Source organism: Pinus tabuliformis, chromosome 5_2 (assembly GCF_031772625.1).
Source record: "Pinus tabuliformis cultivar Carrire ecotype Pingquan chromosome 5_2, CPIR1, whole genome shotgun sequence".
Classification (NCBI taxonomy): domain Eukaryota; kingdom Viridiplantae; phylum Streptophyta; class Pinopsida; order Pinales; family Pinaceae; genus Pinus; species Pinus tabuliformis.
In genome coordinates, this window is record NC_142306.1 from 174,463,271 (window position 1) to 174,535,359 (window position 72,089).

General features: G+C 40.0%; 1 pseudogene across 1 annotated transcript; it reads left to right on the forward strand.

Moving 5' to 3' along the window:
* Positions 1 to 8,324: 8,324 nt before the first annotated feature.
* Positions 8,325 to 34,952, forward strand: LOC149158106 (uncharacterized; annotated as a pseudogene). Its single transcript, XR_016261660.1, has 3 exons — positions 8,325 to 10,172; positions 33,745 to 34,013; positions 34,151 to 34,952. The product of XR_016261660.1 is annotated as an uncharacterized LOC149158106 (transcript).
* The last annotated feature ends 37,137 nt before the right edge of the window (positions 34,953 to 72,089 follow it).

Here is a 72,089-nt window from a genome sequence, read left to right on the forward strand (position 1 = left end):
CATACATACACCATTGACAACCACTAGCCCCAATAGTGGAATGTTACAGTCAACACCGCTCGCTCCTCCAAAGAAGTATACTCGCTCTACGTTGTAGAGAAGCCAATGCTTGTCACAATACTCTCCAAGCCTTCTCTAAGCAATTCCTAGCTCAAAGTTTGGTTCCCAAAAGGTTGTACTATGAGTTATGAGGTTCTATATATAACAAAGAGTGGTGTGACCCTTGACATTCCCCTTTGACTCTTTGACTACCCTCATGACTCTTCAAATCCTTTACAAATAACTCTTTACATTACATAGTGTCTATTCACATTCCACTAATGACACTTGGAATTTCACTTACAATATATTTAAAAATAATCATACAATTTCCACATATACCTATGTGGGACAAAATAGGTTTGAGTCAGTCTAATAAGACAAACACCATCACTCGGAAGCTTGGGGAAGACCAACTCGACAACATCCTCTTCATGGTCTTCAGTGATGAACTGATACCAAGCTTGGTACTGAGCTATTGTGTCCCTGTACTATTTGGTGATGTATTTTTGGAAATAGACTCTTGCCTCCATGGATTCTGGGTATATGGTTTTGAAACCTTTTTCCAACTCATCTTGGAGCATGCGCAACATTGTCCTGAGTGTGGTTGGACCACCGATGTACTTCTGCATGTTTTATGAGATCAGCTACAAGTCATCGTTGGTGGCCTCTCGCATTAACTGCTCCATGTACCTGTCGACCTCCAACAAGACTTGGTTCTTCTTAATGGCTTGAATGAGGGATCTGATTGAAGGGATCTTGTGTGTCCTCACTATGACATCTAGACTCTTGAAAAACCTTGAATAGGAAGCCTCAAAGCTAGTGATGAGCGAAGGGAGCTTCTCATAGTTTAGGATCAACATCTGAATCTGTGCTTTATCTAGCTCTGTTTGTAGCTTCATTATCTTCTGCAAGTAAAGCGGGGCTCCCTTGTACCTCATTGTCCATTCCTGTACATATGTAATAGTAACGTGGATGTCTTTGAGAGTTTGCACAATCTTCATGCACTACTGCTGAAAACCATATAGATGGACAACTGCCTTGTGCACGGTGACAAATATGTCATATAGTTTCCACATGGTGGTCTCAAGAGTCGATACTTCAACAAGTATCTCTTTTCTCATCTCTACCATAGCGGATCTTGTAGATTGTTTTATCCCCTACCTAACCTCCTGCAAGTCCTTTGCCATCCAATCATTCTCTGCTAACAAGAACTTGACAGTTGAACTTGTGGCTTCTGCATAAGCCTTAGAGGCATCGACCATGGCAGTTGGATGTCTTCTAACATCTGACACAATCACCCTTTCCTCCATATGTGCAGGTGACACATGATCATCCGAGAGCTTCTCTCTTCACACTTGTACAATCCTTTGTTGTGACTCATTAAATGGCATATTCTACGCATCTATCTTCGGATCATCATCAAGGAGAACAACCTATCCTTGCTTGCTTGGGATTGCTTCTGATTCTAGAGGTGGTGGACACTGAGGTGCGACCTAGGATGTTCTTGGCATGAGGTTGGTATCTTGGTCATGTGACTCCTGTTCAAACTCCATGTCCGTTGCTTCAACCATTTGCTCAACCTGCTGAGCAAGTTCCCGAGCCTGCACCTGCTCACCCTCTTCTTCATTTGTTGGTTGCTCTGACTCCTCAACCTATATAGGTGCAATTTTCTCTGTCATTACACCTTGCCTTTCTTCCTGTTCTTGTTTCTGCTTCTCTTCCCTCTCTCTCCTTCTTAGCTCTTGCTCTTCTTTCAACTTCTTCTATGTTTCCTGCAACTTCCTCTCTGCATCCTCCAACCTTTGCTTCTCTCTCTTCCTCCGTTCTACTCTCCTTACGCATTGTTGCCTCTTTGCTTTTATTTCCAAAGCTACTTTCTCAACGAGAGGATCTTCTCTAAATATGTAGCTTTGCTTAGCCTATGGGTTCTCGACAATCTTCCTCTTTCCCTTGTCCTGCATTGATTTGCTACTCACTGTTGCTATTGTTGCTGCTTCCTATGGTGTTGCTGCCTGCAGAGCAAATTTCCATTCTATAGCCATGTTGACCAGTTCATTGAGCTTAGAGGAGTTGTAACAATACCTCCAAGGGTCCTCCTCTGCCCAATGACATGCCCCGTGGATCCATGGATAATACACCTTTGCACAATGGTTCTTGCATATGCAGTGAGGATCATACAAATTGAAATCCTTGGTGCCAAACTCAAACTTCTCTAAGTCCTTGGCCTCGACATCCACATCCTTCAAGCTTCAGATCTCGTACAATCCAATCCGCAAAGGAAGAGCATGCCATGGTGCCTTCTTCCTCCTGTGCATTCCTATTGATAACCTTGTGGAGATGTGATATGCAACCTCTTGCATGACCAACTTATCTGTGACAAACCTTGGTAGCACATGCGAAGGCTTCTCTCCACCAAACACCCTGATGAAGGTGTCATCGGGTAAGGCATACCAATCTACAATGTTAAGTAGTGCCTGCATCACTTCTTAGGACATGTAAGGTGGATCTCGCTCAAAGATCATCTTGTAAACTGGGATGATGAAATGGTCAGATAGCCTCGCCATGACTCCTCGGTAGATGCACTCAGAAAGCAACTTGCAATAAATGTTCATAACATTCTCTGATGGTGTCCATGTCCAAGCCATGCCAGGAAAATGATGTTGGGCACATATTGCATCAAGTAGGTACACGTACATATAGAATCTCGCTTGCTCATCCTTTGGTGGATTCTGGGCATTACTCACATGCACTTTTAATTGAAGAGCTGACATATCTAACCAGTTGAATGTCTTCCCTTCATTTGTCAACTGATCCAACACAACCACCCAATTCTGCAAAAAGGTCTCCGTGCTCTCTTGACTGTACAAGCGAAATGGAAATATGATCAAGAGTTGGTAGGCCTTTCTGACTGACTTAGTCTTGTAGACCTAATTGGGTGTCGACTTGAACTTCAATGTCTCTTTCACCCTACACTTCATGATGTCTCTAGTGTTCACATTGTTGTTGGGGGTATAGAAGAGTGCATCCATGCGGTTCACCGGCTGTGGTAAGTGATACATCTAATGATAGTTTTTCATCCCAAAGGTAGCAAGTTGTGTTCCAATGGCACTGCTCAATGTCATTGTCTCGGGATCGGTATGTGAGACAATCCAATGAATGATGTACACACAATGGAAGGCGAGGTACCTGCATACAACCTTGTACAAGCCTGATTGTCTAGCTGTGTGTCTGCATAGACTAGCAAGTTCATTGACACCTATTCAACTACATCTCCAGTGCTTCTCTCGACAATATCCTTTGATCCAACTCTCTTGGAAGCCATGTTACCTGTAATGCTGAAAAGATGCTCAACAACTGATATGTCGGGAGACAGAGAGGACACTCATGGTATGCAAATGTTAGCTTGAAATAAATAAGCACTTCAAGACAAATCATGCAACAAACTGGGCAACTGTTGGGCAAGATTGCGCAATTCTGGCTCCAAGAGGTGAGGGATTATCAGCTAGATTTGTGCATTGTGCAGTCCCAACTGCCAGTGGGAGGTGATGATGACTGGAACTGCGTAATGTGCAGTTCAGTCTAACTTTGATGTTGGCTGGGACTATGTATTGCACAATCGCAGTGGGCAAGAATCCAAGACTGGCTCCTGGAACTGTGTAGTGCGTAGTTCGATCCAGTCACTAGCAGCCTCTATGAAATTCCTAGAGCCAAGGCAGAGCCTTGAGATCCAGGAATGCGCAGTGCATGCAGAGAAGAGCTAGATTCGAGCTAAGGAAGCCCAGATCTGCCCAAGGGAAACATGAAAACGAGAAGATTTGAATGTGTGAGCGATGGTTGGTGTAGACTTGAGTAAATGATGATGCATGCAATCAAAACAAATGCAGGAATCAGTCAAACAGAAGAACAACAAAGCTTGTGGAGAGAGTTGCCACAATGATGACCATTAGTGCAAAAACAGGGTCATGCATGCGACACTTATGAAAGGCAATGCAATACTTAAAAAATCACTTCTATAAGCTAAAACAAATCAAAACACCAGCGGTCGTTCAATAAAACGGGTAAAACAACACTCTCACAAGCCAAGGAAACAAAAGCGACATAAAAAACAACGAAAGACTAGAAAAGCAAGACTTACCCAGAAAAGTTGTGCCGACTGTGCTGAAGGTTCCTAGATGGCTTGGGAATGCCAGAGCTCCAAGATCGAATGTGCAAATGAGCTCTGGCAGTGCCCATTAAATAGATTTGATCGATTTAGGGTTTATGACGCGAAGACCAAAAATCTAGGAAAAAGTGACACATGGTAACAATTTCTAAAGATAACTCAAGTGTAACTCTGACTGCTAAAATAGATCCCTATTTTTAGGGACGCTTTTTCACGTTTTTTCTTTTTTTTTGGGAAAGGCTTCCATGCATGCACGGTGAAATTACGTAGTTCCGTGGAGAACCGGGCAACTCACTAACACATGCATTGGGCAACTGCTGAGGGAATGCTTCTGCGCAATTCTTGGGCTGAGTGGTTCTGGCTGCCTCTCATGCTCTGCGTAGTTTCCCAGTTGGAGATAGTTTGCTAGCTGGGTATGCGCAATTCTGGAGCCGAAACTCACTATGGGCTTAAACTACACATTTCCTGAGAGCAAGGCTAATTGCCGTCTAGGATTGCACAGATCATCAAGGCAGTGCTAGAACCAGATGCAACCAAGTGAAGAGGTCAACGTATGGTTAGACAACAAAGCAAGTAAGCAAACACAAGATGTAAAGAAACATATAAAATTCAATGAAAGCACAAGTACTTGGGTTAGTGTAAGATAAGGTGCTAGGAATTTAGTAGGGAGGCTCCAAAACGAAGTGAAGACAAAATTTTGGAGGGTGGTTGTAGCCGCTACAATAGAGCAGTAGTTTAAAATCGAACAAAAAAACTCTTTGACCAACACAAAAAAAAGTTATCAGAAATAAAATCCCATTGGAAGACAAATGGACATTGCAAGTTGCTCTTCTGCAAGGTCATATTTGGGTTTTGGTAGTTAGGAAGTGTGCTCAAGACATCTAACTAAAGGAGAAGAAAAACCAAACATACAATGATGATTGTAGAGTTGGCACTAAAAAAAAAAAACCTCAAATGAATTGAATTCAAACTCCATGCATTAGATCAGCCTCTCTGGCTTGAACCAGTTAAAATTGGTTTGATACAATCCTAAGATAAAAGACCCAAAAAAGTTGCAAAATTCTTGAATTGGGCCAGTTTCTACTTCTTGTCTATGACAAAATACTTAATCGGCTGAACTTGTACATGTCCCCAAAGCTAGGATCATTTCCATACGGAAGCAACCATATTTGCACAATTAAACGGGGCTTCGATTTGATAGCTTTTGATAAATTAATCATATTTCTAGCTTTATATGATGCTAGAGTATGCTAAGATGTTAAATTGGTTTATGCGAAAAGAAGCCAAAAACTTAGAAGAACACTTCAAAGGAGTTGTATCACTCAAGGCATAGGTTCTTTTTCCCTCTTCAAGTTGCTTTAATGAAAATTCATCACTATCCTCTTCACATAAAAATTTGGTAAGGTTTTCAAATTATAATTTATTGTCCTCTGGTTCAAGGTCTGACAATGTATAGTTAATCTATATATGTGGTGCCATGAAGGGTAAAATCGTGATCTGATGAAATATTTTGATTTAAAAATTCTTAGTCATTGTTTTCTCTGGTTCAATGTTTGATGGTGAATAGTTAATTTACATCCGTGCCTTAATGCCAAGTTCCAGGCAGGGTAAAATCTTGATTTGATGAAAGATTTTAATAAGTTTTATATTGTGAAAGACATCTATGAACATTAACCGCTCTCGCACACTACATTTATGCTTTCTCACCAGAGTTTTAAATATTGAATTAATATCATGAGAGGTTTCTCAACTCACTCTGTTAAGAGAGTTGGAAGTCTCATAATGTTAAATCTCAAAGGGAGTTTATTAATTGCCTATGTCTAGGTGATTCTATATTTGGTTTTCTTGATTTATAAGTATAGACAAACTATTTATGTTTGGCTAAGAGTTTGTCTTTCTCAGACATAAGGAAATAGGGTAACTGTCCAATACCCAAAGGCATCTGGCAGGAGTGAAAACCTGCCCCTTAGGGACCACTAGTGAGTTATTCTAAGCGGCATGGTTTTCCTTGAACAAAAGTGATACATGACAACTGAATTTCGATAAGTTTTCCCACTTGTAGTAAAAAAAAATCTCATTTAATATGCACATTTTTACCCAATTTTTTAATTTTTGAAAATGTATTATAAAGATTTTGAATATATATATAATTGTTAAAAAAAGATTATTAGTATTATTTGTTTGATTTTAAGTCTTAATTATAACATGTTAATTAAAATAAAATATATGTAAATATTTTTAATAAACACTACAAGGGAATGTAGTTTATCTCTCTTCACAACACATATAGCCTATTCCATATGTTAAAGATCCTCAGAGTGGATGGGAGAAATGCCAAATTGGATAAATAAATTGGAAGATCTTATCTACGGTGTTGGAGTGGGTGGATTTCAAATCATCATTTTTGTCCACAGAATTGAGAAAGGAATGAATAAATTCTAGCCGAGAATGGTACCTTGAACTATTATGCCAATGTGTAATTTTTCAAGCAAAGCCATTACATATCATTGATACCATATTTCTGTCTACTATTATTTTTTGGTAAAATTGTATTTATTAATTATTTCTTTGATTGAATTCTAAACGAGACTTGTCGACAAATTACATTTTAACGTTTGTCTATTCCAAACACCATTTAAATGAACTCTAGAATTTTCCAACAACACATACTTATTTGGCATTGGAATAAAGAAAAATAGAATAGAGCACTTTCCCTGGATGGCTCTTTCAGAAATTTAATTGTTTCAAGAATGCTAAGTCACACTGGATATATTAAACTGGTTTCTCTTTTAGTTTTCTGTATAAGAAGGATGTATTTAGATGTCTTTTGAAGATTTGTTCATGCCGTTTTATTCAGTAACTACATATGATGCAACCATGTTTTGGATTTGACACGAAGTGATTTATACTTAACTGTCTCTTAAGGGAAACAATTAGACTTTGATGGTGATATAATAATTTCTGTAAGTATGTGCAATATTATTCTTGGGTATTATTACATTGATGATCAACACTCGTTAGATTTTAATCTCAACCATTATTGGGACATTTTGTTTGGTATTTGATCTATGGTGGAAGTTTGATTTCATTTGGTAGTGCTTGCAGTAGACATTTCAATGCATATTTACTTGAAGTTGGTTATGAATTTATTGTGGTTAGTACTGATGCAGTGCTATTTCTTATTGTTAATTGGTCTCTTGAGTTTGTTAAGCCCAACTCGTCTATCTAGTTGACATGTAGTAAAAAGAGAATCATATAGCCATGTGAAAGATGAAGTCACAAAGTCATATGACTTGGGCTTATGAATAGTTGGAGTAAACTTAGCCCATCATCTAAACCCCCCACTCCCATAAGACCCCCATAAGAAAGAAAGAAAGAAAGAAAGAAAGAAAGAAATTTCCCATAATGAATCCAACATTTAGAAATGAAGGGTGTTGGAGTGGAAGATTGCAATTATTTCTGGATATATGCTGAAGATTACTCTAAGAAAGTGTGTGTACTTTCTCATAGCAAGTCGACCATTATTTAGAAATAAAAAAAACTTATAAAAAAAACTTTGTATGGTTGAAACGCAGTGGAGCTCATATATTTTTTTTGTAAATAGGTAGCATACATGAATTTGGATTTAAAGATTTTTATAAGTATTTGTTGGTAAGGATTTTATGAAATAGTTTATAAAACTATAACCTTAGACACTATGATGCTTTTTTGAAGTTATTGTTTGAAATTATTATAATTCTTAAAATTATTGTTTCTAAAGTCATAATTCGTAGAATGATGAGGCCATAATTCCTTTATCCTAGAAACTATGAACTTAAAAACTTTTAACTATAACAAACCCATTTCCCTACCTGTCCTTAAGGAAATGGTGTCCAAAATCTTTTATCCTATTTACTTGGGATTACTAAAAGTTGTTTCTTTATTTTTGGTTTCAATTTAGGCCGAAGTTAGATAAAAAATCGTTTCTTTATCTTTGGTTTCAATTTAGGCAGAAGTTAGACCAGAACAACTCTAATATTGAACCATATACCTACCCATAGAATGCTATAACCAGGATTCTGTGAGAATTATAAACCACAGTCACAGCAGTTTGTCACTTGGCAAATAGCTTTCTTGGCCACGTCATTGGGTGTTAACTTTCATTGATAACTGTTCGTATTCCGATTCGGATTCTGTTGTTCCTTTCAGGGTTAATGGCTTTATCACGTTTATCACCTAGGTTCCCTTAATAGCTTGCAAGTATATGAGCAACCATAATCATGAACAACTCTTCTCCGCGGTGAAGAAACTCCCACCCGTAAACCAAGATCTTCCAGACTCCAGCCTCGCAGCCTTCACAGTGAAACTTGACCATATCCTAATGGCATTTCAGTCAAAATATCAGCTGGAAGAAATTCTTCCTCCAGCCAAAAAAATTCCAACCTTGTCGATTTTGCTCAGAAATCGATAAACTCCAGCAATATATCGCTGGAATACTCTTCCATCAGCGACATATACCTTACTTCGCCGAATCGTTGACAAATCGAAATCTCCATGGGCTACATTTAAATCTGTTGGCCGAGCGACATGCTCCGCTGGCATTTAGTCTTGTTTTTCGTGCCCAGGGCGAGTCGCTGGTTCAGGCCATGTTATGTCAACAAACTCTGCAAAATAGTGTTCAATATACTTATAAGTTCAATCCCCATTTTAGTTTAGTGTGATAAGATGGGCCTTGTTGAACCCAACAAACAAAGCACCTGTCTGATCAATTGTCCTCAATTTCTAGACCAATATCAATATTTCAAAGATTTTGAAGTTCATCCAAAAAAAATTCTAAAAATAAGGAGAGAGAGTGATTTGATTTGTTACCTAAGCCTAAGAAATCTTCATGCTGTTTCTTGACTCAATCAATTCCACATTGTTCACAAAAATATTGTATCTATGCGCAAGTTGGTGGACTGTATCATACTCCTTGCCATGTCTGCACAGGATTGAAAGAAAAGCATTAGAAACTTTCGCCGGTTGCCATTTCCAATTGTTCTCTTAAATACCAACAGGCAAGATTATCATTAAACCTCAAGGCAGGTCCGGTTCAGCAATGAAGAGCATATGAATCCATAACAGCAGAGACCTGCGAGAAAACTCCGCAAAGTGTAGAATCTTGGGATAGGTTCGAAGGGCTTAAATATATGGGTTCCCAGGTCCTGAATCTTATCAGCGAATCATATTAATATACTCTGTTTCTTCGAAGGACCCTGCCGTGAATAGAGTAATGGTCAGTGCTAAGAAATGCCTTAGTCTAAACTTATTGATTTTTGCCCTGAAAATCATGAAAATTTTGGTAATATCTTGATAAATTCAAGTTAATAATTTAGGTTAATTTAGGTGGCGATTTTTGTATGGGGTTAATTCAGGTAGAGATTATAATTATTAAACTTCAAAATTTAAGGTTCTCAAGTGCTAAATCTATTTCTACCTTAAAGGCTTGATTTAAAAGCTTTGAATCTATTTCTACTCTAAAAACTTGATTTAAAAGCTTCTGCTAAATATTTTTTTTCCCAAATTCCAACTAAAAATGACTGTCCCGCAATTCCTCTCCTCCTCTCCTCTTGTATTGCTAAGAACACTGGGTATTGCACAGAACAATGGGGCAATTCGTCGTCCTCGGTAGACTTGTATTGCTCAGAACAATGGTATGGACGCATCCCATTGCGATCTGGGTTCTTGGGATCTCTGCCGGCCGTAATTCCGCTTGCGCTGCAGTCCACGAGACCGGCCATTGAAGGGCAGAATGGGTAGCTGGACCGTGTCCCCAGTGTTCCCGCTCCTCGATTTCATAGCTCCACGTCAGACGTAGATGGGACCACTACAAACGATCACGAAGGAGCCACAAGTTGGGTTGACAGCGTTCTCAGTATTGGAATTGCAGCACCAGAGGGGTACAAGCATCGGCGGGAGGCGTATTTGTCGGAAAGGGCTGTTGGCAAAGGTGCAAATCGTTTTTTTCTTTAGCTTATGCAGAATGTTGTAGTTCTATCCTATTTTCATCTCCATTGCAGTTTTTGGAATAACAAGAGCAAAGTCACACTCTTCACAGCATATTGCAAGCTAGATTTTAGAATATTCTAGAAATTAAACAGAAATTCTAAACAGAAAGAAGTAAAAGAAGTAAAAAATTTGTTTATCAAATTTTTAAGAATATTTTAGAATCTAAAACCGAATCCAGATTTTGGAATTTTGAAATAGTGGCATTGCTCTTGCCTATCAAATTTCAGAATATTTTGGAATTTGAAATTGAATTAAGCTAAACTAAACATATGGAATTGACTCGGCATGGATGTAACTCCACCATTGTGATTGATATAACGAAACACGTTTTCAAAATTCCATAGGTTTTGACGCGAAGCCATCTTCAGAAGCCCTGAGAATTAAGTATTTTGAAAATACGTGATTACCTCTAGGGATAATCCTTTAAGGCATTGTTTTTTTTACTATCAAAGTAGTCTACACAGTTGTCGATAGGTTTGCTTTAAAAGTAGAGAAATTTTCCAGCTTACAGATCAATCATAACATTGCATTAAATTCCTTCTGTCTAAGCAAATTTGCATTTGGGAAGATGGAAAAACCCTCAGACTATATCACTTCTAACCAGGAAGGGATTCGATATAAGCTGTGTTTTCATAGCGTGACTTGGATAGTATCCAGAAGCAACTGATGTAGGAGAGGCTTTGGCCACATAAAATTTCCTCATTACTTTCAACTTTGTTGAGTAGGGAACGCATGTGATATTGCTTGAATAGCTTTACAACACCGTGTTGATAAGCCTCAGAGAAGGATGACGATTTTCTTAGGTCTTGAAACCTATCCATCATGTAATCCCCAAATTTATTTTCCTTTTAGAAAGGAGGGGATGCAGTGGTTTTTGAAGAGGTCAAATCCTTAAGGGAAGGAAATGACTTCTTTCTCATATAAGCATCCGTTCTTCTGTCCCTTGGGTTATTCTTTGAGGGTGAAGAAACAAAAGCTGGATTGGGAAACATTATTGCGTTGATAGAAGTACAAGGGGACGTCCATCCCTTATGTGCAGGTCTGATATGTTCTACCTTAGCTAGGGTATTGACAGAACTTGTTTCTTTATTGATGGTCTTAGCTAGAGGTGAGGTAGCAAATTTGTTTTTGACATGAAGCCCTCCACTTTGACTTTTGGTTTACCAGGGAATATGTAGAGAATAAATCATAGACATTGTATGAATTATGTGCAGGTCTGATATGTTCTACCTTAGCTAGGGTATTGACAGAACTTGTTTCTTTATTGATGGTCTTAGCTAGAGGTGAGGTAGCAAATTTGTTTTTGACATGAAGCCCTCCACTTTGACTTTTGGTTTACCAGGGAATATGTAGAGAATAAATCATAGACATTGTATGAATAATCGCACCTTTTTTGCAAGGGCAGCGAATGTACAATCCACAAGAGAATTTTGATCATTGCAGAATGTTATAGGTGTTCATCCTCTATCTTCCTCAGTCAGAATTTGAGAAAAGTTCAAACATCTACAATTCCGGTTAGCCTTCGAAAATTCCTTCAAAGTCTAACATCACAAGTGTGGAAATCTCTTTATATTTCATCCGGTCATTTTAGTTTTGGTGCAAATATTCTCCACAATGGGAATTGAACATTCTTTTTTGAAAAATACAAAGATACTTTTTCTCAGAGCCAAGCCGAGCCGAAGACATTTGTAGCGAGTGTATGAGCAGGGATATGGAGTCGAAGCTGCAGCAAAATGGAGGGCGACAGCTGGTGGCTATATGATACATAAAGGCCACGTACCCTTTCATGAGTCTACTTCCTATCAAACATTTGGTTTTTAGCCTTTCATGAATATAGGACACCTGTTCCTACATCAACCTCCTGTGTCGTCTTGCTACTGGATGTGTCATATCCCGACATGCACATCCCATGCCTATGTATAGGTAACAGCTATAGAGTTTTCAACTTTTGCTGCATTTTTCACTTGTCATTTTTTCCAGAATGCCCCTGCCCCGGAGGGACGTCACAGTCTTCCATCTCACACTCTGTCTCATTTCTCACTGAGACCTCACTATCCAATGTCCCCTGTTATTTCTGGACCTAAGTCTCATTTACTGTCTGATATATCTTTTGGGTCGTCTTCATTTTTTGGATTTCGGAGAAGTGGAGTGGAATGCTGCTGTTTTCGCTCGGGTGGCTCGTGTTCTTCTTGAGGAGGCTCGGCTCTGGCGACCATAAAGTTTTCCAACGAGGTAAGGAGTCTATCAGGCTTATATTCATCTCTCTTTTATGTTAATGTTTATGATTGCGGGGAAATCCAGCTCCCTATTCAAACATCTACTATTTTCTGTATTCTGGCTTCCTGAATGGACTTTGCATGCATCATTTAGATATGTTAAGGGTGCAGTATTCCTCTTATGAATACATTTTTAGAGGCTGAGGTTTTCGACGTGGGAAGTAGCAAATGTCTTCTATTGATTTTCATAGATTTCTGGAAGGTTTTTTCTCTTTCTTACTGAGAGTTTCCCGTAAATTCACTTACATCCCATCCGACATCTGCATTATCTCTAGACCATGCGTAGACTTTAGTTTCAGAATTGGACAATGGTGGTGCACTTGTAAGGGATGTATCTGTTGCTGTATAAACCTTCCTAATTTCTCTTAAATCTGAAGTTTCCCTGATTATCGTTTGAAATCCTCAGTCTTCCGAGTGTTGTATGTCCGCTCTCTCCTGTCACCTGGTTTTTCCGGGCCGGAAAACCTTCCCGGCTCGCGTTTCTATTTTCCGAGGCCGGTTTCTGCATTAGACCGGGATTCAAATTTTCCGGGCTTCATCGAAGATTGTACTTTAGAAGATATTGTCAGACCTATTGGTCAGTAGCAGCTGCCGTTTTTTTGAATTTTCTCCTTTTTGCCTTATCTTTTCCCATGCAGACGTCACCTTTCTTTATTGCCTGACGGCCTCTGTCTACTTTGGAACTCGTTTTCTCCTGGAAAGCGTGTTTTTTATTTTTCGAGGTTTCGCTTGTCAGTTTTTACTTTATGTGAGATTATTCCCTCCCTCTCTTGGCCATATCTTCCCTGGGCATTATGTTCAGTATGTGTCAGCTTCTATTTATGACCCGATCTGGAAAGAATCTGTGTTGGATTTCTCGATCCACTAACTAAGTCGGGGTGTGTGACGTCTTTATCTTTTTGCTGTTTGGGCATGGACCTTTTCTCGGATGCATCGGCCACGGAGGCTATGGTACGTGCCACTATTCTGGCCGAGGCCTGCCACGGTGCTGCTATCCCGTCTAGTGATTGGCAGTCCATGCTGGCTGATGTAGTGGTTCGTCCCTCTCTGCCAGATGATGACCTTGGTGGTGAGGACCTGCCACATTCGAGGAAAGTGCGGGAAGGTGGCCAAAATGATTATCCACGGAGGGATTTTATAGAAGGTGAACCATCCACTCGACGTAAAAATAACCTGAAACCTGTCAAAACCATTCCACCACCTTCGGCAATTAAACTTGACAGCATCTATCTGGCCGACCGCATTGCGAGTCTCCAAGAACGTGCCCTGGTGGGTCGATGGCATTTTTCAGAGATGGATGAAGCCCAGATGCGTAAATGGCTTGGGCTTAAATGGAAATCATTGCTGGGTTATATTCCTCAAATAGCAAAACTCATGAAGGATTGGTACAGTTTTCACTTCATGAGCGCTGAAGATCTGGATATTATTTAGAATCTCCCATGGGTTCATGGAAAGAGTTTTCTTGCGCTTCACAAATGGTACATTGGTTACAATCCTTTGAGGAACACTCCTTCAAACAACCTGATATGGGTCAAGCTTCCTGGCCTTCCTCTTGAATTGTGGTCGAAGGAAACTCTTACTGAGATAGGAAACGCTATAGGAAGATGTGTTTATGTAGATCCTAAATGTCTCGGGGAAAAAGACAAGCGTGTGGCATGGATCCTCATTGAAAAAGCTTACAGGGGTGGGTTTCCTGATCACATTGAGCTATCTTGGGGAGACTTAAACATATATCAGAGACTGGACTTCTGGGGAGTCCCTTTCAGATGTTCGGCATGCCATAGAACAGGTCATTTAATAAAAAATTGTCCTCGTCGACCTGTCAAATTTCATGGTCAGACGTATCAAGGAAAATCCCAGCCAACATCAAATAGGCGTAAGATGAAGTCTCAATTCTCAGGTATGTCTCAGCTATCATCTCCAATCTGTTTATCTCCCATCGAATCTGGCGGTCCGGTCAATGTGTCTATTCCTGGAGATAATTTCAACAGGACTCCATCTTCCCTATGCAAGTTAAACTCTCAGGACCTTTCTTCCCCTTCATTAAATCCTCCGAGCCACTGTATTTTGCCTGAATGCTCCAGAAGGTCAGCTTCCCCGCTTGGTCAGAAGACTTATAACCAGATTTGCATGCCCCCTCCGGAACCCCCTGCTGACAAAGAAATTCCTCCCCCTAATCCATTTCCCCATCCATTTAATGATTTTACTGCGGCTTCCCACGTTACATTTATCCCATCATCCTCCCCATCCCCAAAAAAAAACTTCTTCCATCTGAGAAAGGGAAGGAGCCTTGCGTATCAGCTACTCCTCTAAACTCCCCTGTGTCTTCACCTGTTAATTCTGTAGGTAGCGACCTTGATTACCTTCTGAGTAAAAAATCGCTTGAACTCCGTCCCCTAACTATTCATAAACCTGGGAAGCCTTCTCCTCCTCACATAAGTCCAAACTCTGCAAAAAACATTACTGTGAGGAGAAAAAATAACAGGGGTAGCAGACATTTCAGGGGCAGGATGGACTCTGCTGGCAAAGGAATCCGCGACCTCTCTCTTATTGATGTTCCTATCATTGATCTGTCTGAGAATGGGCCTCTTAGAGCAAGTTTGCCCGAGCAGAACCCATCATGACTCTCATTCTTTCTATGAATATCAGAGGTCTCGGGGCAGACCATAAATTTTTGGCCCTGAAGAATCTATTTTATTCGGCCTAGCCTAAAATTATCTTAATTCAGGAAACCATGCATAGTGCTCCTGTTTCTATTTCCTACTTCAAAAAGATGTTCCCTACTTGGTATATTGCTGCTTCTGAGGCTATTGGTCTATCTGGGGGACTGGCGGTATTATGGGACCCCGACTGGATTAGGGCCAAGGCATATAAATGTTTTGCTGGCATCCTTATCTCTGCTTTTATTCGGGGTCAGGACTGTCCTATTAATATTTTGAACATTTATGCCCCGTACAAGAATAGGCTCCCATTCTGGGAAAAATTATTTTCATCAGAAATATTTGACATTGAGTCTTTGATGATTGCGGGGGATCTGAATGTTACTCTAAATTCTGAAGAAATATGGGGGAACAATAGGAAAAAAGACCCACTTGCTGATCGTATTAAATATGAGTTGTTGCACCGAAATCTTGTTGATATTAACCCTCCCAGAATGCAACCTACATGGGACAATGGAAGGATAGAAGGGGCATATATTGCTAAAAGACTTGATCGATTTATACTACATGTTAGCATCATTGATCGACTGGGTATGCCGATCTCAAGCATCGGAAATTGCTTTATATCGGATCACAGACCGATATCTCTTAGTTGGAGGGAAAAGGGATTTAGAAAAGGGTACCCATTCAAGTTTAACAGATCTTGGTTAGAAGATCCTAAGTTCAATGATCTTATAAAAAATTCTTGGAATGACTTATCTCCTTGGGATAATATGCCCCCTTATATGACTTTTAGGGAAAAACTCTCTTCCATCAGAAAGATTGTTAAAGAATGGCAATACAAGAAAAGACAACTTAACAGATTGGCTCTCCGTGAAATACAATTGGAGCTGGACAACATTTCTGGAGTTTTCGCTGCTCACTTGCTTCCATTTCATATGAGATGCCGTATAAAAGAACTTGAAAGGAAAAAGCAAAAGATTCTGGATCAGGAAGAAGCATCATGGACACTGAAAAGCCGGGCTATTTGGCTTAAAATTCGTTCACAGGTTTGCAAGCTCCAGACGTTAGAAAAACACTATATGGAAGATAAACGATGGACAGGGAGGCTTTCTTCACTCACAACAAGACATCTCAAATGAGGTTGTTAAATTTTTTGAAAATCAATATAAGAGATCTGGAGATAGTAGGATACAGGACATTATGTGGGGCATTGACCTTTATCCTCAAATGTTTGATGATGCGCAAAATGAGTGCCTTTTCCAGCCAATATCAAAGGAGGAACTGTTAGGAGTCATGAAATCCTTCAAGAAAGATAAGTGTCCAGGCCCGGACGGCTGGACGATTGAATTCTTTATCCATTTCTTTGACCTTATTAAACATGATCTGTTGAGGATGGTTGAAGGTTCTCGAATTTCAGGTAGCATACATCAGCTCATTTCTTCCACTCTAATAGCACTCATTCCAAAAAAACTGGAAGCAGCCTCATTCCAGGATTTCAGGCCTATTTCTCTCTGCAATATTTCATTCAAAATCATTTCTAAAATCATTGCTGAAAGAATTAAGGACACTCTTTCTAGATTTTTAACTAAGGATCAACATGGTTTTCTAAAAGGAAGGAATATATTGGATGCTGTTGCGAATACACAGGAAAGTTTGTTCACCATGCATACTAAAAAAAGTGAAGCAGTCATACTGAAGATTGATCTTCGAAAGGCATATGATTGCCTAGACTGGGGTTTCATGAGATGTCTACTTGCAAAAATTGGTTTGAATTCTAATATGATAAACTGGATCATGGCCTGTGTGGAGCAAGTTAATTATGCCATCATTATAAATGGGCTACCTTCCACTTATTTCTTAGCTGCCAGAGGTCTGCGCCAGGGCTGTTCCCTATCCCCTTTATTATTCATCTTGGCTATGAACTCCTTAAGTCTCCATATTAACAAGGCGGTTGGGGAAGACAGGTGCCGTCCATTGAAGATTTGCAGAAATAATTTTATATCCCATAATTTATTTGTAGATGACATCCTTATTTTCGGCATGCTATGCAAACTTACCTGGGTATGTCTTCATGACATCTTGGAAAGGTTTCAAAAAGCTACAGGTTTGCAAATAAATGAATCCAAATCATCTTTCTATCATAATGATGTTAATTTGGAACTTATCGAATGTCTATCTTCTCTTTTTGGGATTGAGGCGCGGTCCATCAAGGATGGAATGAAATACTTAGGATTTCAATTAAAAGCTAATGGATATTCTAAATCGGACTGGCAATGGATCCTAGACAGGTATTATAAAAGGATTTCTGGGTGGGAATTCAAATGCCTCTCCTTGGCAGGCAGAGTTGTTTTAGCTCAATCGGTTTTGACTCAATTAGCTGTGTACTGGGCTCACTTATTCTTTCTTCCTGCCAGCATCATTCATATGATGAACAAATTAACTGCAAATTTTATATGGGGTGGTCAATTGGAGCAAAGAAAATATCACCTATCTAGACTATCAGATATCACCTTGCCAAAGAAGTTAGGAGGATGGGGCATTCTGGATCTGAGGTCCTTTGGAAAGGCACTAATTTGCAAGTCTCTTTGGAGAGGTATTTTTGGGGAGGGTCCCTGGAGCAATACCATAAAAAAAAATATATGGCCAACAAAGATATTACTTACTGGTTCAGGTTGGGAAAGATTGGATCCGCTTACGGATCGGCAATATGGATGAGTTTCCATAAGGTCGAAGCTTATTTCTTAAAAAATTTGGTATGGAGTTTCCAAACTGGTAAAAGGATCCTCATTGGGATTGATCCGTTCTTGAGCGGGGGGGATGATATCATTTTGTCTGAGATGCTTCTAAATTTCTTTCATAGAAAAGGTTACTTTACTTGGAACAAGCTTATTGCAGCATGGCAGGGCCCTTTCCCTCTTTGGAAGGATGCCGAGAATATGGGGATGTCTGGTGATTTGGCTCGGCAGTGGGAGAAGATCAGATGTTGTTTGAGGAACTGTGGCATTTGCCGTTCGTTGGAAGATGACGTCCTCATTTGGAAGGGCACAAAGGGAATGGTGCCTGTATGTGTAAAGGATATTTACTTAAACTTGATAAGTTTAAAGGGTGCTCTTTCTATCCCAATCTTTCCAGTAATTTTTTGGAAATCTGGATGTCCTTCCAAAGCCATATTCTTCTCATGGCTGGTCTTCCATAACAAAAACCTGTCATGGGATAATTTGCAGAAGAGGAGTTGGTCTGGGCCTGGGTATTGTTTAGTGTGCAAATCAGCTGAGGAAAGCAACTATCACATGTTCTTTCAATGTCATAAATCTCAGCAACTTTGGCGAGCCCTGGCTGATTATTTTGGTTTCCCTCATGTTGCTCATGCCTCTATAAAAGAGGCCTTTGTTTGGTGGAGCTGTCAGAAAGAGTCCTGGCGGCCTTTCGTTATTCTTGTCCTCTGGTTTATATGGAGATGGAGAAATCATATTATTTTCAAGGACAGAAAGGAGCCTTTCATGGTTGTTTTTGATAGTATTGTATCCCTCTATAACTCTTTACCTGCAAAATCTTCCAAGAGTAAAATGTCCAATCAATCAGAACAAACACAAGATCATATTGTGCTTCCAAGAGCGTATTTTGACGGAGCAGCTCAAAATGGTATTTGCGGTTGTGGGGTTCATATCATTATGGAGGAAAACTTACAATATCTTATTTCTTGGAATGGGGGAAAGGGTACCAATTGCAAAGCCGAGGCGATGGCTCTGGTGGGACTTCTTTCCATCTGCCATTTCCTAAACATTCATTCCCTTCTGATTTGCGGAGACTCCAAAATCATAGTTGATTATGTATCGGGGAAGAACCATATCAACAAACCACATCTTGTCGGCTGGATGGACAGAATCATGTATCTTTGGAGGAGGATGGAGGGATACTCCATTCAGCATATCTACAGATCTCAGAACCAGCAAGCTGACATTTTATCCAAGAAAGGTCTTCTATCTAAATCAGGTATCTGGAACATGGAGGTAATATCTGATGCGGAAATTTTCTCCATCCAGGAATTTTCCCTCCCTGGTACTTAACTTCAAATTTTCATTGCTGAATCCCAGGTATGTCCTTTCTGTTTTTATCTTTCCAGTCTACTGAAATTTTGTGTTTATGTATTTCGCCACTGATACCTGCTGGTGGTTAAAATGACACATCTGGATATAGCTGTTTTGACATAGGATACTATATTCCTTTTTGAAGTTGGGTTATCTTCTTTCTGCAAGCTAACTGGCTGACTATTCTGACGGGCCAAGTGTCCATTTGCGGAATACTATGTTTTTCCATCTTATTTCGAAAATTTTGTACAGATTGGTCCAGCTTTCTCAAGCACTCATGATGTACTTTTTGTCCATTATATATCTTATATAATATAATTAAGCTTTTTTCGCTCTGAAAATATTCTCCACAATGGCTTTTTTGTTTGTTTGAGAACCAACCTCACACCTCTCTTGCAATTATCATGAATGGAAAACTATAAAAAATGTTTATGTTAGGTTTATTTTAAACTCAATTTTTAAGGCGCCTTACTGGTGTAGGATACTTTGAACCCACACCCTAGAAACAATGACAAAGAAATGAAAATTTACCAAAAGACGTGAAAGTAGTAAATACCAATGACTGTCTATCTCTACAAACAATTATATTTGGTTCTTTAGCAATTATTTAACAACTATAATACAAAATAACTGAGCCACTTGAGCTACCCAAGTCATAGAGATTGGAGTCATCCATTGTGAGGAATCTCATCTTGTTAGTTTATTAAAACCTAGGTAACTAATCTGTGAATTTTAACCAAGCAAAAAACGGAAATCCGAACTTTAACTTTTAACCCACGAATATGTTGAGTTTTCTAACTTGCATGCAACGGAAAAAGAAGGAATAGATGAAGACAAGCACACCATAAAAACAATACACAATAATTTTACCTAGGAAACCCTAATGTGGGGAAAATTTGCAATCTCGGTGTTTTATTTTATTCAGATTAATAGAGCTTCAGAAAATGATTACAAATAGAAAGGAAGTTTTGGAAATCTGAACTTTAACTTTTAACCCACAAATATGCTGAGTTTTCTAACTTGCATGCAGCGGAAAATGAAAGGAATAGATGAAGACAAGCACACCATAAAAATAGTACACAATAATTTTACCCAGGAAACCCCAATGTGGGGAAAACCTGCAATTTCGGTGTTTTATTTTATTCAGCTTAATAAATCTTCAGAAGATGATTACAAATAGGAGGGAAAAACTTCCCTTTGCCTCTGCAAACTCTCTGCACATTGGTCTGCGCCATTCTCACAAATTTGGCCTCATTTCTGCGCTCTTGCACAAAGTTCAAACTTGTGTAGCTTGTACGACCTCCTCTACGCACTGATTTTGGCCTCTGAAGAAGTCTATGAATGTTAAAATTGGCAACTAGGGCCAAATTCCACTTTGGACAGCTCATTTGATGGAGATGATTATTGCATTGAATTCCTCTTTTTGAGAGGACCAAAATCGACCTAAAGATCATCAAATTTGGATAAGGAGAAATGCGTTTTCGAATTTATGCTCTCTCATATGCAAATCGTCAAGGTCAGCCTCACCTCCACGTAGGCTCGTAAAGCCCAAACGACATGTCTCTTGACCCTCACCAATTTGTATAAATAGAGGTGTCCTCCAACCTCATTTGATACAACAAAAGAGCAAATCATATCAAGGTGATTTCCTCTGTTTTGGGTTGCAGATCAAGAGCATCTTTAGGAAGGAAAAGGAGCCGTTTGGGACTATTTGAGGGCTAAATTCTTTTGTAGTGCAGGCCGAGTTCTCTCAACTGGAGGCCGAGGCTGAATGGACGATGTTGTCGCGCTGAGTGTCTAGGCATTGCGACAATGCTCAGAGTAAGGGCTGTCACTCTTAATCCTTACTCACTCCATTTAGACTCTCTCCTAGGCAAGTTAAGGGGGTAGTCCCTAAGGTAAATGGATGAGAAAGCCTGTGGATCACGGGCTCTAGGAGATTTTAATGATGGACAATTTGATGAATCTAAACGATTAAATTAGATTGATAGATTAAATGCCAACGTAAACAAGACACGACCACAAGATAGAAACAATTATAGACCAGTGCCTTCGATATTTGAATTAACTATCAATAAAACAAGTTATCTAGAACGATTTTCCAATATGTGACGAACAGTGACAATCAGGTATGAATCTATGATTAATATAAATGCCCAACACTGTAATATGCAAAAGATTCCAGACCTAAAATGATTTTCATAAACTGCCCAAATCTAGGATTAATTAACCTTTTCTAAAAGCCAATATGATTTATTGCACCTTGACCATAAAATTTAAGATTTAGCATTTAACACCAAAGGACTTTAATTTAGGCAATAAACATTGATGAAGTAAAACAAATCAATGGGTTAAAAAAAATCGAAGTTTTTAATGGGCCATAGGCCACATTAAAATTTTTTAACGTTTAAGCGAAAACCCCTTAATTTATTTTATTTTAAATCGTTAGTCACAAATTTAAATTTTTATTTATTTTTAATTTTTTTTTTTAATGTTTAGAATTATAAAAGTTTTTTCATTTTTATATTTTGAAAATTTTAAAGTTTTAAGGATTTTAAACTCTTTTTTTAAATTTATTAGATTTTTAGGACCCTTTTTTTATGTTTAGGACTTTTAGATTTTTATATTTTATGATTTTTTAATTTTGTGAAAAATTAAAAAAATCAAATTATACAAAAAGCCTTTTTTAATTTTTAGAATTTTTTATTTTTATTTTTAGGGTTTTTAGAAATTTTTTAATGTTTTAATGTGAATTGAAATGTTTTAGAATTTTCTTTGAAATCAAAATTAAAATCATAAAAAAAAAATAAAAAAAGAAAATCTAAATTCTACGTATATACATATAACATAAAAGAAATGAAAAAACTAACCCAAAGTATGTAAATAAAAACTAATGCCTAGACTAACCTAAACCCTAACCAAAAACAAAAGAACTAACCTAAACATAACGCATTCAAAAAAAATATCGAAGTGCTTTTTTTTTTTTATTGCTACTGCGCAGGTTGGAGGTTGAGTGAAGGGAAAGCCACGGGTTGTTGCAGAGGGCAGGAGATGGAGTTACTTGCTGATGGAGGAAGGAGCTAAGCAACAAGCATGTGTTTTTCCTTTTGAAGAAGAATGGATGGGCTACGGTGATAGCTTGGAGCTTTGACGTGAGTGCTTGCAGGTTCACAGGAAGGATACGCAGCTAGGGAGATATCACGCAGATGGACGATGTGTGGAGGGAGGAAATGCTGCGAGGGATTGGACAGAGGAAGATGGACAACGTGGAGAGGAGAGCTGTGGGGATAGAAGGCTGGGCAACGTGGAGATGGAGGGACAATGCAGCGGTAGGGAGAACAGGAGGGTTTCAGGGAAACAAGGGAGAAGGGCTGCGAACTTGAGGTCGAGGGCAGCGTAGGGAGCTGGATGTGCGAGGAAAATGAGGGTTTATGTAGGTCTAGGGCAGCGAGGGCATGAGGTTTTGCGTGAGGACTCTGTAGAGAGGTGGGGGTTTTGGAGCAGTGACAGACAAATGGAAGCAAGGGGACTGGATACTCGGGTTTCAGGCAGAATGGCACTCGTAGATTTGATGCCAGAGGATGACAGATCACATGGTATGGCAGCAAAGGGGTTTTGCAGAAAAAAATAAACTTGAAAATGCACAATGAACCCAAAAGAAACTAGACAACAAACCAATCAGCAAAGAGGTGGCCCAAGAACCCAAGAGAAAACTCCAAAAATATCTGATTACATCGATATATTCTGCTTAAAATTCATCAGTTAAACCCTTGAAAATTTTCCAGATTAAAAAAAAATTTAAATTTAAACCCCTGGACTGCAAAGGCTGAATAATATTCTTACCAAAATTTGATGTTGTTGAACCCCAGAGATCCAGATCTTACCCTCTAGGGCCTAGATTTGGACTCTGCACAACCTTCAGCTTCAGATCTGTAGCTGCAATACAACAAGAAACACCCAAACGATATATACGATTACCCCAAAAAAACACTCAAGTTAGAAAACTAAAATTTTACAGATCTATGTACATAAATGGCAGATCTATCATATCTAGGGAGTGTGAGTCCGACTCCGTTCTCAGATCTGATGATCTGAGGCTTTCAACAGCGAAATCTAATGATTTAGCACAGATTTTTTTTTTTTTTTGAATTTTAGAGGAGGTACTAAGCTCAAAATCCTTCATGCATCACCCATAAAAAAATCTTATGATAAGCCTAGGATCAAATTTAAACTCGGCTCTTTAGAAAACACGGATCATGAGTTGGCTGGTTCAGCCGAGAACTTCCCCGCACGCTCGATGATCTAATAATCAAGGATTTTCCTGCAAAACTCAATTCCGCTGTCAACATAGAGCGAGAAAATGATAATAAAATTCAGATTTAATAGAGATACTTGCTATTATATTCAAAACTTAAATTATCATTCAAACCCCAGCGACTGAGCAAGATCCCTGTACTCAAATCACTCTTCAGAAGCTATTATTAATGGCAAAAAAGAAATTATGCACGAAAATAATACATCTTACAACATTTCCATGAAGAGTAACACCAGTGAAATTTAACCCCAAAGTCTTTCTTTATTGCTCATAAAAAGATTACAAGAGAGAGCCTTTCGCTTAGTACACGATCAAAAGATCGGATGATATTGACTGACAAATGACCTCCTATTTAAAGATAAATCCTCCAACGGCTAGTTCGAGTGACCCTTGTCAAAGTGAACTCGACCGTTGATGAGGATCAAAATTTTTTTTAATCTCATCCGTCGAAATTTTAAATATTGAGGAAATTTCGAATTTTTCAATTAAATGCATTTTAATAAATTCAAAAATTAAAATTTTGCATTTATTTCCTCAAAATTTTGACTTTGACTCAACCCCAGGGACCCAAGGCATAAAATTTTGCAAAATAATCAATTAACCTTAGTCCCTGGACCTGTTAAGATTTTTTAAAGGATCCATGAATTTGATCTCTGGAAAATTTAAATTTACCTAGGACCTATTAGGGGATAAATTATTTTTCTAACCCTCAAGACACTTTACATCATGATTTTTACATTTTCTACATCTCAAGGGGGAAAAACCCATTTGAAAAAAGACCCTCACAGACTACCCAGTTCTGCGACACAAATATAATCTAGCAGATCAAGCAATTTGTAATAAAATAACCTAACCAAATAGTTAGGATTATTCCCAAATCACTTTTACATAGACTCGATCTAGAACACTAGGACTCCCCTAAGATGCTAGTGACAAAATCCATTCCGGCTTTGGGGTAAGGCGGAAGGAAAACTCTGCCGACCATCCAAGAATGGATCGGTGAGACAAAAAGTCTCCCGGAATGTAGATCGTCACCAGAAAAGTAGGTTCACCTAGGTGATTACATACACGACACGGATCTGCTGAGATTATTTACATTATACACATGTAGACTGGGTTTACATTATAAGATGATCCTCAGGCTGATGATGATAGTTGAACGACATGGATACTTCGATTAGGCGCTATCCCTTTTGCGAAAAAAAGGGGTGTACTGTTATGGGTGGTTGACACGTAGTGGTCAACATCTGGCTCTACTTGGGGACATGTTGCTACAACAGAGGAATGTGAGAATCCAGAATCTGCATCCACGCAACACACAACATAACATAAGTAGCGTCCATCCAAAAATCATCATATAACGTTAAGCACAGGAAATATATAAGCTCTTCATTTATTAACTAGTCTAATAACATGAAAAACACAAGTCTAACTACAAAATGAAATACTGAAATAACATGGCATAAGGTTAGAAATACAATACAAAGATGCCCCATGGCATCAGATGCGTTCAATATAGTGCATACTGAGCATTTGCCTGCTTTCAGGCAAATCTGTCGGCTGCTTCTCGGATGTGCCATGTCCAATCCTGCATATAGTAGGACTTTTTCCTATCCGAAAATCAAGCTGCTTACGGCCATCTAATGCATCAAATCGCTTTCTCATTCTCTTTCTCTTGCGTCTTTTCTTTGTGGCAGGCTGTATCACTGATGACGTGGAACATTCTGCTTCAAAACTCTCAGATAAAGGATGTAAGATATGCGTGACATGTCTTTCTTCATTTTGCGTCTGATTTTTATCGTTTTCAATTTTATGTGGGTCACCTTCACTTAACCACTTTTCAATGGAACAAATGACCTCCTCATAATAAAATGGAGCTTGTTGTAGCAGATAAGGAGGCTTCTGATCTGTTGACGTCTCCTTGTTTCTTTCATCCTCTGACCGATGTTGAAATTTCTGTATCTGTATTGTTATGGCATCCATCTGGCTAGAGTGTTCAACCTTCATAGCACTGACTTCCTTGGCATGGTCTTCCTCCATGCTCAATAACTTATTCTGAAGACATATTTGACTAGCTTCCATATCTTTTATTACTTTGTCATTCTTTGCTTTTATGGTCATCAAGCAATGTTGCATAGACTTTATCTCTTTCTTATAATTTGCTTGCATGGTAGCCAACTGATTATTATAATCGAATCTCATGATGGTCATTTCTTCATCCATAGTTGATAACTTGTTCTGAATCACACTTATTTCTTCCTGATAACTTGCTTCCATGGAAGTCACTTGATTTGAATGATTGAATTCCATGATCGTCATATTTTCCTATAGGGCTAATAACTTTTTTTGCATAGAATTAATTTCCCTGTCATGATTAGATTTCATGGTTTCCATTTCCTTAGCATACTGAATTTGCATGTCGGTTACGTCATCAGAGTGTTTAATTCTCATGATTTCCATCTCCTTATCACGTTTTTCCAGGTGGGTGTATAAAGTTTTCATATCCTTGATGTAATCAGTTACAAATTTTTCTTGATTAAGCTCCATATTTTTTACCAGCCGCATTAGTTCTTCTATAATTTTCTTATCATTTTCCCTTTCATTGTCGACATTGGTTTGACAACTTGCTTTTGTTTTTCCACTATTATGGATTTGTTCTGCAACGGTACAGGTGGATGGCACATTCTAATATGGAGAATTGTCTTGAAATCTTTCATTGACAGCTCGATCCTTCACAAAATCACTTTCATTTTGTTGCATAATTTTACGGGCACAAGGCAAGCTACCTTGATAACCATATCTATCTTTAAAAGCATTGACGATGTCTTGTAAAGAAGCGAAAGAATCTTCAGGACAATTATTAAACCAATTCAAAGCATCACCCTTTAAAGAAAAGGCAAATAGACGCATTTTGACATCTTCATGATCATACTGGGGAGAACTACAATATATGAGCATTATATGGGTAACCATGCATAAATGCTTTCTAACAGCGTCTGAATCACCACCCAAGAACAAAGATAATTTATGAATGGCCACTTCCGGAATATCATGGAGAACATCAGTGAAATGACATGGGGTAAACGAATAATGCATGATGAATAATGAGGGACCAAATGGATGATAGAGAGAGACCTCTGCTCAAGAAAGCCAAGAGATCCACAAGAAGGGAGCTTCTAGTAGAAATTCTTGTAGAAATGAAAGAAGTGGAGTCGCCACTTAAACATGAATTTAACTCTAGGATCCAAAAGGCAACAAACAACTGGATATAAGGGAGAGCTTCTTGTCTGAGAAATAATAAATGGAAGAAGTGGAGTCGCCACCCAAACAAGAAACGAACCAAAATGTCTAGGTGTTAAAGGTGCAAATGAAACGATTAATGAGATGACGAAAGATAGGGCGATGAAAAGATCAAATGATGCCAGGAAATGTTGTGCCGCTTGACAGGCTAATGAATGGCGGAAAATATGAGATGATTAAAATGATGTCGAGAAAGCAAGGGCAGAAAAACTCTATCCCCGGCAACGGTGCCAAAAATGTTGTTGTTGCTGGTTGAAATGAAAAGATGAGAAATGAGAAGAATGATGAGGAAATGTCGTTGAAACATTGAGAATAAAATGTCCCCGGTAATGACGCCAAAAAATGTTGGTGTTGCTTGCTAAAATGAATGATAGAAAGATGAAAGATGAATGTCGTGAGGACTAAGGACAGAATAACTCTATCCCCGACAATGATGCCAAAAATGTTGTCACGCAGAGTGTCTAGGCACCGCGACAATGCTCAGAGTAAGGGCTGTCACTCTTAATCCTTACTCCATTTAGACTCTCTCCTAGGCAAGTCAAGGGGGGTAGTCCCTAAGGTAAATGGATGAGAAAGCCTGTGGATCATGGGCTCTAGGAAATTTTAATGATGGACAACTTGATGAATCTAAACGATTAAATTAGATTGATAGATTAATCGCCAACGTAAACAAGACACGACCACAAGATAGAAACAATTATAGACCAGTGCCTTCGATATTTGAATTAACCATCAATAAAACAAGTTATCTCGAACAATTTTCCAATATGTGACGAACAATGACAATCAGGTATGATTAATATAAACGCCCAACATTGTAACATGCAAAAGATTCCAGACCTAAAATGATTTTCATCCACTGTCCAGATCTAGGATTAATTAACCTTTTCCAAAAGCCAATATGATTTATTGCACCTTGACCATAAAATTTAAGATTTAGTATTTAACACCAAAGGACTTTAATTTAGGCAATAAACATCGATGAAGTAAAACAAATTGACGGATTAAAAAAATCGAAGTTTTTAATGGGCCATAGGCCACATTAAAATGTTTTAACGTTTAAGCGAAAACCCCTTAATTTATTTTATTTTAAATCCTTAGTCAAAAAAATAAAATTTCTATTAATTTTTTTAAATGTTATAGAATTTTAAAAGTTTTTTCATTTTTATATTTTGAAAATTTTAAAATTTTAAGGATTGTAAACTCTCTTTTAAAATCTATTAGATTTTTAGGACCCTTTTTTTATGTTTAGGATTTTTAGATTTTTATATTTTATGATTTTTTAATTTTGTGAAAAAAAAATCAAAATATACAAAAAACCTTTTTTAAGTTTTAGAAATATATATATATATATATATTTTGTAAGGACCCAATTCCTACTATTACATCCTTTGTCTATTATTAACTAACATATCTATTTCCTCTAGATTTAAAAGTTATAAAAGGAGCTTGCTGACCTTCTTACATAGCTTTAAACATTTAACATCTTATCATTTTATCATAAGCAACATAAATTAAGGTGAACATTTCATTGATATCAACTTAACAAGAGTAGTCCATGGAGAATACCTGTTTCGGTGGTTGATGATGATACCTTTGTCTTGTTGCTCCAGCTGAACGCTCCTTCTCACCGACCCAACCGGATTTACCTCCCAGCCAACTAGGAAATAAATTCCTAGCCCAGGAAACCTCCACAGGTTCCCTAACCCTCTGTGCCCAAGTCTAACCAGATATAGTGTGTCCTCAAGAAGAATGTGCAAAACAAGATAACAATACTTTCCTCCTCTCAAACCCAAGAAACCTCCACAGGTTTCCAAGGTCTCCCAAAATCATAACAAGTCTCCACAATCACCAATCCTAAGCCAAAAGACCTCCCCCCCTTTTCTCCCTTCCTTCTTCCTTTTTATACCCTCTTCCCCCTTCTCCATCTCAACCACCCCTCATAAATGTCATTAACTCCTCATCCATTTGGAAATGTGACATGAATATTAAATTGGGAATTAAATGGAAAAGGACCATGTCTTCTCCCAAGTAAATCTGAAAAGTACATTTGGGAATGTGAGGTGAATATATATATTGGTAGTTAAATGGAGAGGACTATGTCTTCTCCGAAGTAAATGTGAGGGTACATTGGGGAATGTGAGATGTAATCACATGGAGAGGACCATGTCTTCTCCTTAGTAAATGTGAGGGTACATTGGGGAATGTGAGATGTAATTACATGGAGAGGACCATGTCTTCTCCTTAGTAAATGTGAGGGTACATTGGGTAATGTGAAATGAATATATATATTTTGAAATAATTGAAGGAGACCATATCCTATCTAATATTCAATTTGAGAAGGTAAGTGGGGAATTTGAATAATGGAAATCATGAATTTCATATTAGACTAATATTTCTCAATATTTTCAAATAATGTAAACATTAACAAAATTTGTAGGATAAGATTTAAGTGGGGCATTACATACACCCCTCCTTCAGAAAACTTCGTCCCGAAGTTAGAATGAAAAGATGCAAGGAGTTTGAAAGCACAACAAACCAGAGAGAGTTATAGCAATAAAATTTGATAAGTCAGACAATGACATTACTTCCATCAAGAGTCTCCAACTGATCTATATCCTCCTATCCACCCTGGCCTACTTCCGTTCCCGCCCTATCCTTCCTCTGCTGCCTTATCAGTGACAACGGCCATACTAACCACTGATAAAACCCACATGGTGGAAGTATCGAATACATTGACCAACTTTCCCTAGCAGGCAACTGGAAATCGTCATCACACGTCCAGGGGGAGCGTTCAGTTGTCCTCCCCACAATTCCAGGTTTCGGAGGATACACGGTGGGAAACACCTCCACCCCTCCTTCACAACACGAACCACACTACAGAGCTGGTTGGACTTGTCATCGAATAATCTAGTTAGGTCGTCTTGCCACCTGTCATTTCGCATTTTACTCGTGTCATAAAAGTGCATATCACGTAGATATCAAATGTAGTTAAATAATGTACATTATACCTTCTCATGAGGTGTCTCGACCTTCCCTCAATGGAAGAGTAGCTCTCGGCTATCATACAGTTCCTTCCAACCTGTAATTCAGTTCTCATCCACGCATATATATATATATATATATATATCCACAAAATAATATAGCCACATGATTTTAAACATCATGTTTATTATGCCCAATGTCCATGTGCCAAGTTTGCTGTTCATATCACAATTTCACGAAATAATTCATGTAAATAAATCATATCCACTTGTTAGTATCGGTATCTTTATTTGCTAGCTTATTTCCGTAAGCCCAACTATTTTAAAATAGGAGTAGAATTCATAACAGAGCAATCCATGACCAATAGAGTTATCGGAGCAGTAAGAATTACACATATATATATCGCATATCAAACAGAGTGTTTCTGAGCAGAAGAGTCACATGTTTATATCGTGTACCAAACAGAGTGTTTCAGATCAGAGGAGTCACATGTATATATCGTGTACCAAATAGAGTGTTTCAGATCAGAGGAGTCACATGTTAGCCGACGGAACAATAAGGTAAGAAGGGCATAAAAGGGAGTGCGGCGGTCATATGGGAACAACAACAATTAGAGGAAACGCGGAGTAATATTATCGGAGGGTGTTATTAAGTGCCACCCCTGAATCTCCGACTGTGATATACCCTTCGGACCCGACGACAACATTACGTTGGTTGAATATTTTATCGCATCCGTGGGAGGAGTCGGTCTTTCGGCCATTCGGCAATCGGCGATGCCAGGGGGGTCGTTCTCTGAAAAGCCTTCCCTTTTTTCCGATTGCGATAAAGTCGCGAACCCGACGGCATATGTATATTATGGTTCAGGGCTGTGTCGCATCCGCCCATCGGCAATTCTTCACCGAGGGTTGACGACTACAAATGCCGATTGCGATAAAGACGTGGACCCGATATGCTATAAGTTCGGTTGTAACATTATTTGAAGTCCGCCTTTTAGCTTTTTGCCTTCTTTGGTTCATTATTCCTGTGTAAGGGATATTTGGCCTGCGTGGTTTTTTTCTGAGGTAAAAACATGCATCTAGAATTCAGGAGTGGGTCAAGCCGATTGCGATTTGCGATACGGGCGTGGCATGGGGAGGTTCTAAAATCGGTTGCAAAGCGGCATAATACACAGGAACAGTGGCGCTTCATGCACAGAATAAAAAGGGCATTTCTTTATTTTAAAGAGAACTTTGTTTCTTGTCTTGATTTTCTCAGTTTGATAGAGATTTTAGGCTTTGCCACATTGGGCTATATACGATCCAAAACAATTCTGATAAGTTATGTGTCAGCTAACCCATCACCACGTGAGTCATACATGTAGTCCATATATGAACCATCTCTATCAGCAGTGTCAAATTCACCAACAGAGTCATATAAGTAGTTTTATGTGTCCTGCTAGATGCATCAACAATTCATAAATAAATAACATGGAAATAGAATCTTGACATAGGTGGCTATCTACGTTAAATGGGCATCATAAACGCTCATGTGACATCCTTGTGGAACCCCTCAATAATAATTAGAGTTGAAACAGATTCAACTGTCCGTCATGGAAATAGTATTTGACCCCGGATATGCTATAAGGTGGTACCAAACCAAAATAATGGCAAGCAATGGATTAATGTACTTATCAATTCCACTAGAAGGTGCTAGTATAAGTTTTATGCATATAATTTCTTTAAAACCTTAGTGAGTAAAAGTCCCACTCGTCCAGTTTGATGGTTTTTCATCTCCCAAACCCCTTTAGTTAATCCTGCTAACGAAAGACTGAAAACTTCAAGAAATTGTTTCCACTTGTCATAAAACTGGGACTTTCCGACAATATGGCACGATTGGGTGGATCTTTGGAGGAGTTTCAATCATTTGCAAGCTGAGGAAAGCTTTCTTGGAAGCACCAATATGTTTTCTCTTCTTTTGGATCACTGAGAGGGCATAAACTATGAGGCATAAGCATTGTTTTCCCTTAAAGAAGGACCATTGTCCTCCCCCTTTCAAATAGTAGCATAATGAAGCGGTCTTGGGCATCCTTGGTTTAGTGTTTTGTCTTTTCATGGCCAACAATGGTGTCTTGTCCACATGAGCAATCCTTTCAATCATTGACAATAAAAGAATATAATGCAAGAGAGAAATGAGAATTAACATAAAATATTCCTTGACAGAGTTTGATTTAGTTATTTCCCTATCTCTACATCAAACAACTATTGATAAAAATGTTTAGCATTTATCATCTCAATCATAACATCAATCAGGTTATGAATCTCTGTCAGGTTGAGATTTAGGACGGGTCTCCTCCAGTTTAGTCCTGCGCTCAACATAATGATATCTTCCAGGATTGTCTCCACCAACTCTCAGGTTGCCCCATTGATTTGTTTTTGTCTAGAAACACTTTCTTTAACACCTGAGCTTTAATTTCCACATGTCTAATACCAGGCATGTTCATAATTTCTCATATTTGAAAGACCATCGTTGATTCGTTTTCTTGTTCCTAGGAATTTTCCTTCCATCCATTGTTGTTCTATTCAAGCAAGATCACTCAGTGGATATTACAATTCTCCATGCCCACCTTAATGTACCAACCTTCTAGGTCTCACATGAATTTTTTGCCTAGGTCTTGATTTTTCCTTGAGTTGCTTTGTATACAGGTGATTTCCTTGCTCTCGGATCACATCTCTCAAGTCAGCACTGTGTATCTTTTGTCTCAACCTAGGGTTTTGATTTGGTGTACTCTACTCTTGAGTCAATATGTCTGTACTACTCATCATTAAAAATTATCATGGATTTTTATTTTCAAGTGATATATTCATATTTGTGTGCTCTCTGGTGTCACCTTGATGGATTTTCACTACTAAATCCATGATATTCCATTTTTATCATTGTACTGCCTGGAACAACTTTCGTTATTGTTAACTTCACTTTTCTTGATATTGCATGGTTTCCCTCAGACTCTTAATCATTTATATGGATAGTATTTATCTGTCCATGAATGCTATTATTCTTGAATTGAATTGATATATTTCAAATTCTCTACTCTGGATCTTAATGCATACTGTTCTCGGAAAGAAGGTCTAATTTGAACAATAATGCATAGCTCTGGTATCTTCTGACTTGTGCTGTTGATTCCCTAGCAATATGCCCAGGTTTGTACACCTTGAATCCTTTAGTCTTGTAACTGCCCCCATTCTTAGTGTGCAAATTACATAACACATGTTGCAACCTGACTTTTTGCAAGCATTTTAGATTCACTTATTTGGAAGATTATGTAGCTCATCGTAACTCTTAACTCTGCATTCCTCTGCCTCCAGATTATTAATGGCATTTTGTAAGTACTCACTAGTATCTATGTAACATTCCACACAAGTCTGGGGACTAACGCAGGATTTCCTTTGAATAGTAACGGCTTGGGCCTTCTTTGCACAGATAACAACTATGTCAATACAATTGCAGATGCCAGACTGTGTAACAATTCATGCCAATATAGTATTGGCCAGTGCTGGTGTCATAACATTTCCACTGCCATGTTGAATAACGCTAACGCTCAGGTCCAATGCAACGCTGCCATTTCCATATCATTGTCATCTATGCCTACTAACCCAAATTTAGGTTGTAGTGATTTTGGAGTGACAACTATCGTTTCTAATACAGACTTGCCCAAATTCTTTGGCAGATTCTAGGTTAAAATGTGGGCAGTGTGATTTGCCTGAATTCCTTGGTGTTTTATTTATTTGAGACAAGGGAGTGTCGTCATCGTCTACTTTTAATGATTTCCAATTATTGGTTTTTTTTTTTGAAATGCTGACCTATATTTCTACATAAAATTCTCTGTAAATGCTACCAATCATTGTGGCAGGTTCGCAATACGCAATTGACTGAAGTAAGCAGGGTAGAGTTCTTGACTCCTTCAGCGTTTATTTTTCTTTAAGAGAATCAGTTATTCCTGACATTCCGCAATCGTACAGTGGCTGCATGGAATTTCAGAGGGGAGCTGGTTACCTCATTTGAGGACCACTTTCTATGGCATCCTGATTGCAATAAATAACATTTATATTACTAGTGACCAAGATTGGATTATTTCTTACTGCAAGGCACTTCCTCTTTCTTCTGGAGCAGAAGAAAATGGTAAGATATCCCAAGCCTCAATTTTGTTGTTCAATTACAGGTTGTAAATTTTCTATTGCTGAAAAAGATTTACTTTCTTATAACAGTTCTTATTTTTCTTTATATATAATAACTGAGATGTACCTGGGAGTTTGCAGTTGGTTCTATAAATATAAGAAACATATTAACTGGAAAGTGCCTGGCGAAGATTCGTGTGAATGATCTAAATGTTCAGATTAGTCCTAGAAATCGCCCAAATGCCTCTACAATCAGAAGTACTGTAGAAGAAGCACTTGAAGACATCACTGCCTTATTCTACGATGAAGAGCGAAATGAAATATATACTGGCGATTGGCATGGTTTGGTTCATGTATGGTCTAACTGATTAATGCCTGTATGTTGTGCATATCCAGTCAATCATTCACTGGATTTTAAGTCGAAATCTCAAGCACTGGGCCTGACAGCAATGTTGCTAATTGATTGAGTGTTTGGATTATGCTTCTTGATAACAAGAAATATGGAAGTTTAAGATGCTTGATAAACAGTGATAGAGAAAGGAGCTCGTGGCAACATAATTCAAATTATGAAAGTTTTGATTCTTCACATGTACAACCGACAAGGGTGTTTGATAGGTCAGTTGTCTGATAATATGACTCAATGGGCAGGTGCTCAAATTGCAGGAAATTGCGATTGGTACAGTAGATAGTTTAGTCTCCTGTAAATCTGTATTCCGAATTGTAATTGACCCTTACCATGCAAGGGTCTATAATTTAATATTTTCTTTATTTTTTTGTAGAAGACTTGTTTTCTCATGTGTTTTTAAAGCTCTGCAGAGCGTTGGAATCAAGCTTCAAGGATCGTAAATTTTATAAAAGTCAAAGCTAATCTCTGCAATGCTCAAGAGACATGCAATGGAAATACTTCCCTTTATCTTACAAGTGTATAAAATGAATATATTATCACCAAAATTTTAAAGATTTAATTATTGGGGATCACCATATGCTTAAAGCCGTAATGATTGGGATGAGTCAGCTGATTTACATATATATATATATATTTGGCCTTGTATTCTGCATATACTGCCTTGAAAAGAAAATACCTTCTGATGAATGTATTAGGCGGTATAGCTTCTACACGTCACTAGATATGTCGCTAATTTGTTATTTGTTTGGATATTTTGCTAATTGTTAAGTGTTTTAGGCCTCATCTACCGAGGCCACAATTTTGCCCGGACTGCGAAAAATCTTTGCTGGAATCTAGTGAATCTTTTTTTTTTTTCAAGAAATCTAATCCTGGGAGTGTTTGAAATGGATTCAACACCCTCAAGAACCCTAGGGTACCCAAAATCCTGAAGCTTGATCGCTGTAACCAGGATTTAAAAAAAAATTTCTGCAGGATTTTGAAAATCTTGCTGGAATTTCCATTGTTTTCTGGAGAAAATTGTGAACTCGTTAGACAACGGATTTTTTTGTTTTATTGGCGTTAAACATTGTGATGTTTTCCTAGACCATTAAAAGAAAATGATTGTGGTATGCAATCGTTTGGGCAATTCCCTCGAGTTCAATTCTGTAACAACTTTAATAAAATGTCCAATGCACATTTGAGTGGAAAACAAGTTAGGCAAATTGCATTTTTCTGTTTTGGTATTCATAGAGATAGTACTGTTCAGAGTTGTGCCTCCAAATATGGTATTACTAGCACATATTGGATCCTGTGTTTGAACATGTCCCAAGAGGATTTTGTTGTTGTTGGGCCACTTTCAGCGTTGACTATTTCTGCCTCTGTGTATGGCTTTATTTTTCAAGTAATTTATGTTTTTTTTTGTAAGTTAGCTAGTTATCTATTATCTTTTCATATTCACATAAAACTGTACATACTGTCCAGTACAGAGTCTGACATCCAATTTTTCCAAAAATATAGACATATCACTGTATCAGTGAGCAGACATATTGCTTAATTTTCACACTCGGTTGTTACTACATGGATTTCATGCAGGCTTAAATACTGGTTTCAGACTGCTGCTGCAGCAGTGCCAGAGGACAAAGACCAGGCCAGGGAGGCAAGAAGCAACTCCAATCGATGCGGATTCATATCACGAGGACAGATCCCCAGCTCATTGATTTTTAGGGGCCCTAGTTTTCCCTTTTTTGAAGACTGCTTTGATCATAGCATCTATGGGGCCTCTGTCACAGTTTCTCTAGAGCTAATAGGATTTTAGATGTAGTACGAAAGGGCTCAGGGAAGCTATTGTGACAAACTGTGATCCTAAATCTGATCAAGGGAACATTGAAGAGACTTGGTTATGGCATTTTGGTAAGGATTGCGCAGGCATATGGTGAATAGGTCATTAGTAGTACTTCACGTGTTTTCCGAAGGGGAATGGTTATGATACTGTTAATTGAAGCCACAACTCAACGAAAATCGTTATAAAAACTCAGCCTCAATTTGTGTTAATAAATTTTAATAATCTGCATAAGATTTATTTATGAACTAGTCACCCTTACTTGATTAGGGCTACGTTGCATAGAGTGATATTTCAGATGGATCAAGTCAAAAAGCTTTAGCTGAAAAGCTAACATAAAAGATAAAATCAGTTTTAAGTATGTAAGATTTTAGCACTGTTAGGGAGTACTAGACTTTGCAAGGTTTTGTACATCTTCGCACCTATACCAACAGCAAGTCACGTAAAGCTGAATGTTAAATAATTTCAGTTTCAGGAATGTTTCAGCAATGAAATTCTGTCCAAATAAACTAGATTTTACTAGTTCTGTGTAGCTCATGACCTAGTTGAGAGATACTGCAGGTTGTTAAGGCACTAACTAAATTTATCTGGAACATACTTTAGTTCATTTGGTGCAAATATAAATTAAAAGAGACTTAAAACTGGTCTATTTCATTCTTGAGAGCATGCATTCTACTAAGGCTAAAGGCAAATAACTTTTTTGTTAAATATTATCGTAGTTCGCAGTATCTTTTTTTTCCAAGGAAAAAAGCGAACTTTTCATTAAACATAAAAAGTTACAAGCATATGCCTAAGGCATTCCGTTTGCTGTATGACTGAGTCATAGAGCTGCTAAAGAAAGAAGCAAGCTTTTCTGTGCCTCAAAATCTGGTATATCAGCAGCTGAAAAGAAATAAAATAGCATTTCCTTTTCAGCCCTTTTGTGCCCAAAAAACCGTCAAAATGTACAGGTCCCGCTGTGTTTTCCACTTACTATTTCCTGGGCTTCCTCTTATGAGGAAAACAGCCCAAAACAAAAATAGTAAATGACATAATCAGAGAACTGTAAGGTAGTTTCTTCATCAATGTAAAAACAGTATACTAATGTCTTATGAATCAGAAGTTTGTGCCAGAGAAAAACAACAAAATAAAGGTACAAAAATTTTGTGGACAGATTGATTGACTTTAAGAGCATGGCGCCTGATCCGAGACACGGATCTGTCCCTGGTCTTCTTCCACTATTTTCCACCTGCCCAAATCTTGCTGTACACCTTCTTTAGAAAGGGTATCTGCTGTACCATTTCGCTCCCTGTAGATATGACAAATAGTAAGAACATTAAATGAGATTTTTAAATACATAATTTCTTCAAGCAGAGGTCTAAGCATATAATTTTGACATCTACTTTTGCCGTTGACCCAATTAACAACAGATAAAGAATCTCCAAAGATCTGAACTGCAAGGATGTTCCTGTGGATAAGCCAGCATAGCAGGAGTTTTAAGGCTGAGAGTTCTGCATAATTATTTGTCCCTGTGCCTATCCCTACAGATGCTTTTAAAGACTTTGTTTTGCTTAAGTATATAATCATTCCCGCTCCTGCTTTGTTGTTCTGAGATGCTCCGTCAAAATATGCCCAGGGGATCCCCTCACGGATCTGTTCCTCCCTAATCTGCCTGGGGTTGCTTCCTTCCTCTGAGTCTGGGATGCTTTCAAAAATAGCAGAGCTTTGAATAGCAATAGGTTCAACTGTGGCTTCCTTTTCCATGAAAATACTCCGATTTCTTGCGATCCATATTCCCCAACATATGATCGGAGGTAAGTTTCGCATTTTCCAGCCGGGGTAGTTGCGCCACCAAATATCCCAAACTTCCTGAATATTCCTTCCCTCCCATTCCATCCTTTTCCCTATAAGCTTTCCGACCTCTGCCCAAACTGATTTAACAAACGGGCATGCAAGGAAAATATGGTTTATAGTCTCAGACTCCGCTTTGCATAGATTGCACCTCCCCGGTCCTTGCTTGTATCTAGCCTGAAGCACATCCCAAGTAGGGACTTTTCTTTTTAAGATGCTCCAAAAGAAAAGTCTTGCTTTTGCTGGGCATTTTAGTTTCCAGATTAGTTTGACCCACCATTCTGGTTCCCCCCATCCTTTTCTATTCATTAGATATTAGTTCGCAGTATCATAATGGATGTTTTAGCTTCTTAAAGAAAATTTGTTTTTCTCAAGAATTTCTAAAAGTCATATATCTGGGACAATTTGACGAAGCCATTCATCTCATTGTCTTGGTGATAGAAAAAGCTTGTGCAAAGCAGTACTTAGATATTCCAGGGTTTAATCCTCACTAAATTATCAACAGATTGATGGGGAAATGAAGAGAATTGAAATGATCTTTATTTGTCTACTTGTGCATAGTAACCCTACGCTGCCCAATTTACTTGTGTTTCATTCCTCTATTCAAAATCCAGGGCATAGACATTCCAATTGACAACGACCGATGTCGCTTTAACCCTTATTTCATCTCACAGAGTTCGCAACTTTTGCCAACGCCACCAAAACAATTGCTATAACTGTATCCACACCGCACCAAAGCGGCAACTGGTAAGGCCGACACCTACAACTATGGTGGGATGGTTGAGTTGCAGTTTCGATCCCCACACTTTGGAAGGCGCCCGAAAACGAGAGAATAGTATGGACAAGGATTTCCAAGGAGTCCAAAATTTTATGATTAGCGTTCTTCTTTAAATTATTGTTATCCGAGTGGTTAAAGAGACAGACTTTAAGAAGGTCTATGTTATTCAAATGCAAATCTCAGGTTCCACTCTTCGAGTTACGCTGATAAATATACTTGAATTTCACTTTTCTCTGTATAAGAAGCGAAATACTTTTCTGGAATGAAAAGGGAGAATGGCGACAAAGAACACGCGATGGTGTAACAAAGGGGCACACACATACATATTTATACACGACAAGGGTGTTTCAATGTGGACATCTTTCACAATTTCATTATTAATTCCGATAAGGATGATTGGGCACTTCACGAAATGGAAGCATTGACTTTGAGTATCGGTCCCCCGACTGTTCTAATCCCATTTACTTGATATAAATAAGGCTCTGGATGAGGCTGACCAAGCAGAAACCTTACCTCAATTTTCATGGAGCCTCGATGGTCCCCACGTCATAGGAACCGCCATCCACCTAAATTCAAAGGGCGCTAGCTGCTTGCCAACATGGCATGTTAAGTCTATTAACATTCGGATAGGAAACCTGCTAGATGGGAACGCTAAAACAGTTGGCTGGGGAGCCAAAAACTGCCCAGGGGAAACTTTCACTTCCCGTCCCACTGCAAGAACTGAGCTCGCCCTCTTGCGCATATAGGCAACGGAAACTGAAGGACAGGAAACTGATAAAGTAAGTAGGTGTAGAGGAGAGGACTGTGAGCGTTAAGGAAGCTATAGGCCAGCAAGGAAAGGAACCGATAAACGAGCATGGGGAACATATAATAACAGAGAACAGCAGCAGTGAATGTTGTAGGAGGCTGTTCTAAGCGCTGTGGATAATAAGCCGGAGATGACAGAGGCAGCGTGACCCTTCCATTCAATAATGTACAAACATGAGGGCACAGTTCCCACATATATCAATTTTCTGAAATAAAACAACAAAATGTGCCCTATGTCCTCTAATTTGCCTCGAGGGACTCCTCCCAGCTCACACGGCCAAGGGAATTTGCGATTACTGTTTACAGGCATAAAGGAGCAACATTGGGTTGTATCAGGGCTCCGATTTGGGCCTTATTGCCGCAATTGCAGCAGGTCTTGTGAGGGGATTCCCCGGCGTGGGCCAGACACTACGGCGACAATGAGGAAGGATTGCCACTGTCCTCTTCGTGAAAGGAAGTTTTGTTCAACCCTCGAGATAACTTGGGCATTGTGGATAGTTATGATTTTTAAGAGAAAGCACTGGAAAGTAATCCCAACCACTTCACTTACGAGATATGACAATGCCCCATCCTTGGAGTAAATGACAAGTCATGATTTAATTTTTCTCTGTAAGCATAAATAAAACTTCTGACTAGAGTACCTCTGTTTCTCGTCTCTACCACTCATCCGTAACAAGAATCTACACCCATTAAACAAGTCACTAGAAATATCTTGTAGTTGGTGTGCTTCATTCAATGCAATGTTTTACTGTGCGACCGGAGTTTGGATTGTGCATGGTTTCAAGTACTGGGCATTTACGGGAGGCAGCGGTTTCTTACGGGAGGAAGCGCGCTCCCACAATAAGTTGTTCCGAGGGAGAGAGAGAGAGCCGACAGAAATCATTTCTAGGGCGTGCTCTGAGAGTGAGTCACTCAGGGTACAGGTCGGGAGCAAGTGTGGTGCCGGGCAGGAAGATTTTAGCATCTCGGTTTTTGCTCTGAAAACCAGGAAGTGTTTCTCCGAACGCGAAGGGCGAGAGTCATGAGTCCTTTCAATAGTTTCTTAGGAAGCATCTAACAAGCTAATGGCGGCAACCATAGACAGAGTTCCTAACGTTCGATTCTGCGCCACTTTAAGGAGTTGGGAAGCCTGTTTCCTCCACTCGGGACTTGTTCTTTCGGCCTTCGAGACAACTGACAACAGACACAGGGCCTGTAACTCCTGAAATGCAAACACCCGTTACAGAGTTGCTTAAGCCAAAACGTCGAGAGATTGGCAGTATGACTGTATGACTCATATGTTATTCGAAAGCAGTTGGCCGAGCTTAATCACAGGTTTCTCATTTAACGGATGGTGCGCAAGTATGGGGCTCAACTCTGTATGCAAGGTTGTTAATTAGCAGGAAAATTATGGTTTTTAGTGGGCTTTGGGTCCAGATTTTGAACTTGGCTCTGATACCATGTGTAAGGACCCAATTCCTACTATTACAGCCTTTGTCTATTATTAACTAACAGATCTATTTCCTCTAGATTTAAAAGTTATAAAAGGAGCTTGCTGACCTTCTTACATAGCTTTAAACATTTAACATCTTATCATTTTATCATAAGCAACATAAATTAAGGTGAACATTTCATTGATATCAACTTAACAAGAGTAGTCCATGGAGAATACCTGTTCCGGTGGTTGATGATGATACCTTTGTCTTGTTGCTCCAGTTGAACGCTCCTTCTCACCGACCCAACCGGATTTACCTCCCAGCCAACTAGGAAATAAATTCCTAGCCCAGGAAACCTCCACAGGTTCCCTAACCCTCTGTGCCCAAGTCTAACCAGATATAGTGTGTCCTCAAGAAGAATGTGCAAAACAAGATAACAATACTTTCCTCCTCTCAAACCCAAGAAACCTCCACAGGTTTCCAAGGTCTCCCAAAATCATAACAAGTCTCCACAATCACCAATCCTAAGCCAAAAGACCTCCCCCCCTTTTCTCCCTTCCTTCTTCCTTTTTATACCCTCTTCCCCCTTCTCCATCTCAACCACCCCTCATAAATGTCATTAACTCCTTATCCATTTGGAAATGTGACATGAATATTAAATTGGGAATTAAATGGAAAAGGACCATGTCTTCTCCCAAGTAAATCTGAAAAGTACATTTGGGAATGTGAGGTGAATATATATATTGATAGTTAAATGGAGAGGACTATGTCTTCTCCGAAGTAAATGTGAGCGTACATTGGGGAATGTGAGATGTAATCACATGGAGAGGACCATGTCTTCTCCTTAGTAAATGTGAGGGTACATTGGGGAATGTGAGATGTAATTACATGGAGAGGACCATGTCTTCTCCTTAGTAAATGTGAAGGTACATTGGGTAATGTGAAATGAATATATATATTTTGAAATAATGGAAGGAGACCATATCCTACCTAATATTCAATTTGAGAAGGTAAATGGGGAATTTGAATAATGGAAATCATGAATTTCATATTAGACCAATATTTCTCAATATTTTCAAATAATGTAAACATTAACAAAATTTGTAGGATAAGATTTAAGTGGGGCATTACATATTTTTAGGGTTTTTAGAATTTTTTTGTGTTTTAATGTGAAAAGAAATGTTTTAGAATTTTCTTTGAAATCAAAATTAAAATCATAAAATAAAAAAATAAAAATAAAATGAATCTAAATTCTACGTATATACATATAACATAAAAGAAATGAAAAAACTAACCCAAAGTATGTAAATAAAAACTAACGTCGAGAGTAACCTAAACCCTAACCAAAAACAAAAGAACTAACCTAAACATAACGCATTCATGAAAAAAAATCGAAGTGCTTTTTTTTTTTTTTTAATTGCCACTGCGCAGGTTGGAGGTCGAGTGAAGGGAATGCCACGGGTCGTTGCAGAGGGTAGGAGATGGAGCTGCTTGCTGATGGAGGAAGGAGCTGAGCAACAAGCATGCGTTTTTCCTTTTGAAGAAGAATGGATGGGCTACGGTGATAGCTTGGACCTTTGACGTGGGTGCTTGCAGGTTCGCAGGAAGGATATGCAGCTAGGGAGATAGCACACAGATGGAGGCTGCGTGGAGGGAGGAAAGGCTGTGAGGGCTTGAACGGAGGGAGATGGACAACGTGGAGAGGAGCGCTGTGGGGATAGAAGGCTAGGCAGCGTGGAGATGGAGGGACAATGCAGCGGTAGGGAGAACAAGAGGGTTTCAGAGCAACGAGGGAGAACGCTGCGAATTTGAGGGCGAGGGCAGCGTAGGGAGCTGGTTGCGTGAGGAAAATGAGGGTTTATGTAGGTCCAGGGCAGCAAGGGCATGAGGTTTCGCATGAGGGCTCTGCAGAGAGGTGGGGGTTTTGGAGCAGCGATAGACAAATGGAAGCAGGGGGACCAAATACTCGGATTTCAGGTAGAATGGCACCCGTAGATTTGATGCCAAAGGATGATAGATCACAGGGTATGGCATCTAGGGGTTCTGCAGAAAAAAATAAACTTTGAAAATGCACAATGAACCCAAAAGAAACCAGGCAGCAAATAAATCAGCAAAGACGTGGCCCAAGAACCCAAGAGAAAACTCTAGAAATCTCTGATACATCGATATATTCTACTTAAGATTCATCAGTTAAACCTTTAAAAATTTTCCTGATTAAAAAAAATTTAAATTTACTGCAAAGGCTGAATAATATTCCTGCCAAAATTTGACGTTGTTGAACCCCAAAGATCTAGATCTTACCCTCCAGGGCCTAGATCTGGACTCTGCACAACCTTCAACTTCAGATTTGTAGCTGCAATACAACAAGAAACACCCAAACGATATATACAATGACAAAAAAAAAACACCCAAGTTAGAAAACTAAAATTTTATAGATCTATGTACATAAATGGCAGATCTATAGATCTACGGAGTGTGAGTTCGACTCCGTTCCCAGATTTGATGATCTGAGGCTCTCAACAGCCAGATCTAACGATTTAGCACAATTTTTTTTTTTTTTTTGAATTTTAGAGTAGGTACTAAGCTCAAAACCCTTCATGCATCACCCATAAAAAAAAATATCTTATGATAAGCCCGGGATCAAATTTAAACTGGGCTCTTTAGAAAACACGGAGCAGGAGTTGGCTGGTTCAGCCGAGAACTTCCCCGCACGCTCGATGATCTAATAATCAAGGATTTTCTTGTAAAACTCAATTCAGCCGTCAACATAGAGCGAGAAAGTGATAATAAAATTCAGATTTAATAGAGATACCTACTATTATATTCAAAACTTAAATTATCATTCAAACCCCAGCGACTGAGCAAGATACTTGTACTCAAATCACTCTTCAGAAGCTATTATTAATGGCAAAAAAGAAATTACGCATGAAAATAATACATCTTACAACATTTCCATGACGAGTAACACCGGTGAAATTTAACCCCAAAGTCTTTCTTTATTGCTCATAAAAAGATTACAAGAGAGAGCCTTTCGCTCAGTACACGATCAAAAGATTGGATGATACTGACTAACAAATGACCTCCTATTTAAAGATAAATCCTCTAACGGCTAGTTCGAGTGATCCTTGTCAAAGTGATCTTGATTGTTGATGAGGATCAAAATTTCTTTTAATCTCATCCTTCGAAATTTCAAATATTGAGGAAATTTCGAATTTTTCAATTAAATGCATTTTAATAAATTCAAAAATTAAAATTTTGCATTTATTTCCTCAAAATTTTGACTTTGACTTAACCCCTGGGACCCAAGGCATAAAATTTAGCAAAATAATCAATTAACCTTAGTCCCTGGACCTGTTAAAATTTAATTTTTTAAAAGATCCACGAATTTTACTTCTGAAAAATTTAAATTTACCTAGGACCTAGGACCTATTAGGGGATAAATTATTTTTCTAACCCTCAAGACACTTTACATCATGATTTTTACATCTCAAGGGGGAAAAACCCATTTGAAAAAAGACCCTCACAGACTACCCAGTTCTGCGACACAAATATAATCTAGCAGATCAAACAATTTGTAATAAAATAACCTAACCAAATAGTTAGGATTATTCCCAAATCACTTTTACATGGACTCGATCTAGAACACTAGGACTCCTCTAAGATGCTAGTGACAAAATCCATTTCGGCTTTGGGGTAAGGCGGAAGGAAAACTTTGCCGACCATCCGAGAATGGATCGGTGAGACAAAAAACCTCCTGGAATGTAGATCGTCACCAGAAAAGTAGGTTCACCTAGGTGATTACATACACGACACGGATCTGCTGAGATTATTTAAATTATACACACGTAGACTGGGTTTACATTATAAGATGATCCTCAGGCTGACGATGATAGTTGAACGACATGGATACGTCGATCATGCGCTATCCCTTTTGCGAAAAAAGGGGGTGTACTGCTATGGGTGGTTGACACGTAGTGGTCAACAGACGAGATCTAGACGGGTTGGTGCATATTAAGGGCTGTTTTAGGGTTGTGTTTGGTTTCAAGATTAGGCCGCAGATCCTCCTTTAGCTACAGTAGGTTTAGACCCTTGTTTAGAGAAGGCCGAGAGGCCAAGAAGGCAGTTCTGCTTAGGTCGCAGTCACATATCAACGAAGGTGTTGGAGTATGTCTTGAGGGTGAGCACAGGGGTTGTGTTGAAGACTCTGGGGCAATTAGAGTTAATGTGATTCTTCTTAGCATGATAACTATTTGTGAGGTATTTTAACTTTTGCTTATTAGCACAATCTTCTCTTGATGTCATTAGTGTGTGTATTTCTTACTTCATCAAACGATTACCAAAAATACAAGAGACAAGAACACAAGATGTTGGCTTTCTGCCAGGGCCAAAACCTCTCCCTCTTGGAGAGGAAAACCCACTCAAAATTCTTCTTATAGAGATTCCAATTGATGAATACCAAGACCATGACCCTTGACCTATCAAGCCACTCTAGGACCAAGACACCAATCCTCTTCTTATTGCTAAGATCATCATCATCATTACTGCTTCACCGAGATCATCATTACTGCACCATGATTGCTCCTTGAGATCACCACTGTGCCTTTACTGAGATCATCTCTGCACCTTCATCGAGATCACCATCATAACAACGAGGTCCATATGTATGTATCCATGAGAGCTGCACCGAGAACTTTTACATGATCAAGACTTCGTAACTATGTCTTCATCATATTCATGACAAAGACTGAGATCATGACTGCGTCCAGATTATATGTCAAGTTAATGCGTGTCACTGTGGGATCATACCAAAGTGTGTCACTGCGAGATTGAGTGTGCTACTATAGGATCATCGAAATCCTCTTCATCACAATTAAGCTGAGACTGTAACTGTACCGAGATAGTATGCTAAGAGTGTAAATATGCCGAGACAGTGATTGCAACTAAGATGCTGAGACAATGGTACTCATCCGAAAAATATGCTGCATCATGGACAGTCTTCGAAATTACCTTACTGTGGCATACACAACCCTTCTTGTAACTACCATCCGAAACTTCAGAGGGGTACAACTTTTGCACCTGTTCTTTTGCGAAGACCCTAGCCGCATATATATATTGGTCAGCCTATGCATTTGAGCCGACATGACAGTGTGAAACGTTGTGTCTTTTTATTGAACCGACATGACTGTTCTTGTTAATTCATTTGTACGCTGACATGACTGTGTTTTACATTGTTTTGCTCACTGCCTTCTTCAAGAGGATTGTGCTTGTCTTGGAGGGCTTGTTCTAGACACTAGGTTGACTCATTTACATTACATATAAGCTCAAGAAGAGCATGACATTGACTCTTTGAATTTCCTAGACCTATGAAATGAGCAAGAAACTCATTCTGATAATTTACAAAAATAATACTTCTTTTTCTTGACAAGTACAAAGATCAAAATTACATTTGCAAATACCGAACCTAGTTACACTTTCTTGAACATTCCCTCTTAACTAGGGAGGTATTTATAATGGTACTTGGTCATTCTCAATTTGAAGAATTTCTCATAAGAAGAATAAGATTGGTAACCCATCTGTATAGCATCATAGTAACCAACATTGTTTCCACAGCAAGGCCTTGATTGACAACTCTATCTCTCATCAGATCAGAGCACAATGTTGGCGAGACCAATGACTATAGACACCTTCATCATTGTCTCTCAAGGTACATATCCACCCAGGTGTTCACTGAGTATGACCTTCTAGTACTATTCTTATCTTGGGTTCCCAACCCTCAAAGAATATTAGTCCTCTTGCCTCCTCTTATCTTGGATGCCCTATACATGCTCAAATAGCATCGGATGCCAGATGATTACCCAATCCTCCCATTCTTTCTTCCCAGATGAAGACAAGAATGTTGTGTCTATCTCTCCCTCTTAATTAGGGAGGATACATCCACCATGTGTCTACATTTCTCTTCATGGCCTTCACTAAGACTTACGACTGTTAGTCCTGGTCTAGTGCATGACACATGAAATAGAAAACACAATTGTCACTCCTTTTTAATCATGGGTGATCCAATCCAAGCTCCCTCTTGATCAGGGACTTGTCAGAGCTCCCTCTTAACAAAGGATTTTCCTTTTCATCAACAACTTCTTCTTCGTGTGTCCTTCAGCTACTTGATCAACTTCTTTCCTTGATGCCATAAAATTCAGTTGAGCTTCTTTCTTGTAGGGCATTAACCATTGATCACTGTTCTTCTTGGTTCGTTATGTCATTCCTTTCTTTATGGAAAGTGGCCTTCTTGATACATATCGAGAACCTTCATCAAATAGCTACTTCTTTCCCATCATGCTTCTCTCAGGAATTTCCATCCACCACATGAATGCCAGTTATACTTGTACTTACAACTCTTGTTCCAGTAGCCCTGCATGCACTCATCTAGATATTATTCAAGAATTCAAAACATAACATTAAATCAAATCGTACCTTTCTAGATGGCTTTTCATCATGGCATCTTCCTGTAGGTATTAGCATCCTGCATTCATGTTGGCACATCTCCCAAAGATATCCATTGTCAAGGGTCTCCATCTTTTTCAGACTTTCATCAGAGTCTTCATATCCTTTCGAGAGTTTTCCTAGTCAAATCTTCTTGGTCTATTGCATGTTGATTGCCTTCATCATGGTTGCATATCTCACAATCTCTTCCTTCCTCACTCATTCCATTCCAGGAGCTTTCAATCAGAGTTTCTTAACTATAGTCAACCACCTCATACTTCATATGAGGACATATTATGTTGATTTCATCTTAGTGTGACTTTATGCCTTCCTGCATCCTTTTAGAGGAGGAGATCCTTTTTCTCTTGATCATGCTTCTCAAGATAGAAGTAATGATCCATGTTACCTGCAACCATACGACATGACATTATAATATTAAACACAAGCATACATACCTCATTTTACCTTTAGGTCATCTAGGCTTCTTCGAGCAGCTTCCTTGATTGAAAAGATCTTCAATCCCTTGATCTGCTTTGTTTCTCATGTCATCACACCATCATCCCATGAATTCCATAAGTTGGAGTTTCTGATGAAACACTTGCTTCTTCTCTAGATTAGTGAACCCTTCGATGAGGATTCCATCAGAGAACCTTGAGGATCTTGCATATCCCTATCTGGCAAATGTTTCCTTCTTGATGTATGATGAGCCTTGTCTTGGATGACTTCTTCCTTTCTTGCAATGTCCAATGAGGTTCCCAAGAGCTATATCCTTCAAGTTTGACTGCCATAGACTTTGTCCTTCATGATTCCTATGGTGATGTCACAAGCTCTTGTTTCTAATGCTTCCATGATGCCACAATGCATCTTATTATCATGGTCATATCTATAACACAAGATTTAGGAGCTTAAGATAAGACCCTTTTGTGAGGGATACTATCTCAATCATTGTTACTCCCTCTTTTCTTGGCCATTTTCTTCAACTTCCTCCATCTTTTTGGTGATATGAGCTTCTTTTCATCATCTTTCCATAGCATTGAATCTTAGCTATACAATTCTGTCTTGTTTGAGGACCAACCTTCCCTTTCCTTTTTGCACATGTTTGAGTTCTTTAACCTTCAATGCTTTTTCCATCAACTTGTCTTTCTCTATCTAGCATAGAGACCACAAATTATCGAATAAGGTAACCTTTCTTGTCTATGGACATTTGTTACTTTGCTTATGATGATCATCTTCTTATCATCTCTCCCAGGTCTCCTAATTGAGATCTTATGAGGATATTCCTTCATCCTTTGATACCTTCAATTAGGTCTAAGTGATATGTTCTTCTTAACTTCATTTCAGAGAGTATATATTCTAGCATTTCATATCTCTTTTATTTCTCCTTTCTTGCTACATAGGGATGAGAGGACTTTAAGAGTTCCCTCCCATGAATTCAAAGGAGACTTGTTCACTGACTTCTCTCCATAGTTCTCCTTGCAGTCATGAAGTCATTTAACCAAACTTGATTATAAAAATGAAAGATACTTACTTGACAAGTGAAGATGAACTCTTCTACTTGATCACTTTGATGCTGGTTGGAGAAGATGTATTGGAGTTTCCTCTTGGATGATCTTCTCTTTGATGGAAAGCCTTTCTTCAATGGAAAAGGTTGCTCCCTTTTTATGAGGATGATCTGCTGCTTCCTTTGGATGATCTTCTTCTAGGGCAAGGAAATGATCCTTGCTTTTATAACCTTGAAGGTGTTGACAATGCTTTTTCTTCTTCAATATGCTTTGCCTTCTTTAGTAGTATAGATCAGGGTTGCTGCTAGGGTTTCAACCCGTTTCTTTGATTTTGAGATCCTTCAATCTTGACAAAACCCTTCAACTTGCTTTGATGCCCTTGAAGACTAATCCTTGTATGCCTCTTTGCTGCCCTTCCTTTGACTTCTAAACCTTAGCTCTGATTCCATGTTGAAGAATCTAGGGCAATTAGGGTTAATGTGATTCTTCTTAGCATGATAACTATTTGTGAGGTATTTTAACTTTTACTTATTAGCATAATCTTTTCTTGATGTCATTAGTTTGTGTATTTCTTACTTCATCGAACGGTTACCAAAAATACAAGAGACAAGAACACAAGATGTTGGCTTTCTTCCAGGGCCAAAACCTCTCCCTCTTGGAGACGAAAACCAACTCAAAATTCTTCTTATAGAGATTCCAATTGACGAATACCAAGACCATGACCCTTGACCTATCAAGCCACTCCAGGACTAAGACACCAATCCTCTTCTTATTGCTGAGATCATCCTCATCATTACTGCTTCACTGAGATCATCGTTACTGCACCATGACTGCTCCTTGAGATCACCACTATGCCTTTACTGAGATCATGTCTGCATCTTCATCGAGATCACCATCATAACAACGAGGTCCATATGTATGTATCCATGAGAGTTGCACCAAGATCTTTTACATGATCAAGACTTCGTAACTATGTCTTCATCATATTCATGATAGAGACTAAGATCATGACTACATCTCGATTATATGTCAAGTTAATGTGTGTCACTGTGGGATCATACCAAAGCGTGTCACTGTGAGATTGAGTGTGCTACTGTAGGATCATCGAAATCCTCTTCATCACAATTAATTCGAGACTGTAATTGTACGGAGATAGTATGCCGAGAGTGTAAATAATCCGAGACAGTGATTGCAACTAGGATGTTGAGACAGTGGTACTCATCCGAAAAATACACATGCTGCATCATGGACAGACTTCGAAATTACCTTACTATGGCATACAAAACCCTTCCTGTAACTGCCATCCGAAACTTCAGAGGGATACAAGTTCTGCACCTATTCTTTTGCGAAGACCCTAGCCGCATATATATAGTGGTCAGCCTATGCATTTGAGCCGACATGACAATGTGAAACGTTGTGTCTTTTTATTGAGCCGACATCACTGTTCTTGTTAATTCATTTGCAGGCCAACATCACTGTGCTTTACATTGTTTTGCTTGTTGCCTTCTTCAAGAGGATTGTGGTTGTCTTGGAGGGCTTGATCTAGACACTAGGTTGACTCATTTACATTACATATAAGCTCAAGAAGAGCATGACATTGACTCTCTGTCTTTCCTAGACCTATGAAATGAGAAAGAAACTCATTTTTAGAATTTACAAAAGTAATATTTCTTTTTCTTGACAAGTACAAAGATCAAAATTACATTTGTAAATATCGAAGCTCATTACACTTTCTTCAACAGGTTGCAGCAGTGGGTTAGGGCTGGTGTGTGCCCTAAACAAGTCAGAGACATGCACATTTGCCAAGGACAAGAAGAGCATCTGGTTTGAATACTCTTGGATGATTTTGGGCTCTTTATATTCGGCAAAGGAGGCCGCATTATTTGATTAAAGATCAAACTCCTTTAGGAGATTAACTTGTAGCTGCTTTGATTACTGTTGACCACTGGCTAGGTCAGAATTTCTTTGTTACTGTTTGAAGGCGGAATTGCATACTTGACAGGGTAGTTTCTTTGTTATTTGGACAATGGTATGAATCATCATTTTTGGCAAGTCATTTTGACTTTGATTGTACTCTATCTCTCTTTCTCTGCTGAACACGTGGTTTTAATAATAAGAAGATGTGGTGAAGGGTTTTCCCCTTCTCGGGGTTTTTCCCTAGTTTGAGCCAATTCTTGTGTTCTCTTGTCTTGACTTGTCATATGCATATGTTATTTATGTTCTTTCTACAGTTACTATCAATGTGATATGGTTTATGTGATTGCTAATGGAAAGAAATGAAAATCAGGCTAATGTGGAACATTGAAGTAATTGACCTAAGCAAAGAACATGTTAACCTGAAATTAACATGGTATCAGAGCCAGGTTAGGACAAGCCCAAGCAAGAGAGAAAGCAATCACTAAGAAGTGTTGACAAGTCTCACTGGATTCCTTCCTCTTCAAAGATCAAACAACATGAAGTATTGAATCATGAAGGCTCTCTTATTGCAAAAATCTGTCATGTCCCTTCCTAAATTATTTTAGAGTAGTGTTAATTTCTACATTTTGGGGCCAATTTTGGAGGTGATGGGGGCCCATTTGATTTTATTAGGAGGCTAGACTTAGGAGAAGTTATTTCGATGTGGTTAAGTATACGTGGGGGCCACCCATACTAGGGGAATACGCATTCCCTAGTTCGATTTGCATGGAGGGGAAATCGATGGTTAGGTGAGGGACCCACGATGGAGGGAAAATGGAGGGAAAAGTGCTCCACGAAATCTATATAAGGAAGGCAACTCTCCTCATTTGGATATCTTATCTTTTGACATATTGAACTCAATCTTAGTTGCTCGAGCTGCTTAGTCGGGTTACTGTGCTGTTTAGCACACAAGTGTCTTCGAGTGGAGATCTCAACCCTTGCTTCGGTGGACTTTGAGTGCCAACCCTAGGAGGGAGTTCTTCTTCATCTCAGTTTGTAGCAGCAGCAGGGGGACGAGTGACAACCGCTGTAAGTCGAGTACTAGCAGCAGGGGAGTAACAACATTGTAGGGATTGTGCAGTCACAGCGTGAGGCACTCTGAGAAGTTGGGGAGACAAGATCACCCTTTCATCATTTTCAGGAGTATAGAGGGCAACTACAGACAAGAGGGCTATCCTACACACAACTCTCATTTCATTACACGCAGCACTGCGTCATCTCCTCCATCACTGCGCAGTCATTGGAGTGAGACTCTTTGGGGCAGCACCATTCGGGGGAGTCTGGAGCTGGGGTGCTGGGAGATCATTTGGGTGACCATTTGAGGAGGAATTGTTGTAGTTGGGAGAGAAGAGATTGACAGGATTAGTCACAACAACAAAATTCGAAATTGGAGAAGGGCCAAGCTGTGAAGGGTCAATTTTTAAAGGTAGGAACCAAGGGAAACCCATTTTGGGTTTTTTTGGGTTTTGGGAAAGGATCACACTCCTAATTTTATAGAATTTTCTGGGCAGATATGAGGGGTCAAATAGTGGACCCAACTCAGCCAGCAGCGAGAGGAGCTAAGGGGAATTTGGGCCAAAATTTCGAGGTCAACATTTGACCAATTCCTTGGTGGGTTATTCTGGGTTTCTTGCGTAGAGGTTGGGATTAATTTCCCAAATTTTTCTGAGCAATAAGGAAGGCTCTAACAATAGATCATTTCAGGTAGCAACACCTTTCTGGGCAGTAATAATGCAGCTCTTGGGCCGGATTACCAACAGATTTGAGGAGGTGTTCCATTGTTCATTTTGAGCTTTGCTAGCTTGCCTAGAGCAAGCCTAGGTGCACACATTCCAACACCTTGTTGTGCACCTCTTTCCATTTAATAAAATGAATAGGCAACGCAGTTTGGTTGCCAATTTTGTGGTTTGATGGTTTGATTTAATTTTATGGTGTTGTTTTTATTGTTCGCTTTGTATAGCACTATTTTTCCTAGTTTGGAACACTATAGTGGTATCAGAGTATGATCTTGGCCCAATTGTGGGAAATTGGCCAGAGGATCATGGAAGCTTTGGGTATGAGTGCGCAGTGACGGGTGAAACCGGAGATAAACCCATGGCTCAAGGGAAATCCAGTATGCAGAGATTTTGGGGTAGAATTTAGTGGGATGATGAGAGGTTGGCCCAGTTGAGGAGGGTGACAGACCAAAACCATCCTCACCCTTACAACGGAGATGTTAGAGGTGAGCAGGCCGTGGGGGTACAACCATCTACATCATGTGGGGAAAGCTGACCAGATTAGGGCACCAGATCTCCTGAAACGGAGCAGGCAGGACAAAGACGGTCAGAGGGTGAGAGCAGGGGGCGCTTTTGGTTGTGGAGACCTGGCTTTAGATATGAGGAGCCTGAGGAGGAGGTTGAGCATGATGCTGAGAGCCTACAGGATGGTGAGGAGGACATTGATATACCCAGTGTGGCGCAGGGGTCACCTTTGTTAGAGACCTCTTTGATAGCCCCAGTTGACACCTTGGTGGAGAGGATAGAGCCTACACACATAGAGCCATCTGTTGAGGGGGTGCCACCCATGAACGAGATGCCAACAATCGCTGAGGTATCTGGAGTCGTGACCAAGTTTTCAGCTGATAGATGCCCATGACAATTCCATCAGTTTTAGGGTGACCTTCTAGCATAAAAAAGGAAGTCCGCGTTAGTGCGAGAGGCTATTCTGCAGTAGAACGAGGAGCTGGAGAGCATGAGAGCTATTTGTGCCGAGTCCACGACCAAATTGACTCACGTTGGGGAGCGGTTGGATTCCTTACTGGTGCAGTTAGAGTGCACCTTGGGGCGTGAGAGCAGCTCTCTTCAAGCATACATAGATGGGGCTGGTAGCACTGTGAGGTTACCTTTACCCATTGGATAGAGAGAGACAGAGCGACCTAGTCAGATTTCATGTGTTGACTAGGGTAGCGAGATGAGATGACCTGAGTTGCACAGGGTGCAACACCCGCATGTTGGGGTTGTTCTATGTGTGGGAGTTCGTGCATTCGATCCCTCTCTTGGGGTTGGATGGCGAGAGATTCTGAGTTGGTACCCTATGGAGTGGACTATGGAGATGGTGGTGGACCTGGGTGTAGCTCAGCAGGAGCTTCTAGGCATTGGGGATACCGATAGTGCAGACTGGCATTAGGTTCTTGGTGGGACTACCTATCATTTCCCAGGTATGCTTGTTGACTACAACCGAGATGGTGCAGTTGACCTATCAATTGAGCATGCACATTCGCTAGGGGAGTCTTGGTCAGCACCAGTGGTCGACTAGTTTATGGACAGAATCTTTTGGTTTTGTTGGTATGGAATATGTACACAGGATCAATGGGTGATCAACATGCTTTGTTAGGAGTTTGTCGGAGGAGGTGGCATTGGTAGGCCACCAGACGGTGCCTTGTATGGAGCTAGGGGCTCTTCACTTTTGTGTGGCGCAGAGAGGACGAAGAGGAGCGGAGCAGTGGTGGCATCACTGTTGACACATAGGGAGAGTCACTTCTCGGATCCCTCAGGGGGGGATTTGGAGGGAAGATCTATTCATCGGTGGGGATAATGATGCAATGGTGGAGGTGATGATACTGATCGGGTGTGGCCTGACATAGAGACATAACTCTAGGCCATCACATCCAGGGATGTGTGGGAGCATCTAGCGTTGAGAAGTGGTCTATCGGTGGGCGTGGAGATGCATGGTGGTGTGCTGTAGTGTGTTGGACTGTGTTGTGGAGTGAGAGTGCCTCACATCGGATTCAGTACATGCGGGGAGTGACAAGTGTAGTGACACAAGCGGGAAGCAGGACAGTACGGGATGGCATAGTTGTAGCCGAGGGTATCCAGCAGTGGACAAGGGTAGGACGTGGTGTACAGTGGCATGTCCAAGAGTACTGGGATTATCGGTGGTATGCAGAAGCATATGGTGCTGCACAACGAGGTCTTGGAGTGTTGCCTCTAGGGACACCCATGGATGGAGATACCAGGCATACCTTTGGGTGTAGTTCACCCAGGATCGATGGGGACACCGATGAGCGATACTTGATGGTATCTGCGAGGACTCACACGCCTGACCCTCTTCTACATCACTTATAGGAACGAGCGACCTAGTTGTTGTCCTTTGTCACTTTGGGCACAAGCAGCAGGGGATGGGGAGCTCAACCAAGATATTTGGATGACACTTGGTGCGATAGAGGGGCGACTTCTCAGCAGGGGAATCGATTCGGTGCGCGAGTTGATAGCCATAGGTCGAGGGATGAGGTGATCACCGACAGGGATGGCATATCATTCATCACTGATCCTATGCTTGGGGAGTTGGTCAGAGGGGAGACATGTGTCACTCTTTCCACAGGGCATGTTTGGACCATGCATGAGCAGAGGATACCGTGTATGACTGAGATAGTTGTTGGTAGGAGCAGGATGGATCCGCATACACTAAGTGAATTACGCGTATTAGATACCCATCTATTGGTTGCATTCAGGGGCTAGCTATTTGGCACACGTGGTTTCCAGTAGTCATTAGTACTACACAATGGCAAGGACAAGACAATTTAGCATGCCTCAGATTAGTTCATGATGTATGGAGCCTATATATGGGTGGCATGTAGGGACTAGAGATGAAGGCCAGAGGGATTCTATTGGTTGTCAGGGCTATGGGATGCAGGGATTCAATTAATTGATAGATCACTCGTGATGAGCGTATTCGTGGCAGAGAGTGATATAGTTCGCTCTTGGGATGACACCTGGGGGTTCACAGATTGTTTCATCATATGGGGAGGCAGACATTTTCTGTTGCTGCACAGGTTCGGAGTTAGATTTGGATGGGTAGGCCTTGGCGCCATGGAGATGCCCAGGCAGGATGTGTCTCGCCTCTTTCAGTATTCCACCATCGGTTTGTAGGAGAGGAGGATATTGTCTGCGCACGATGGGGAGTATGACATAGTCAGAGTAGCACAACGTCAGCGTGGTGGTGCCCATTGTTTTAAAAAACGGCCGTTTCGATACCGAAACGGCCGAGTTGATCCGAGTCGATACCCTCAGCCATGACTCGGCCTTTGAAACGGTACGTTTGGCCGAGTCATGGCTGACTCGGCCAACTCGGCCGTTTCTGTTATGACTCGGCCGAGTCACAAAAAGCCAGCCCTGAACACGTTAAACAACAATTTAATATTTTTTTAATGGATTTTTAAGGTGATTTCTGATTGGTTTGGACTCCAAGGTGTTATATGAATTTGCTAAATGTCATTTGGGGTCCATTCCCCCTCCCAAACCCTATTTAACACACTCAAATGCTCTCTACTATTGATATGCTATTCAAATTTCATGGTAATGTTAAATTCTTAAAGTAAAAGTGACATTCTCCTTAATCTTCATTTTCATCCTTTTACTTAAATTTTTAACATTACCATGAAATGACTCAGGATGTTTGAGAGTGGTTTCGGCCTCATTGGATTTCATATGGAGAAAGTAGAATTTTAGATTTCATTCAAAATCCAGCAGACTTATCAGTTTTTCAGGATTTCAGGATTGGAGGATTGCAATGTTTCCATTGAATTTTGTCATGTATTAGGGTATGGAACTCTTATTTAATCAAGAGCACCAATCCCTCTATGTACCTTGATGTTAGTGACATTGGTTGTCGAACTCCTCTGGGATTCGCTCCCAAACCAGGAGCTTCTAAAAATGTCGCTCCCGCTCCCATTTTCGCTCCTGCTCCCAAGTAACACAAAGAAGAGAAACCGTTTGGATCAAAAACGGTTAAGTGATCTAGTTTATGTCCAATACAACCTCCGGCTCAGACGAAACCATTTGCTGAACAAAAGACCTGATTCAGATCCCATTGTGTTGGAAGACATTGATCCAACACGAGATTGGGTAGTGGAGAGTCGTCCAGCAGAGTTTGATCTTGATGAGGATCTTGATTTAGATTTAGATATCGAGATATCAATTGAACTTGAACATGCTGTTCAGTTGAATGCAGATCCCAATCCACCATCCTCAGTCTCACAGCCAGCAAGGACTCCAGTTGTAGGTGTGTTTGGAAACATGAATGAAAATCTCTAAAATTATGTTTAAAATCTTTAAAATCATGTTTTTTTATAAAAAAAATAAATATTTAATGTATTTTTTACAACGACCGAGTCATTGAAATCGAGCCAGCCGAGTCATTACCGTTTCGGAGTTGGAGTCGGAGTCGATCCTCGGCCGAGTCGGAATCGGAGTCGGAGTCTTAAAACATTGGTGGTGCCACTCTGGGACTTGTAGGGAACTAGGGCATCACAATTCTTCACAGCTCAATAAACTTTAGGGATGCGTCGGCTACTGCAGGGGGAGATTATACAGATCTTCCATTGGGCTTTAGCGAGTCACTGATAGAGCAGGGGACTTCTGGTACTTGCACTGGGCAGGATAATGAGTGGAATGAGGGGAGCTTGATGTTGGAAAGGATGGCATGGGATCCTGGTATTGAAGGATTCTTTCATATCAGGACATTGTTGAGGTCAGGAACGATTCAGTGGCACATCTGGGACCCTGGCACATGTTGTAGTGACAACGGGGAGCAACAGTTAGAGAGGATGCTTGTTCAGGCATTGCTTGAGGACAAGCGATTTTTGGTACATTGGAGGAGCTTGCCGGTTGAGAATGCTACTTGGGAGGGCGAGCACATACTTGAGTGTCCAACATTGAAGTTGCTTGGGGACAAGCAACATTTGGGAGGGGAGGACTGTCATGTCCCTTCCTAAATTATTTTGGAGCAATATTAATTTCTACATTTTGGGGCCAATTTTGGAGGTGATGGGGGCCCATTTAATTTTATTAGGAGGCTAGACTTAGGAGAAGTTATTTCAATGTGGTTAAGTATATGTGGGGGCCACCCATACTAGGGGAATACGCATTCCCTAGTTCGATTTGCATGGAGGGGAAATCGATGGTTAGGTGAGGGACCCACGATGGAGGGAAAATGGAGGGAAAAGTGCTCCACAAAATCTATATAAGGAAGGCAACTCTCCTCATTTGGATATCTTATCTTTTGACATATTGAACTCAATCTTAGTTGCTCGAGCTGCTTAGCCGGGTTACTGTGATGTTTAGCACATGAGTGTCTCTGAGCGGAGATCTCAAGTTTCAACCCTTGCTTCGGTGGACTTCGAGTGCCAGCCCTAGGAGGGAGTTCTTCTTCATCTCAGTTCATAGCAGCAATAGGGGGACGAGTTACAACAGCTGTAAGTCGAGTACCAGCAGCAGGGGAGTAACAACATTGTAGGGATTGCGCAGTCACAGCGTGAGGCACTCCGGGAAGTTGGGGAGATAGGAGCATCCTTTCATCATTTTTAGGAGTATAGAGGGCAGCTACAGACAAGAGGGCCATCCTACACGCAACTCTCATTTCATCACACGTAGGACTGTGTCATCTCCTCCATGACTGCGCAGTCATTGGAGTGAGACTCTTTGGGGCAGCACCATCCGAGGGAGTTTGGAGCTGGGGTGTTGGGAGATCATTTGGAGGGCCATTTGAGGAGGAATTATTGGAGTTGGGAGAGCAGAGATTGACAGGATCAGTCACAACAACAAAATTTTAAATTGGAGGAGGGCCACGCTGTGAAGGGTCAATTTTTGAAGGTTGGAACCAAGGGAAACCCTTTCTGGGTTTTGGGCAAGGATCACACTCTTAATTTTATAGAATCTTTTGGGCAGATCAGAGGGGTCAAACAGAGGTCCCAACTCAGTCAGCAACGAGAGGAGCTAAGGGGAATTTGGGCCAAAATTCTGAGGTCAACATTTAGCCAATTCCTTCGTGAGTTACTCTGGGTTTTTTGCGTAGAGGCTGGGATTAATTTCCCAAAATTTTCTGAGCAATCGGGAAGGCTCTAACAACAGATCATTTTAGGCAGCAACACCTTTTGGGCAGTAACAATGCAACTCTTGTGCCGGATTACCAGCAGATTTGAGGAGGGTGTTCCATTGTTCATTTTGGGCTTTGCTAGCTTGCCTAGAGCAAGCCTAGGTGCACACATTCCAACACCTTGTTGTACACCTCTTTCCATTTAATAAAATGAGTAGACAACGCAGTTTGGTTGCCAATTCTGTGGTCTGATGGTCTGATTTAATTTCATGGTGTTGTTTTTATTGTTCACTTTGCATAGCACTATTTTTCCTAGTTTGGAACATTACAAAATCTAAGCGGCTGACCCTAGCAAGGAAAGAGGATCACTAAAGATTAGATCCATCACATCAAAGGTCAAAGGCATACCTAGGACCAAGCTCCGTTTGGAATTAAGTCAAAATCTGGGAATGTTCTCAAGCCATAGTCACTATGACTAGGCCGAAATCTTATCTAAGGAAAGTGTGGCCTATTGAGGGGCATGTAAACCCTGATCTGGGGGACCGAGGGAATCTAATAGTCCACACAAAGCCGGGTTTTTTTGTCTAAGAAATCGCAGTTCTGGGCATAGCATAAGAGGTCTGAAATCTCAATTTAAGAGGATCGAATTCTCTGAGTTTGCTCAGAGATCCATATTGCAGCACTGTAAATACACTAACTGAATTTCTGTTTGGGAAAATGTTGAAGTTGCAAGCAACCAAGTCCGAGTTCTCAGAAGGCCTTATAACCTGAAAGATCATTCAAATCTCCAGTACCAAATTCTAGGCCAAAATATAATTCAGAGGGTTTTCATGAAACCAAGACTCCTCCATAAATACTGGGCATAAGTATTATATGAAAGAGTACCTATTGTCATCCTAAAGAAGACCAAGAAAAAGACCTAATACTAGCCATTAGGTCAGTCCTGAAGAGATCAGTCCTGAAGAGAAATAATCAAACTGCAAATTTGCAGCACTGTAATTCTGTGAAGAAGCCGAGAATTTGTGATTCAGCCTTGAGTCTCATATCCATACTCAGTCTGAGTATGCTCAGTCATCCTTGAAGCCGACTTGTTTTGAAAACATTCTGATTAGTGTGACAAGGAGCTGACTCGTGACTCCTGTCCTTAAGCTGTTAGGAGATCTCAGTGTTCCAGCTAGAAAGGTCTCAAGTTTCAAATGACAGCATTCAAGGTGTTCTTCTCTTGACTCACATAGTTCTATCCAAAAGATCAATGAGCACAAATTTGGTCTTAGTGCTAAGATAATTAAGGCAGTGGTAACTGTCTCCTGAAATTGCAAGTTTCAAGATCCATAAAATGTCTAGTAGCAGATCAGAGATTTTCTTTAAATCATATTGGCAGCCAATCTTGGCAAAAGAACTCTTGAGAAGGAAGGGCCCCCCTGGAAGCTTGTAGACCTGAAGCTATCATAAAAGATAGCAACACCTTTTTTTGAAGAATCTGAAAAATTAAAATGGTTATCTCACTGCTATATGTGTCACCAATTCTGCTATGTATGGTACTACTCTATGTATGGCATTTCAACATGTATGCTATCTCTTATGCAGCCCAGTATCATTCATGGTCCAACATTATGTAGCAGTGGTGATACGTGGCAGTCCCTATAAATTGATGACAGTATTACAGTCTTGTTCACAAACGAAGTTGTGAACAAGACAGATATTGGAAAGCTTGATTGTCATCTTTTGAAAGGTTATCTACTATAAAGAAGCTACAGGGATCTCTCAGCAAAAGAAATTGCAGCATCTTTGTCTTTGATAAAGGGGTGCAGCACATTTGAAGAACAGTTAGAAGAAGAAGCATGGCATTCTAGTACAGGAACTTGTAAGCAACCGTTATAATCATGAAGTACAAAGGTACGCAAGTTATTAAGAAATGATTTAGGGTTTGTACCTTATGTGGTTCTAGGGATTATTGCTATTGATTGCTAACCATAGTTGATCCATAAGAAACCCTAGTGATGAGAAAATTCTAATCTCATGTTGCTTATTCCCTACATCATGATTTCTAGGGCTTGTGAAGTATTAAAGGTTTATATGACAATCCATCATGATGAGTGATGATGATTTGACTTCATGCTTTTATTATCACGTATTGTGCTTGGTAGTACCTGTCTATGGCTATTGCAGGTGACTCGTAAAGAAAGGATTGGAAGAAGGATGAGCATGGCAAATTCTCTGTCATGGTAAAGCACGATGAGAAGAGGAAACTGTGAGAATCCTTATTTTGGCATCTTGATTGAGTCATTGGGCACTTTGATGCTTTGAGGCGGAACTTATGAAGGACGGTCTTATGAACATGGATGCTTGGATTCGAAGGACCCTTCCTTATCATGGATTGGGTGATGTAATGTGTTGGTTGCAGTCATCTAGCAATAAAAGATAATGCAGCTGTTTTGAAATGATCTCATGGGAGAACTTCTTCACTCTGGTTGAAAAAGGACCATGATGATTCCTCTGATATGAAGCAAGCTTCCTAGAAGTATGTGTTGCAGTTGCCTCGTGGAAAGTCTCTTCTCTGGCATGAGAAGCTCATGATTGAAAGCTAGATGATCACGTTAAAACAAGGCTTTAGACGGAGCTATAGAATCCCTGGTAGTATGACCCGATGACTCCTCTTGCCCGATGTTTATTAAGACAAGTTATGATAGCTAATTATGATCATGATGACTCTGATGATGCCTTGAGCCTCTAATAACGATCATGAGAGGCTGCATGGAAGTTGCATGTTTATGATTGATGACTTTCGCACGTGGACCTAAGGGTCTATAGCAGGAAAAGGGACAAGTCACAGGTGGCTCAATGATTATGTTTTGGCAAGGTCTCTTTCCCTATATTCAGAGGGAGTTATAGTCAAGCCATGTTGATTGGATTGTAAAGATGCAACTATTGATTGATGACTCTCTCGTTTGTCAATGTAAGAGGGAGTTGATTTTTAAAGTCAAGATGGAAAGCCTAGCCTTGTTACACTATTTCCTGCACTTAAAGGTCTGATTAGATGGAAAAGTTGCAGATCCCTGGTATTCTTGATAAACGCCTATGATCTATCGCAGTGTGGAAAAAGTCTGCAAAAAATCCCGATTTAATCCTAAAAACGCGATTTTTTGAACGAAACGATTTAACCCCCGACTTTTTGGCGACTTTTTCACAAAGGAAAAAATCGCGATTTTTTCCTTTCGACCCAAAAAGTCTTCCTCCCTTCCCAGGGCACGGATAAAGAGGTCGCAAAGGTGAAAAAACTATAAATTGAAGCTTCCATCCATGCATTTTCAAGTTATTGCATTGTATTGTTTGTCATACTTCTTGCGAGCATAGCAGTCTCATTTGTAATCTGTTAGTTTTGAGGTTAAGATGTGTTTTTGTTTTCTAAGGAAAAACAAATCTTTATACTTCATATTTCTAGTTAGAAAGCAAAGTATACATTGGCTGAGCCTCCAGGCTTTCAGTGATCCAGACTCTAACAGCCATTGCCCCTTAAAAAGATTACAAAAGTACCAAAAGGACAAGCATACAATAGTGTTCCGTAGAAAGAACCCCACACCATCAAAAACATTGTTACAATTGTTGAATGCTTCCAGGAGAAACAACAAAGAGGAGGTCATGAAGATCAAATAGCAACAACCTGTCCAAAAAAAACAAAAGCAGTGCCTCAAAAAAGAACCCATTTTTCAGACAGGAACAAAGTACCTATGAAATCTTGTGACAACAAAGATCCTTCCTGCAATGAGAGCACGTTTTGAAAGGGAATCTTCTTTAGTGGTGAATTCCCTGTAAATGTGGGGAAAGGTTATGTATCAGAAGTGGATTTTACCTCCAAGAGTTTTTGAATAATAGATGCCAAGGCTAGGTTAATAATCTGACATCTACTGTTTTCTCAGAAAATAAGCAGCTTGGATTCACCAAGCGTTAATTTTCACATCTACTGTGATACTCATTGTTAATTTTCATTGGACCTACCACCTGACACCTTATTACCCAAGCAGATTACAATCTACTGAATAAATGCATGACTTATTTCTTAATACAATTAGCGGAAACAAAAATTAAAAGGGGAAGAGGATCTGAGTGACTGATTACTTGATGACTTTTAGATGACTCATGATATACATTTATTATATTTTTTGTTGATATTTTGACTCTTGAGAGTTGAGACTTGGACAGGACTCAAAATTCAGGAGTTGATTCACTATTTTGATATGTGATGTAGCATTAGACTTCATATACATATTATATATTAGCTTTCTTTACATGTTTATGTGGAAAAGCATTTATTTGATGTTGTGGATACTCCAGATGTTAAAAAAAATAAAAATAAAAATGAATAATTTTGTGTTTTTTTAATTTTGCCGACTTTTTCAAAAAACTCCCGACTTTGACGAGTTTTTCAACTTTTGGACCCATGCCAAATTAATCCTGACTTTGACTTTTTCCACATTGATCTATCGTATACCTCGCTATAAAGATTCCGAGTCAGTCTATGGATGAGCCTCTCATATTGTTAGTTGCTTGTTGAAATATCTCTGTGAGTCTATTATCTATGGTTGAAAATACATTGCCAGAATCTAAGATTCCATGGATGTTGGCTTGGGTGACAGTGTGATGAGTAAGAAGATGGCATCTAGTGCTATGCTTCTTGATTCCGTTGCTCTAGGAGCATTATTGAGGCTGAATGTATAAAGAAACATGCATGGATTATTATTATGAAGTCAGTTGGTTGAGGAAGCTCTTCAGAGAACCATTTGAGCATGTGCTGATAACCACTATTGTATATTGCGATATTCTTGAGTGGGATTCTTTTTTCAGAAAATCCATGTTTCACGACAATTCCAAGTATTGGGTATCGCTTTATTTTGATATGGTACATTGAAGAGATACCAAGCTCCATCATTGTTGGTTGGATGAGAAGATTACTGACATAGCCTCTTGGAAAGGTTAAGATTATCTTTCTTCAAAAAGAGGTTGGAAGTCATGGAAGGACCTTCCCATGAGGGTCACGCTTGACTTGGACATTAAGCTATGGGAGCTCCTGGGGGCTTGGGGTATTTCTTGAAGCAATGAGCGACCATAGGGTGAGTGGTTCACCTTCCCCTATAGGTGCGCTATGTACAGGGTGAGTGGTTTACCTTCCCCTGTGATACCCCATGATGGTTGACATGTGTGTAGGGTGAGTGGTTCATCTTCCCTACGATTGATAACACGTGTGTAGAGTGAGTGGTTCACCTTCCCCTACGATTGATGATATATGCATAAGCTGAGTGGTTCACCTTCCTCCTATGGCATATGAGTAGGATGAGTGGTTCGCCTTCTCTTGCAGATACCCCAGTGAAAGATGCATATAGGCATTTGTTGGTTGTCACATGTGGACATGTCGGTGGGACGTGGTTCATCCTTTCCCAACATGTAGGATGCTCATTCCCTACAATCGATGGTTGACATGTCAATGGGACATGGTTCATCCTTACCCCACATGTAGGATCTTTCCTACTATTGTTGGTTGGCATGCATGTAGGACGTGGTTCATCCTTTCCCTACTCTTGGTGGTTTGCATGCGCATAGGATGTGGTTTATCCTTTCCCTACGATGGTTGTTACATGTGACTGTAGGATGTGGTGGTTGTGAGCAGGATGTGATATATTGTTTCCCTGCTATTGCTCCAGTATCATCCTACCCATGTAGTTCGGGACACATGGGAAGTACCTCTTGTCTGGTCAATGAGTTGGGAAAAGTGGTTAGGGACCATAGCACTATCGATGGTCGCATCGTGTACTGCCGTACTCCCTATGTCTAGGATGCATGGTGTTCAACGAACTTGATCTCTTGGGATCAAGTCCGATTGGGTTCTACCCCTAGTTATGTGGATTGACTTTTGTCAGTAGATAGTGGCAAGGTTTTGTGACTCACTTTCATGTTGATTTGGGGTAGCATCGGATGTGCTCTAGCCACGAAAATTAGTGGAGAGGCTAAAGCACATGAGATCTCCAAGATCCAAAAATGGTTTGGGCAGAATCTAACCAGTTTGGGAGATATTAAAATAATTAATATTTTTAATCGAGTTCCTAAGTCTAAACTTAGGAAAAATAAAATATTAATGTGAATTAATATAAAACTGGGTTAGAATGGTCCAAAAGTCATGGATCAAGCCAAATCTAATCTTAGCTGTTGATTAGAGATTTAATCTCGGCTATCGATGGACCAACAAGAAAAGTATAAGAGGAGGCTTGAGGGTTTGTTGGAGAACACATAGAGAGAGATCAAGAACTCGATTTTCTGGGGCAGGGTTTGCTAAGGAAATTGAGTGAAGTGATCTGAGCTGTAGCTGGGGGGCAGTGAATACATAGCGGAGAGGCAGAGTTAGTACCGGGAGGATCAACACAGAAGCCGGGAGAGGTTGACGCAGAGCCAACTAAAGGCCACGCAAAGGCAACCAAAGGCCACGCAAAGGCAGCCACAAGCTGCGCAGAGCCAGAGAGGGCCAGCGTATGAGACACAGAGGCTCCAGAGGCTGACGCAGAGTCCCGAGAGGCTAACGCTGGGCCAGATAGGCTGACGCTGGGTTGACACTGGGCTAGAGAGGTTGATGCAGGCCCTAGAGGCGGCGCTGGGAGATTTTCGTGGGACAGATTGGAGCTAAAGAGCTGGATAGGGTGACGTAGTCCCTATCAGAGTGATGCATTATTGTTGTGGGATCGTTCATCCGGTGATTTAGCCGAAATATCTGTCTCCGACTGAGAGGTATTACTGCTGAGGGCATTCTCTATTGGGTGAGCTATTTCTGGCACCCAGGTTGTATTATGAAAACTGCATAACAATAAAACCCTTTGAATAGCTGCACCGATTTTCTCGCATTGGGTTTTTCCGGGGACATTAGTCTAAAAACAACGGTGTCACTTGTGTGCTTGTTTCTTTCAATTGATGATCTGTATGTGTTGATACTATACTTGTATTTATTTTCAGTATTTACATGGTAAATAACTTGTTAAGTCACTGAACAAGTAGGAAGAAATAAATCAGATAGTACAGGAAGAATTTCTAACGGATAGACTTAGAAATTCCAACATGGTATCGGAGCGTGGTTGCAGATCACAGGATAACTAAAGGCATTAGCCGAGCAGAGCAGCAATCGAAACCAGTGTTGCGAAAATCGTGATAATATCGGAAAATCGCGATTTTTAAACTTTGGCAATAATATTGCTCGATTTTATTTTTATTTATTTATTTTTTTGTTCTGAAAAAATCGCGTTAAATTGAAAAAATCGCAATTATTTCGTTGTTATCGTGATTCAAACCGAATTTACCATTGGGCCAACGGACAACGGGTTTATAACACAAAAAACCGTTTTTTTTTTTTAATTCATTTGGACAGACAACGGCATTGGTGTGGATTGGGAGTGACCTAGGAGAAAAAGCTTGGTCGATTGGGAGCTGAGGAGGAGAAAAACAACTCAAAAACCCTGGTGGATTGAGAGTTGAGGAGGAGAGGATCAATTTTCTTCGGCAAACCAGTATGGGCACCAAATTTATGTGTTTTGTTTTGTTTTTTTTTTTGGTTGGGTTTGGATAACCCATTGTCTATCAAATATTTTTGAGTTGATTTGATGGTGTTTTTGTTTGTTAAATTGTCAAAAATTCAAGGTGTTTTGTCATGTTTTTTTTTCTTGGCAAATGCTAAATCTATTAACTATAAAACAAAGTAAAAATACAAGGGGGCGAGGCCTTGGGAATCATCCTCCGAAGACACTCAGAACAACAGAAACTATCCCTTGTGAGGGAAGAACCAGATACAAAAGCAAGAGAACAGATATTGCCACCAGTAATTAACCGAGGAAACATGAAGAGGAGGAGAAAACCGTCTGTCGAGAGCATGTGACCAGAGCATGAGAGCATTACATTGCTCAAAATTCCAGAGACCATTACAATGCTAAAAAAACCAGAAGAGTTTTACATTGCTAAGCCACACAGAGAGAATTGAGTCCGCATGTCTGAAGATAGCCGACCCGAGCCGCGTCCAAAACCGCTTGAGCTTGATCATTTTAGTCATTAAAAAAACCAAAAAAAGGAGAAGGCCCAGATGGCCTCAAAATGCATCGTCTCCATGTTGAGGTTCCTCCACCACCGGACAGACGTCATCCTTCCATGCATCCTCATGTCCAGCATCTTCCTCACCTGGGTGCCTCATCAGGGGCGCGTGTCACTATCCATCTCTTCCCGAATCCTCGAGACAACAATTTTTGGAGGCCGAGAGGCACTGGGAGCCTCGCTCCTTTCAGGTCTCTCCCCCTGTTCTTTCTCCAGACATTTCCCTGCATTGTCCTATCTATTGCTTTGACTGCTGACTCCTTAGCAAGCTTCTGGAGAGGGCTCAGACATCAGGCGCACCCGAATTGGGGGCAAAGCTTCTTCTTCAGAGAAGAGAATGGTGATATTGGCAGTAATTACAGGTTTATGCAAATTGCTTTGAAAAGTGAAATGAGTTGTTTGGAACCCATGATATGGAATTGGATTGTGAACAGGATCCATAGAGCTGGTAGTCGGCTGCTGTGGCGCACCATGCTGAGGGGAGTCCACAGAGGCCGAGACCGGAGGGAGGTAAAACAATCCAAGAAACCAAAAGCAGAGCCCAGAGATAGGTTACACAGCACATGAAACAAATTAAGACACTGGCGGTCAGACTGTAATTGCAAGGAGAGCGACGTAGGAGAAGTAGCAGGGGAAATCGAAAGCTTGCCCAAGTTTCCAGAGACCAGACCGCTAACTAAACGCCACACTTTCCCAAGCCAGAGATGAACAAGAAACAAAATACACAGAGGAAACTCACCTTTGTTTGCAAGGAACAGCCAGCCTTCGAGACCCACTTCCAGCTTTAACCAGAGACACGAAGGCAGGGCGCTTACAATGGTAATGAAATCCCTGGACGCCATGGATAAAATAACCAAAGCCATACCTTGAATAGAACAAGCAGTAAATGCAGAGAGCGTGCCAAATCTTCTGCTTTGCAAATGATCCTTCAGGAACCGAGCGAACCACCTGAACATCACTCCCATCAACCGAATTAGCTCCTGGATAATCGCGCAGGTCTGCGTCTGGCAGTACCTAACACCTCCACCTGTCCTTTGAACCATAATTACACATTGATTTCACCCGCATCCGAGTGTGTTTTATCATGTTACTCATGTATGTAATTTTTTTTAAATTTTGTAACTTGCAACCTTTATTTTGCCATAGGTTCATCGTTCAACTTCAAAGTTCAAAGTTCAAACTTCATCTTACAAATTTAAAACTCAAGAGTCAAGAGTTCAACCAAGTTACAAACATGCTAAGGAAATTGGACCTTCTGTGGGAATTTGGTGAACTTGATGGAGGGTTTGATAGAATAAACTTGAATTGCAGGTTGTGTGGGCATCATATGTCGGGGGGGGGGGGGGGTGGTTTATAGATTGGAGTATCACCTTGCACAAATCCCTGGATTTGATGTAGGGCCTTGCACAAATACAAATCTGGAAATCATCCAAAGAGCCATGAGATCATTGGAAGAATTAGAGCATGAGAGAGGCGAAAGCAAAAATGAAGAAGCAATTAGCAAAGAGGGTGTTAGGCTCGGGTGAACAAGGATGTGGCACTGGTTCTACTTTAGCATCAATATCTACAACCAACCGGGTAGCTGCCTCATCTTTTTTTGTTCCTAGAACCACGCCTAGTTCACAACCATCTATCATTTCAATGCTTAAAAAAACTGAGAAAGAACAAGCTGACAAGTTGTTGGCCAAATTTCTTCTTTGGAGTGATATTCCTTTCAGCTTTGCAAGGAATAATCCATTTTTCCAGCCCGTTGTTGATGCTATTGCAACTGTTGGCCTAGGGTACAAAACCCCTTCTTATGATGACTTTAGAGGCCAGATTCTTTAAAATGAAAAGGTTGACTGCACCAAAAGATTGGAGGAGTTTAGGGCATCATGGGCACAAATAGGATGCACTGTGATATCAGATGGTTGGACCGACCAAAAGGGGAGAACCCTTATAAACTTCTTGGTTAGTTGTCCCAAGGGGACAATGTTTATGAAATCTGTTGATGCATCTTCACATATCAAAGATGCAAAAACTTTATGTGATTTGCTGGATGTGTTTATTTTGGAGGTGGGTGCAGAACATGTTGTCCAAGTCATAACGGACAATGCTGCAAATTATGTTGCTGCTGGCAAGATGCTTATGGAGAGACATCTTATTTTATTTTGGACACCTTGTGCTGCACATTGTATTGATTTGATGTTGGAGGACATAGGAAAAATTTCCTTTGTCAAAGATATTGTTGACTCATCAAAAAGCATTACAAAATTTATATATAATCATACATCTGTGCTTAGCTTGATGAGAAAATTCACCAACAACAAGGAGTTGGTGCACCTCGCTATTACAAGCTTTGCTACCAGTTTCATATCTCTTCAATCCCTCTTGAATTCTATGTGGGATGTGAAGAGAATGTTTCTTTCAGCAGAGTGGCGTGCTTTGACAATGAGCTACAAACCAAAGGGAGAGGCCATATGCAGATTAGTTTCATACCAGGAAGACTTTTGGGTGGGAATGCAGGAGGTGTGCACTGTTACTGAACCTTTGGTAAAGGTTCTTCGATTAGTTGATGGTGAGAAGCCCGTAATGGGCTATTTGTATGAGGCCATGGACAGGGCCGAAGAATCCATTTGGGCCTACTATGATGATAAGGAAGATGAGGGTTTTCAGAAACAACTCCTCCTATGAGAAGTGATTGATGAACGATGGAACAACACACTCCATCATTCCATTCATGCTGCAGGGATCTACCCGAACCCCACATTTTCTTACCCATGTGGGTTCGTATTTGATGCTGAAATCATGGATGGATTCTTAACTTGTGTTCAGAGGATGGTATGATCTCTAGTAGAACGTACAAAAATCTCCAAAGAAATGGAGACATACAGGATGGTAGGTGGCACATTTGGCTTTGAGATGGCTATGACTGATAGGACGACTAAAATGGCAGGTATTTTTTAGTTTGTTTCAGATTTCATTGTCTCTTCAAGTTCATAACTTTATACTTTGCTTCAACTTTCAAATTTTATTTTTTTCTTATGTTTATTTAAAATTTTATTTGTAATTTTGTTGTAGATGCATGGTGGAGAATGTATGGTGCCAGGGTACCCCATCTGCAAAAGCTTGCCATTCGAATCCTCAGCCAAACATGTAGCTCCTCACGATGCGAGCGCAATTGGAGTGTATCTGAAAAAATACACAACAAGAAGTGCAACAGGTTAAACTTAAAACTTAAAATATTGCAAATTTCCAATTATTTTTTTGAACTCATTAAATAATATATATATATATATATATATATATATATATATATTTTTTTTTTTAATTATTATTTCATGATCTTTGTATAGGTTGGAGTTCCAGCGACTTAATGACATGGTCTACGTCTACTACAATCTTCGATTATGGGTGAGGCAACTTGAGAGGATACTTGATATGGAGGCCATCTCATTGGATGGGATTGACACCACTGCTGCATGGAGGGTTGAGGCCAAGAGGCCTCTCATGGAGTTTGCCAATGATTGGTTAGAGCAGGAGGTAGTGGAAGGCGTAGAGGGGGAGGAGGAGGAGGAGGAGGAGCAACAGGAGGAGGAGGTGACACCACCTACCTGGGCTACCCCTGCCACCAGTAGAGGACGTGGTCTACCTCTTGTAGCTCCTACTCCTAGTTCTTCAGCTTCTAGAGCATAACAGAGTCCATTGCCAACTCCACCGGCATCTACATCTAGATGGAAAGAGAAAGCTATTGCATTTTCTCGCAAGAAGGGCAGAGGAAATCAGTAGTATTAGACTTTAGTTATTTGGTTCATTTCATTGTATATGACATTATGACTCATGATATGAGATACATCATTATATTTTTTGTTGATATTTTGAGGCTGAGTTGGGACTCAGGAGTCAGGACTTACTATTTAGGACATGATTCACTGTTATGTGTGATGTAGCACTAGAAATGATATTACACATCTTATATATTAGTTCTTTTATCATATTTATGTGTCAATGTATTTATTTTATGTTGTAGATGCTTTAGATATTAAAAAAATTGAAAAAAATGGATATTTCTGTATTTTATGATTTTTTTCCCGATTATTTTCCGATTTTTACGAATTTTTCATTTTTATTTTTATTTTTCCGATTTTTCTCGATTTTTTCCCTTGCCGATATTTTCCCAATAACGATAATTGCAACATTGACAGAAACCACTGTCTCGACTGATAGAAGCTATTTCTAGTAGAAAGCAACAAGGAAGGGGTGACATAGAGAGCCTGCATCATCAGTTCGAGCCAAGAGGAGGATCAACTCTGAGGCAGAGAGGAGCAGACCTGCCCTATGCAATGCCCGGTCATCTTTCTCAGTCAGGAAGGATCGACGCTGTGGCTAGGAGGTGCAGATTGTGCCAGTGTCGGGATTGCGCAGAGCCTAGAGGCTCTAACCTTCAGATTGTTGGGGCATAAGAGGTTGTGGGTAAGTTGCAGAGCGAAGCTAGTGGGGTACTGTGGTCAGAACAGTACCTAACAGGGCAAGACCAAGGAGGAGGGAGTTGCTGCCAAGGATTTCTAGCCAAGAAATCTAGATCAGTGGTGCAGCTACACAAATGATCAGAGTGGGGCATCTCGACATTGGCAGAGGGATTTCCAGAAGGGAAATCGAGGCTCAAAGGGAGTCAAACTGAGAACTTCCAGACGAGAAGTTGAGAGACTCAGCAGGACTTGATCAGAGGACTTCCAAGAGGGAAGTAGAGAGACTCGAAAGAGGAGCAGCGAAATGGCAGTGAATGGGCTAAGAGATCAAGATAGACTGGACGGAGCTTCGAACTTCATAGTCTGGAAGGCCAGGACCTTGTCCATTCTAGATAGGTATCACATCAAACACTTCGCCTTGAAAATAATAGCGATCCTAGTTGACCTGGCTGAAAATGAGAAGTACGAGGAGGCAATGGTCAGGGCTAAGTGCATCATTCTCGACGAGGTCAAGGATCATGTGGTACCACATATTGCCGAGAAGGGCACGACAAATGAGATGTGGGATGCCCTGAAGTTGTATCAGCATACTTCCGTGCAGAGGAAGATGCTTCTAGAAAATTAGCTGCAGTCACGCCAGATGCAGAGGGGAGAGCAGATAGATATCCTCCTCGGG